Source organism: Lactuca virosa, chromosome 6, assembly GCF_052849685.1.
Source record: "Lactuca virosa cultivar CGN04683 chromosome 6, Lactuca_virosa_CGN04683_v6, whole genome shotgun sequence".
Classification (NCBI taxonomy): domain Eukaryota; kingdom Viridiplantae; phylum Streptophyta; class Magnoliopsida; order Asterales; family Asteraceae; genus Lactuca; species Lactuca virosa.
This window is the reverse complement of record NC_136431.1, coordinates 259246844-259318932: the sequence shown is the minus strand read 5'-3', so window position 1 is coordinate 259318932 and position 72089 is coordinate 259246844. Positions and strand designations below refer to the sequence as shown.

The 72089-nt window shown below is 36.1% G+C and overlaps 1 protein-coding gene, 1 long non-coding RNA gene and 1 pseudogene across 4 annotated transcripts; 1 reads left to right on the top strand and 2 right to left on the bottom strand.

Annotated features, from left to right (window-relative positions):
• Positions 1-54685: 54685 nt before the first annotated feature.
• On the bottom strand, positions 54686-63937 carry LOC145119125 (uncharacterized). Of its 3 annotated transcripts, XR_013713691.1 has the most exons (6): positions 63378-63937; positions 62956-63296; positions 55570-56010; positions 55426-55481; positions 54973-55036; positions 54686-54892 (listed from the first exon to the last, which is right to left on the bottom strand). It is a non-coding gene; the product is annotated as an uncharacterized LOC145119125 (long non-coding RNA). The 3 variants fall into 3 exon arrangements; XR_013713690.1 differs by having other exon boundaries at positions 62956-63937; XR_013713692.1 differs by lacking the exon at positions 54973-55036 and having other exon boundaries at positions 62956-63937.
• A 248-nt stretch (positions 63938-64185) lies between these two features.
• Positions 64186-66362, top strand: LOC145120314 (putative pectinesterase/pectinesterase inhibitor 24). The gene is made up of 2 exons (XM_079056143.1): positions 64186-65236; positions 65362-66362. Exons 1-2 carry the CDS (start codon positions 64252-64254, stop codon positions 66036-66038), a joined length of 1662 nt encoding a protein of 553 aa, XP_078912269.1. The 5' UTR covers positions 64186-64251; the 3' UTR covers positions 66039-66362.
• Positions 66363-66931: 569 nt separating this feature from the next.
• On the bottom strand, positions 66932-67691 carry LOC145119512 (uncharacterized; annotated as a pseudogene).
• Positions 67692-72089: the final 4398 nt, after the last annotated feature.

The window sequence follows — 72089 nt, the reverse complement described above, 5'->3', positions numbered from 1 at the left end:
TTACCACACAGGAAATGTTCCAGGCAATGATTACTAAAAACTGTTCGGAAAGTGATAAAAATACCCTTATCATCCCTAAATAAAAGATGTATGAGTTTCTACTCTGCGCTTCGCCCAACCTTTACACTTCTATTATATTCCTCCACATCAGAAAATCCGGATTTCGCTTCGTCAAAATAAACCCTTAATTTCTTTAGACTCTTAAACTTCTTACTCTCCTAAAAAATTCATAAGGAAAGTTTTTTTTTTATAAAAAATAGACAGAAGGAAAACAACGATGTTGTTATGAAGTGAAGACAGGAAACTCAAAACTTTTGTAGAAAGCCAACGATGTTGTTATCTTGAAGGAGCTCGTGGTCTTCTTCATCAAGCCCATAGCACTTCTCTGCTTCTGTATTAGATCAGTGCATCATATATTACAAAGAACGGCCATTCATTTACTGAGATAAGATCAAAAAAATGATTTTACCTCTTCTTTCTTTTCGTCTTCTGAAGCCAGAATAAGCTATGTTTAGTGGTTATGCTTAACAGTGACGTTAAAAATCAAGAATTATAGACGAACTCAGTTGGATATCTATTGTTAATCAAAGAAAACTATGGAGATATACACCAACTGGAAGTAACAAAGGCTGATTCCAAAAAGAACAAACAAAACAAATCAAAAAATTAGAAAAAAAAATACAATTTGAGGAATTTAAGAATTTGGAATAGAAATATAAAAACATAAAAATTAGAATAGAAACATACAAATAGTGTCCAAATCAGCAATCGCTTCATCAAATGCCTGGAAAAAAGAATAAATTGGAAAAAATGGTAATTTTAGAGCAAAGGAAGCCAAAAGATATGCCATTTAAAAAAAAGGATTATACATAGATCATGTGTCTCTCTCAGTGTACATCTAGGTCTAGGATTTTTATAGATAGAAACAAAGAGGGTGCGGTGGTGGCTGTGAGCGTTTAAGAGCAGAAGGAGGTGGAGCAGGAAGTGGATTTTGATGGTTAACGGAGGTGAATCATGTGTTGCTGGTTGTTCGGTGATGGTGAAACTAATGTTGACGGAGCGAGAACGGGAAGCGATGATGGTGCTTCGCGGTTGTTCGTGCTGCAAGAGGCTGGCTGGTAGGGGTAGAGGAGAGGGCGACATGGATTAGGTTGTCTGAGAGAAAGAAAATGATGCGTCTTTATTTCAAATTTTGAAATGGAGAGGAATCAGATTGGTTTAGCTAATTTAATATATTATTTATGTGTGTAAGATGGGCGTGGGTGAGTTGAATGTGTTTCTTCATGCTTAATATATGGTATCGTGTACTTTAGTGGTAGTAAAATTTAAGCATTGAATTTGATTGGTTGATTTCTATTCACATGGATTAACATTTTGGACCACTCAAATTAGATTCATTGGCTTATAATAAAACTCCTTATTTTTAAGACTTTGGTCTTAAAATTTAATGGGACCCAATTTATGTATGCATTATAAATTAGTATAGATATATATAACATGTATATATGCTTTATAAACTACACATATGTTTTGTTTTGGTTTATTTAAACAATAAATGAATGCCAAATGTTACAAACTTTATTATTTAACGTTTAAGACTCAACCATTTTGCAAACTTTGATCGAGAATTCTTTTATGGATTACACAGATTAAATTGAGGCATGCAATTTAAAGGTATGGTTCCCTTAAATGTTTAAGTTTGTACTAAATGTAACACCCGGACTTTCAGGTATACTGTTTATTTATTTATTTAATTATTTTAAGGACTATTGAGCTACTCGGCGAGTCGGTGCTTCAACTCGTCGAGTAGAGTCGCGATGTGCCACGTGGGATTAATGACCTACTCGACGAGTCCAAGAGCTGACTCGCCGAGTAGGCACTGTGAAGAGAAATCCTAAATCCCCGATTTTGGAGCCTATTTAAAGGCACTTTTAGCCTCATTTGCGGCTATACTTCCCTAAGAGTAAATCCTAACTGGCATGTGTGCTTAGAGAGAGAGTTTTTGTGCTAACTTTGAGCATTTGGTGAATATTTTGAAGTGAAGAGAGGGACTCCAAGCCAAGACACAAGAAGGAGCTACTAGATTTGTGGCCATTTCATCTCAGAGCTTCTAGGAAAGGTATAAAGCTTGCACCTTTCTCATTGTTTAAGTAGATCTCATGATTTGGGAGTTTAGGGCTTTTTCTATCTAATATATGGATCTAGAGTGTAGTGAGTTCATGTTGAGGTTTGAACTTCAGATTTGGACCATGTGAGGTCCCTAGAGTCCAAGAGCTTCTGCTTTATTCAGCCATTGTGATGATCTTGAGTGAAAACCCCTTTTCAAGGTGTGTTTTGGCATTTCTAGCCCTAAGTGCCATGCATGGACGTAAAGTCTGTAACTTTACGTGATAATTGATCTTTGAGAGTGTATATCTAGAGTATGGGAAGGTTTTCTGCCTTGAAATCGTCTGAATGAGAAAAGAGTTTGAATGGACTCGCTGAGTTGAGGAACCGACTCGACGGGTCGGTTAGGGTTTGTCCCGATGAGCTGGATATGCTGTTACTCGGCGAGTTAGGGGTTAACTCGACGAGCTAGGGGTTAACTCGATGAGCTAGATCCCCATAAAGACTTCTGAGGAACGACTGGACTCGACGAGTCACATGAGTGCAGTCGGCGAGTCAGGTCAAACTGGGACTGTTGACTCGAGTTGACTTCTGTTGACTTTAGGGTTGGTCAACGTAAGTAATGAGGATCATGGAGGGGTAAAATGGTCTTTTACCCATTCCAAGAGTAAGAGAGAATGAGAGAACAACCTTTAGTGTAATTGAGTATGAGTGGAGTATTGATTAGAGATATGTATCTAATGTGTTAGGCGGAGGCTAGTTCGAGATTCCCGAGTACGAGACTTTTCCTTGCTAGCTTACGGGGTGAGTCTTCTCACTATCCTTACCTTGAGTGGTAACCTATGTGTGACCAGAGGATCTTATGTGCATATATTGTGTATTGAGATATCCTGCTATTTGTTTTGTGATTCATGCTATGCGTTATTCTGAGTGTACAGAGTTAGGACCGGAGGGTCCCAGAGTTAGGACCGGAGGGTCCACCAGAGTTGTGGGACTGGAGGGTCCCACTGAGACACACTGACCAAGAGGGTCTTACAGAGTTATAGCCTCGAGTGGCTAATGATTTGTATGTGGTATTTTAGGGAACTCACTAAGCTTTGTGCTTACTGTGTTATGTGTTATGTGTTTCGGGTACTTCTCATGATCACGGAAAGGCGCCGGCTTGATTGTACACACGTCAGAGATTTGAGTCATGTTTGAGAGGATCCTGGATTTATTATATATACAATTTTTTTTGGGATATGTGTTGGATGATTTGATACTATAACACTTTTGAGATGTTTGAATTGAGAAAAATGTTTTTTAAAATTTGAAAATTTTGGTTTGAAAAGTTACGTTGTTACAAGTTGGTATCAGAGCCTTGGTTTGACGGATCTGGATGCACCTTCGGGTATGTCTGGACTCAAACTGAGGATTTGAGAAAAAAATTTCAAAAGAAATGAATTAAAAAAAAAAGAGTTTAAAGAGAAATCGAGATGGAGCAGTGTGTACAATCAGCCAGAGCCCGAATGGTGATTTCCCAAAATACCCTTACTTAGTGTGTTATGAGATAATTATGAAATGATAGTGATTTATGTTAGAGAATGAGCTAGGTATCTTAGGGCTAGGGTTGCCTGATTTGTGATGCCTTAGCTTAGGAGTCGTTATTACCTGTTATGTGTTATGAGTATGTGCTAATGAGAGTGGTGAGCAGGAACACTTAGAGAGAGAATTCTAAGACGAGAGTAGTCTGATATTCGAGAGAGATAGAGTACCTGGGAATTAGAATCATAGGAGGAGGACTTGGGGTGACTACAGGCCGGGTGTGGAAGGTAGTATTGGGCCCGTACTACTGGAAACACCAGATCTGTATGCAACCCAAGTAAGAATCCTTAGGAAGCTAAGGAACAAGTAGGGATGGGTGATCGAGTGTGAGTATGCTCGAGCGAGTCTCTGATGATTTTGGGTTGTGTTTCAGAGGCATCATGGTGGGTACACGCCACAACCCTGGAGACAGTGGGACTAGTGATGATGAGATTCGGAGGATGATTCATGAGGAGGTGGTTGTAGCCATCCGAACAGAGATTCCCGTGATGTTTGGGTCTATTAATACCACCCTGATCGAGACATTTGATGAGCGATACGCCGTTGTCACTGAGGCTGTTGCTGCTGCCGCCACTGTAGTTGTTGCCGCTGCGAGGCCTCAGGGAGGTGACTCATTGTTGTTCCTGGAGTTCAGCAACACGAAGCCACTAGAGTTTGATGGGAAACAGGATCTGATTGCTACAATGAGATGGATCTATGATATCGAGGGATGTTTTTACACATGTTCATGCCCAGATCACTTGAGAGTTCGGTTTGCGCTAAACCAGCCTGCTTGGGAGCGAAGGACTGGTGGAAGTTTGTGACAGCCAGCTTTACCTCTGCAGATCATGCTGCAGTGACATGGGAGAGGTTTGTTCAGTTGTTCCGAGACGATTATGTTCCCCCGGTGGAGAGGGAACATTTGGAACAGGAGTTTATGTCTCTCAAGCAGAAGACAGAGTCAGTGACTGAGATTTCGAGGATGTTTCACGAGAGGGCGATGTTTTGCCCTGAGCATGTGCCCACTGAGTAGGCACGTGTGAGCCGATATTTAAGCATACTGAGGAGGGATATATGAGAGTTTGTGGCGAACTCGTCGTACAGGACATTGGCCGAGCTTCAGGCCAATGCCAGGAGGAGGGAGATTGAGCTTGAGCTGCAGACCATGGAGGATGAGGAATCCCGGGGTAGGGACCAGAGACCAGTACAGTTGCAGCCGGTGACGAAGCGGGCTAAGCCCACTGATACCAGAGCTGGGGGCCAGAAGGGCCGCACTTGTGGCAAGTGCGGTAAGAGCCACGAGCGTTCGTTTCATGCGGGGGTTTGCTACAAATGTGGCAAGGAGGGGCACATGGCGAAGGATTGCCCCAAGGGGTTCTCGGTTTGCTTCCATTGCAACCAGACCGGCCACCGGAAGGCCGAGTGCCCTCAGCTCGTGCAGGGGTCAGCACAGGGATCTGCACCTACTTCTTTGCGTGCTACTGAGAGTCGGCCAGCGAAGGCCGAGACACCGAGGGTTCGTGGGAGAGCCTTTCAGCTGACAGCGGAGGAGGTCCGCGTAGCACCTGACGTCATGGCCGATATGTATTCTTATTATTCTTCTTTTGAGATATTTTGTGCTTATATTGTGTTGTGTATAGGTACCTTTCTTGTGAATTTTGTACCTGCTTTGGTGTTATTTGACTCGGGTGCGAGTCGATCTTTTGTGTCCGTAGCTTTTAGTCGTCACATCAGTATCCGGCGTGAGGTGTTGAGTCGACCTCTGTGGGTTTCTATAGCCAAAGAGCATGCGGTTTTTGCTACTGACGTGATCCGTGAGTGTACTCTGGAGATTTTTGGTGTTAAGTTTCCGATAGACCTGGTACCGATCGCTATGGGTGATGTTTGTGTCATAGTGGGCATGTACTGGTTGAGTCAATTTGGAGTTGTGATAGACTGCGAGCGTCAATTAGTGATTATACGAGACCCTAGTGGGGGAGTACTTACGGTGTACAGCGAGGGTACTAGGTCTGGATCAGCTTTCTGCTCTGCTGCCCGAGCGAGACAGACTTTACAGCAGGGTTGTATGGCTTTTCAGGTGTACGTGATGGATACGCGGGTTGCTGCAGAAAGACCGAATTCTATCTCTGAGGTTCCGATAGTGTGTGAGTTTGCAGATATTTTCGCCGAAGAGTTGCCGGGTGTACCTCCAGAGAGGCAGGTGGAGTTCCGGATAGATTTGATTCCGGGTGCGGCGCCTATTGCCAAGGCACCTTATCGCCTTTCGCCACCAGAGATGCAGGAGTTATCCTCTCAGCTCCAGGAGCTTCTGGGGAAAGGATTAATTAGACCGAGTAGCTCACCGTGGGGAGCTCCGATCCTTTTTGTCAAGAAAAAGGATGGTTCGCACCGGATGTGCATTGATTACCGGGAGTTGAACAAATTTACAGTCAAAAACCGTTATCCACTTTCGAGGATTGACGATTTGTTCGATCAGTTGCAGGGGGCATCTTGGTTCTCCAAGATTGATCTGAGGTCCGAATATCATCAGATGAGGGTTTGTGAGGAGAAAATTTTGAAGACGGCCTTTAGGAGTCGTTATGGGCACTACGAGTTTGTGGTGATGCCCTTCGGGATCACCAACGCACTGGCGGCATTCATGGACCTCATGAACTGGGGTGCAGGCCCATGTTGGATCGATCAGTGATTGTGTTCATCGACGATATTCTTGTGTACTCGAGATCCCGGGAGCAGCACGAGAAGCATCTTAGAGAGGTTTTGGGAATTTTGAGATCGGAGAGGCTATATACCAAATTCTCCAAGTGTGATTTCTGGTTACGAGAGGTCCAGTTCCTAGGAAATCTCATTAATCAGAATGGGATTTTGGTCGACTCGGCCAAGATTGAGGCAGTGATGCAATGGTAGGTGCCGAGATCCCCATTCGAGATCCGGAGTTTTCTAGGATTGGTCGGCTATTATCGGAGATTTATCAGAGATTTCTCCAAGATTGTCGTCTCCCTCACCAGGTTGACCCGGAAGGGCATTACTTTTACTTGGGGTCCCGAGCAGCAGACCTCATTTGAGACTCTTCGCCAGAGATTGTGCGAAGCCCCGGTGTTAGCCCTTCCCGAGGGAGTGGAGGACTTTGTGGTTTTATATGATGCATCTATATCCGGGTTGGATGTGGTGCTGATGCATAGAGGGCACGTGATAGCATACGCATCGAGGCAGTTGAAGCCTCATGAGACGGGATATCCCACCCACGATCTGGAGCTGGGGGCGGTGGTGTTCGCCCTCAAGATCTGGCGCAACTATTTGTACGGGGGCCGGTGTACCATATACACAGACGACAAGAGCCTGAAGTATCTCATGGATCAGCCCAACTTAAACATGAGACAGAGGAGATTGTTGGATGTGGTGAAAGACTATGACTGTGAGATCCTGTATCATCCGGGCAAGGCTAATGTGGTAGCCAACTCCGTGAGCCGCAGAGCAGAGAGTGCTCCGATCCGAGATGTGTGTATGAGGATGACAGTGATGACTCCAGTCTTATATACCATTCAAGAGGCTCAAGTGGAGGCTGTGAGACCAGAGAACGGCAAGAAGGAGCGGTTGATTGGACAGGTGTCCGAGTTTGTGACGGATAGCCGAGGGCTTATGACTTTCCGAGGTCGGATTTGGGTGCCCTTTACGGGCGGAGCTTGGCGTATACTGACGGAGGAGGCGGATAGATCGATATTCTCGATCCATCCCGGGGCTACTAAGATGTATTTGTTGGATTAATGTCTAAGTCCATAACTATATTTGGTATGTACTTGACCCGACCCGGCATGGTCCATTTGGGTTGCACTTCACCGGCACAATTTATATGGATAGTCTTTTGAGAATAGTATATTTATGATTTATATTAATATATTATAAGTTCTAATATATTAATATGGAATCATATTATTTAATTAGTATTGATCAAGAATTAATTTAGAATTAATTAAGTGATCAAAAAGAACTAATTAAATATGGACTCTTATATATATGGAATGGGCCAAGTTCATTTAGGTTGGGCTAAGCTTTCATGGATGGTCCATGGAGCTTTTAACCCATGGATCCTATGTAAATGAAAGGTCATGGGTATTAGGGTTTACATGGATGTAACCCTAATCCTCCATAATATATAAAGGGGTCATTGGCTCACAAAATTGGGACAAGTGTGTGAAAATAAGAGTGGACCGATTTTAGTGTGCATACATATTCTCTCAAGTTCTTCCAAGGTGTTTTGGTGATTTGTGATTCCATTTGAGGCTTCCACACTATTGGGGCTAAACTCTTAAAGCTTGAAGACATCAAGCTACATCAAAAGGTATGTCATCTAACTAGAACTTTGTAGTATAGGTGCTTCATAATATGCTAGTTAGGATGAAACCTTGGAATAGTTAATATTTGCATGTATAATAGAGAAAACATAGATCCAAGGTTTATAGGGTTGCATGTACACCATAGGAGTGTTAGAATGCTCAAAACCCAACAGTGGTATCAGAGCCATGGGTTGTTTTCTGTTATATTGATGCAAATGTTTTATTTTCAAGTTGAAAAAAAAAGGAAAAAAAACATGACGTTTGTCAAATTTTAAGATAATTACTTGTTTTGTGAAAAACGAATTATTTGTTAAATTTGAATCATTTGTTATTTGAGTTGAATTAGGTCAAATTTAGTAAAAGATAAAATGATATGATTATTTTATTAGTTTTAAAAGTTTGATCTAAATGTTTTAAGGGGTTACATATTTTGTCATAAAATTTTGGAGCTCAAAAGTTTTTTTTAAAGTTGTGATCTTAAGGGTTTTTGAAACTTCCATAAGTTATGGATATGAAAGTTTTTTTTTTTAAAAAAAAAATTGATTCAAAGTTTTTATGGAGTTACAAAATTTGGTGTTAATGTTTTAAAGAATTCCATAACTTGTTCTTAAGTTATGGAACATGGAAAGTTTCATCATAAAACACCTTTAACTCCATAAGTTATGGAATCCAAAAGTTTTCAAGAGTTACAAAACTTGTCCTCAAGTTTTGGAATTTGGAAAAAGTTTTTTTATGATAAAAAAAAAGAATTGAATTCTAAAACTCTTGGGTTCATAACTTAAACAATTAATTAAATGGTTTTAATTTTGAATTTAATAATTGGAATTATGATGTTTTTATTGAATAATTCAATTAACTGTTATGGACTTTATTAATAGATAATTAAAGTGTTTAATTAAAAGAGAATTAATAATTCCATAATGACATGGTTTAAATTTAATTAAATTAAGAGTATAGTTTAATTAATAGATTAAACCACCAAGTATTTTAAATGTCTAAAATACACCCTTATACTATTATAATATTAAAGTTTAATATATTATATGTATAAGAGCAAGTCGTCTTACCATTAGTAGGCCTCATTCACGAAGCCGGTCTATAAGGGGGTATAAGGTTACTGCCTATAAAATGACAGTTTAATGGGTGTCCACTCTCACCCACCGCTTCCTTGACTGGTGGAGGGTCGTTAGCCGAATAGGTAGGACAAGGACTATAATTCTCCCTTCATTAAAATTATTAATGATAAATACTAAGTAACTAAACACTTATAAATTCCCAATCTTAGTTACTTAGGAAAATGTGAATAAGGTGCTAATCCATGAAATTACACTTTGCACTTTGTTTAAGCTGTTAGTGGAGCGTGTGTGGTTAACCGGCACACTAACCTGGACTTAACAAGGTAGGCAAAGGGTAACTTAATGTTTATCATAGTATCGTTGGAGCGTGTGTGGTTAACCGGCACATCGATTGAGGGGTAAATATTAAGGGTACCAAGTATATTTGCATGGTTACTTCACACCTTGTTTTGTGATCCTCGGCATCCCAGTCACAAAACCTGAAGGGCACACTCGAGATTGAAACATGCCATTGAAAAGTTCAATGAATCTCAAAAGAATCTAGGAGTTTCAAAACCAATTAAAACCTAATAATACATTTCGTTTATCTTGGTGGAAATTGGTGAATCGTCATTCATCTACCTTCAAATATTTTATAGCTTGGATTACGGCATCCCTCTTCCAAGTTATAAAATAGTTTGTTAGGTCCTAGCCTTAATATATCATATTGGGTGTTATATTAAGGACTTAAATCAACTTTACGTGAATTTCTCCCATTGTTGATGTCTGGTTTAGACAACAATGATCTTCCCAAACCAAGCTTTCCTAATGAATATGACTTCCCGAGTTTGGCTCATGGAAGTCATACTTCTCTTCCTCCACCTCCTCCAATTATTCTCCCTAACCCACAAGTTCAAGGTCACTCAAGCCCTAATGGCAAGCAAGGTCTATGTGTGATCACATCTTAGAGATGAAGTCACATATTGACAAGCGGGGAGAGTTGGGTGTCAAAGTCTTGAGAAAGTTGGATGTTCAATCACTTTCTAAGTCACATAGTGAGTTCCTTTGGGACTACTATGAAACAGACTATGACATGAACCTTAGTGATCATATCTATTTGCTTGGTGCTGCTGAATCAGCAATGATTTAGAACGATAGTAAAGCAAATTTGATTAGAAGATCAACTTCCCAAAAACTTTATGGACAGTGACAATGGTGACACTGGAAATCCAGAAAAAGCATTCTCTTCCCAATGGAAAGGGATTGGCCATAGTCAACCCGGTTGACCAAATGGTAAAGAGAAAGGCTAAGTCTGAGATAGTCCCATTACCAAAGGGTCCATATGTTTATTTTGCCAAAGGAAGGGGCGTTGATTGCAAAGCAGCCAAATTTACCTAAGGATGTTAAAGTCAATAAGTTTGACTCTACATCAGGTAGAGCCCATTATCTAACTCTGTTAAGTTCTATTATGAGATCCTCATTACATGATGTGACTGGGTCACATGTTGATGTTTTAAGAATCAAAGAATAGAGAGAAATCTTAAAGGAAGTATATGCTGATTCTGATCGCGAAGGTGGATTTCGATCGCATCAGAATTTTGAGCAGTTGCTTAAGAAGTTATGATATATTGCTAAGGAATAGATAACAACAATTTTCCATGTCGATTGTAAGGATAAGTTTTTCCGTAAAGTTTTAAAATAAAAGAAAATTGTTTAATTTTATTTATTTGAAGTATCCTTACAATGACATTTGTGGAAAATTGTTGCTTATATGATTCCACTGACAGCAATATTGGAAAATGGATTTGATTCTTTCATTTGTGGTAGTGTCTAAATTTACCAAATCAGGAAAGTTCCTCATCACCCAAGTTTCAATTGGACCGAAACTTGGAATCATGCAAGTTGAATAGTATGATGAATGAGAACTTTCAAGCATTGGAAAATCAAGACTAATTACTTGTTCACATGGATGTGTGAGTCAAGTGAAGGACTAAAGGGATCGAGTATACATTCTTGTGCACTAGTCATGTCCACCACAAAGCTCGTTAAGACTATTTGATTTACTAAAGTTTAGTAAATATGGTTATACTTACAAGTTTAAGTATAATTCTGAAACATTGGAAAAGTCTCAATGTATGGCAGAACGAATAGGAAGAATCAAATTAGGCAGAAAGATAAAAGTTTCTCAAATCTGAAAATATGGGAGAGTACTTTAGTATCATGTTTGTGATCATCTTAATGATTTAGAAATCATATCACAATTAGTCCTCTAAAGGTCATCTTAGTGCATTCTTATGACTAAGAAGAGGAGTCATGAATTGTTGAAATGGTTAGATCAGGAAGATGAGTCATACTTCGTTCCAAAACAATTCTTAGAGTCATACTCCAAGATTGTAACTTGAGTGACATATCTTAAAGAAAGGTTTAAAACACTTGTCAAATGTAAGAGTAAAAGTGTCCTACTCTTGTACATTTGAAATTGGTAAGTTGTGATGTTTTGGATAAAACAAAGACCAACTAAGGCCAATTGTGTGAAGTGTTTGTCTTGATAAAGAATCCGCACTATCTCTTGAATATTTGGCAAGATAGTCTTATATGTCAAGAGGATAGTGGGAGTCTTAAAGATCCTAAAAAGAATTTCAAGAACTAATCAAGAATAAAACCTGAGGTTCTTCACTAGCACACGACTTGAGGTTTATAACCTATCGTGTTGACATATTCTGTGCCCATTCCAGTTAAAGTTGGTTTTGCATAGGAGTTCTGAAAGTTCTCAATTGGTTGCATAACAACTTGGAAGCAATGGCAGGCCCTGTACTGCCAGGTGGCAAGAAGTTAAGATTGCATAAGTTCAGTCTATATGAGTTTGGATTTGTCATTATCCTTGTCTTATGACTATGGTTTTGACGATTCACATGGATAAGAACACATACACCATAAAATCTAAGGGTCATAAGGTTTCTCTCCGATTCATGAAAATGATGGTGAGGAAACACTTCCACCAAGTAGATTTGAAGCAGATGGCAAAAGGTCTAAACAATTGAGACTATGATTACGGCATCCCTTTTCATAGTTATGAAATTGTTTAGACACACATGCATGCTATCTAAGGAAAGGTGTATGATTTTGATAAAGTTTTATCAAAGCATCTCGTATCAGAAATCTGAACTTTGGTAAGAAAGTCAATAAAGTATTGATTTCTAGAAGTCCAGCTGATTTCTGAGTACATGTCAAAGCTAGTGGGAGCATAAGTGTTATGCTAATAATCATCATGTTAGTGGGAGCATGATAATTACTGGTAGTGTTGCAAGTTAGCAATGTTAATTATAGAAAACAAAAATTTCAATTCGTGAGGCTGCAGGGATTGAAAAAGTCGTTTTGCTATAATTAAGGGAGAGGATATACTTCATTTCAGTTCTAAAGGCTTAGATTGAGACCTTAATCATCTTTAGTCAAGAATATATATATGAATTTCATGTTGGATTGGTTCAACTTAAGGAAATTCTATATATTGCGTTCTCAAAATTCGATTATGATTACGGCATCCCTCTTCATAGTCAAATATTGAAAATATGGCAAATAAAAATATTGTAGTAAAAGACTGGTCTAGAATCATGTCTTTATGTGAGACATCATGAATCGTGTACCATTTGCTTTGGGTACAGGATCGATTGCATGTGCTATAATATTTGTCATTTCTAAATTTTTCCAAATGCCCAGAGGCATTAAGAAGGGAAAAGGTCTAGAATTGGATATGACTAAAATGATTAAGCAATTGTCGAGGACAATCTGAGGTTTACCAAAGATTGGTTGCTCAGGGACAGTTGGAAGTATAATGCTAATTTTGGAAGGACCATATTGACATATTCTGAAAAGAGGCATCTCTTATTCAGAAGTGATAGTCAAAATGAGAATATGGAGTTGTCTCCATAGGTGGAAGTTATCTGTGTAAGATTAGAAAACTTAATGCAAGAAGCATGTCCAAAGCAATGTACTTTGAATATGAGACTTAGTTTCCATGGAGTTGATCTCCATTGGAATACCTTATAATGACTGTTGACAAGTCTTTGTGACTTTGTACATATTCATTACAGGAGGGTCAGTGCATATAAGTTTAAAATCTAAACAGATTTCGATAAATGATAGGAATTTGAAATTCTCACATTTTTCGATAAGGATTTGGGAGTGTGAAATTAGAATCATTGAAATTATGTTCAATTGGTTTATTTCACAAAGTAAGGATCATAGACAAACATAGAGTGCATACTTGGTGTATGGAAAAGCTATTGTTTAAGAAAAACATAGTGTACATGCTTGGAGCATGGGACAACTAGTGTTTTTAATTCAAGTATAAAGTTGATAAAACCGAAACAATGAATAATGAGTAATCAGTATGGTGATAAATAAAAGTGTTTATTTATATTCATAGGGTTTGATACCATATTTGATTCATTTATTCTTGTGTTTCACTTTGCATGTTTTGACTTCCAGAATAACTAAGTCGCTCTTCCTGAATGATTAAGTTATTCAAACCATCCACAGTCGGTCATATGTTGGAAGTAGATATGAATCAAGACTGTCATGGGTTGGTTTGTAGAGGTCCAAGTTGGTGGACAAAGTGGTGCTACAACACTCATGAGTGCTCATAAGTTCTGAGTATTGGATTCAACCCGTGCTAATTTGAATCACTTCATGGATTTTATCACGAGTGATCATGAGACGATAATATCTTATATTCTTCAAACCTAGAGATATTAGTTGTTACTATGAATTGGTTATACATTGATTGCACGAAAACGCATTTGGTAACTCGATGTTATAAAACGTGCCTTTATGTATGATTCAACAAGTAGTAGAACAATCCATATGAGTCGAAGTTTATCCATTCCTTTTACCTTCGGGATAAAAGCGATATTTGTGGGCCCCTCGATGATTTAGCGATGACACATGTGAGTGTTTGGCCAAGCCAGGACTGATTTGATTTGTTCAATCAGTCAGTCATCATAAATCGAAAATCGGGAAACAACAAATGGACAGAGAGAATGATTATAATCCATGTCTCAGTCCATATGATATCTAGAATGGAGGAATATATGATCCCTTATCTAATGGACAAGTCATTGACAAGGTCAGAGTTCGACAATGGCTTTAAGAGCTACGATTGCCAGTTAGGTTTTGAAGTCATACTTAATAATAGTTTTAGACTTATCCAAGTGGGAGACTGTTGGATTAATGTCTAAGTCCATAACTATATTTGGTATGTACTTGACCCGACCCGGCATGGTCCATTTGGGTTGCACTTCACCGGCACAATTTATATGGATAGTCTTTTGAGAATAGTATATTTATGATTTATATTAATATATTATAAGTTCTAATATATTAATATGGAATCATATTATTTAATTAGTATTGATCAAGAATTAATTTAGAATTAATTAAGTGATCAAAAAGAACTAATTAAATATGGACTCTTATATATATGGAATGGGCCAAGTTCATTTAGGTTGGGCTAAGCTTTCATGGATGGTCCATGGAGCTTTTAACCCATGGATCCTATGTAAATGAAAGGTTATGGGTATTAGGGTTTACATGGATGTAACCCTAATCCTCCATAATATATAAAGGGGTCCTTGGCTCACAAAATTGGGACAAGTGTGTGAAAATAAGAGTGGGCCAATTTTAGTGTGCATACATATTCTCTCAAGTTCTTCCAAGGTGTTTTGGTGATTTGTGATTCCATTTGAGGCTTCCACACTATTGGGGCTAAACTCTTAAAGCTTGAAGACATCAAGCTACATCAAAAGGTATGTCATCTAACTAGAACTTTGTAATATAGGTGCTTCATAATATGCTAGTTAGGATGAAACCTTGGAATAGTTAATATTTGCATGTATAATAGAGAAAACATAGATCCAAGGTTTATAGGGTTGCATGTACACCATAGGAGTGTTAGAATGCTCAAAACCCAACAGTATTTGGATCTGAATAGAGATTACTGGTGGCCCTGTATGAAGGGGGATGTTGCTTGGGTAGTTGAGAGGTGCTTGACCTGCCGTCGGGTCAAGGCAGAGCACCAGCGTCCACATGGCCCATTGCAGCCTCTGGAGATTCCCTAGTGAAAGTGGGAACAGATCTCCATGGACTTTATCACCAAGTTACCGAGGACTGCACGTGGAGTTGACGCGATTTGGGTGATTGTGGATCGACCGACGAAGAGTGCTCACTTCCTTGCTATTAGTGAGAGCTCTTCTGCAGAGAGATTGGCCGAGATTTATGTAAGAGAGGTGGTATCTCGGCATGGAGTGCCGATATCGATAGTGTCAGATCGAGACGTGCGCTTCACTTCTAGATTCTGGAAGAAATTTCACGAGGAGTTGGGCACGTGATTGCACTTCAGTACAGCCTACCACCCTCAGACAGACGGGCAGAGTGAGCGGACGATTCAGACGCTCGAGGACATGCTTCGAGCATGTGTATTGGACTTCGGTGGAAGTTGGGACACATATCTGCCCTTGGCTGAGTTTTCTTACAACAACAGACACCATTCTAGTATTGGTATGCCTCCTTTTGAGCTTCTTTATGGGAGGAGGTGTCAGACTCCTATCGGTTGAGGAGAGTTGGGGCAGCGAGTGATGGGTAGCACTGAGATAGTGCTCAAGACGACTGATCAGGTTCAACAGGTCAGACAGAGGTTACTGACGGCTCAGAAGAGTTACGCTGACAGGCAACGATCCGAGCTTAAGTTTCAGGTTGGATATTTTGTCCTCCTGAGGATATCCCCGTGGAAAGGGGTGATCCGATTCAGGAAGAGGGGCAAGCTAGGTCCCCGATACATCAGCCCTTTCAGGGTGACCGCCAGAGTGGGTAAGGTAGCGTACCGCTTGGAGCTACCTGCGGAGTTGAGCCAGATTCATAACACCTTCCACGTGTCTCAGTTGAGGAAGTGTGTAGACGATGAGATGGCCGTAGTGCCATTAGAGGACATTCAGGTGGACGCGAGCCTAAATTACATTGAGAGGCCGATTGTGATCATGGATCGAAAGGTGAAGGTTCTGAGGAACAAAGAGGTACCCCTGGTACAGGTCCAGTGGCAACATCGGAGAGGGTCCGAGTTGACTTGGGAGCCGGAGTCCAAGATGCGAGAGCAGCATCCAGAATTATTTCCACATCATGACTTCGAGGGCGAAGTCTGATTCTAGTGGGGGTGAATTGTAACACCCGGACTTTTAGGTATATTGTTTATTTATTTATTTAATTATTTTGAGGACTATTGAGCTACTCGACGAGTCGGTGCTTCAACTCGTCGAGTAGAGTCGCGATGTGCCACGTAGGATGAATGACCTACTCGACGAGTCCAAGAGCCGACTCGCCGAGTAGGCGCTGTGAAGAGAAACCCTAAATCCTCGGGTTTAGAGCCTATTTAAAGGCACTTATAGCCTCATTTGCGACTATACTTCCCTAAGAGTAAACCCTAACTGGCCTATGTGCTTAGAGAGAGAGTTTTTGTGCTAACTTTGAGCATTTGGTGAATCTTTTGAAGTGAAGAGAGGGACTCCAAGCCAAGACACCAGAAGGAGCTACTAGATCTGTGGCCATTTCATCTCAGAGCTTCTAGGAAAGGTATAAAGCTTGCACCTTTCTCATTGTTTAAGTAGATCTCATGATTTGGGAGTTTAGGGCTTTTTCTATCTAATATATGGATCTAGAGCGTTGTGAGTTCATGTTGTGGGACTGGAGGGTCCCACTGAGACACACTGACCAAGAGGGTCTTACAGAGTTATAGCCTCGAGTGGCTAATGAGTTGTATGTGATATTTTGGGGAAACTCACTAAGCTTTATGCTTACCGTGTTATGTGTTTCAGGTACTTCTTAGGATCACGGGAAGGCGTCGGCTTGATTGTACACACGTCAGAGATTTGAGTCATGTTTGAGAGGATCCTGGATTTGTTATATATACAATTTTCTTTGGGATATGTGTTGGATGATTTGATACTATAACACTTTTGAGATGTTTGAATTGAGAAAATTGTGTTTTAAAATTTGAAAACTTTGGTTTGAAAATTTACATTGTTACACTAAAACAGTGTTGAATATGGGCCATGGTTTTGAAATCAGTAGTACTCATTTCCCAAGATAATACCAGGGGTAATAAACACCATACCCGATTAATAGAATTTACAAATAATCCGTATATAATAGGACTCATTAATACTCATAAATCTGCAATCTATATCATAATTACAATAAACTACCATTATGGTACTAGAGATTATCATAAGGTAAAAATCATCCATGCGACATATGACCAAACAAAAAGTTAAATTACAACGATCTAACTTTATCCTGGGTCATCCAAATGATTATCTTTCATGGTTTCTGTCATATTTTTATAAAAAGAATTGAATTAATTAAGTATACATTTACAATTTACACAAAAATATCAACTACATTTATATGAAATTATACATTATTCAATTGCACAATTCGCTTGATTGAACTTGAATTTTCTACACTTTATTCAGTTAACAACTGCACTAGATTGATGCATACATTTATCTTTCACATGCTTTATTAATGTCAAATACACAATACAATAAGTACATATGCAGGTCAAGTTTCTTAATTTCAAATATCTCATTTTTCTATATGCATATGTTGATGAATACGACACAAATTTATGACATAAACATATATAGATATATCCATATGCATATGAACATTCATAAGTGCACATAGATATTCACTTGTATAAGTTCACATCTATATGTACTTGCATATGCATATGGATATATGTATATGGATATATAGACATGCATAAGTGAACATGGATATGCACTTATATAAGTGCACGTCTATATTTTCACTTAGACATGAAAAAGTCACATGGATATGCACTTGTATAAGTGCACATCTATATTTTCATGCATATACATATGGATATACACATATACATATGGACATACATAAGTGCACATGGATATGCACTTGTATAAGTGAACGTCTATATTTCCATGCATGTGCAAATGGATATATGCATATGCATATGGAAATGCATAAGTGTACATGGATATGCACTTATATAATTAAACGTCTATATGTTCATGCATATGCATATGGATATATATATATATATATATATATATATATATATATACACACACAAACACACACACAATATATATATATATATATATATATATATATATATATATATATATATGGACATGCATATGCATAAGTGCACATGGATATGCACTTGCATACATGAACGCCTATATGTTCGTGCATATGCATTGGATATATGCATAATATGTATATGGATATATGCATATACATATAGACTTGCATAAGTGCATGTGAATATGCACTTGGGTAAGTGCACGTCTATATGTTCATGCATATACACATATGGATATATGTATATGTTCATGAATAAGCATATGGATTTGCATAAGTGCACATGTATACATTTAGATGCACACACACAAACAAAAACACACACATACACATACACACACACACACACACACACACACACATATATATATATATATATATATATATATATATATATATATATATATATATATATATATATATATATATATATATATATATATATAGAGAGAGAGAGAGAGAGAGAGAGAGAGAGCTAGGTTTAAATGTGGATTGACAACCATTGTGCGAACGTATGGACAATGCTATTCTGTGAGAATGACAAAGAAATTATGTGGTTTGATAACGTAAATACGTTCAATCTTACATAACTATTGTCCTTATCACACATTCTCACTAATTAAATCGTCAATAAGGTTATTATAGATTTTTTTATTATTCTCATTCTGTTAGAATGTATATTGAGTCGTATTCTGTAAGAATGAAAATGAGTGAAAAACGATGCGTGAGAACAAAAATGAATAAAAACTAGTGAGAATGCATGAAAATAATGATAGTTGTGTGAGGTTGAACGCATTCACATTACTAAACAACCTTTTCTCTTAGTAATTCTCATAGAATATCATTTCCACACGTCCTCACAATATTTGTCCATCCACATTGTAACCTAGCCCTATATATATATATATATATATATATATATATATATATATATATATATATATATATATATATATATACTAATACAATTGCATATCCATTAAGACCAATCCTTTTTTTGATTTGGTAACAAGAAGCTTATCCTCTTATGGAAGCACCGAGAAGTTTGTTTATCCCTCCAAGGTACTTTCATTCACACCATTATGAAAAAACTAACAAAAAAACCATGATTTGTATTTTGTGGTCAAAATACAAAAAAACCATAGGCTTTGGATAATAAAAATTTAAACAAAGATGTACAGAATTAAAAAATCAAAGGGCACCAACAAATGTTTAATTGTGTCTATTAACACCAATCTTGCTAAAATGAAAAAAGTACCACTTATTTGTTTTCATTTAATGGTCAAGACATAAAACATGAACTTTATTGGGCTAAATGTAAGTTTTCCATACCTGACCTTGAGCTTTAGATTATGTTTTATCTAATATTGGACTAATTTCTCAATTGAAAGTGATTTGAAGGACATAATAGTCAACTTTGTAGGTTCCCATTTTATCGGTTGGATCGGTGCGAAAGATATTACCAAGAAGATAATCGTGTATGAACATGATGAACAAGATATGTGAGTAAAATTGTAGTAGATGAATAGAGAGATATAAAATATTACAAGAACACTCATGGTTTGGGAGAGATAATTCTCCCATGGTGGGAGAGATCCCACCACACTCTCTCTAAATTAAAATGTCTACATAGTGAACACTCTTAACAAACAAAATAACCATCACCTCCACTTTATATACTAGTGGAGGGAATATGCTTTTCATACAAGGGAATATTCTACCCTAATAAACACTCAACATTGTAGAGCATTTTCATGCTCCAACAATCTCCCCCTAAATGCTCGAAAATGGTGAGGGTAAAGCAGTGATAAAAGGCAGAACATCCGACAGACAGGTCCGGTAGGTTTGGTGCTGAAGTGTCTCGGAAAAGCTGGAGCAGTCGTGATCTCGGAATCTGGCAATGGAATCTCTAGCATCAAAGAACAAACAAAGAAACCCTAATCTCTGAATAAAAGTATGAAATCCCAATCTTCGAATGTGATCAGTCCCCAAAAACCAATCATGTTCACAGTCTCCCCCTCAACTGTAGAACCGAAGAGCACAATCTCGAATAACACAACGTCTTTAATATCCCGAAAGCGAATGATAATGCACCAAATAATCTCTGAAGAATAACCTGCTGAAAATGTGAAGCATCCAAAAGCGAAGTCCGAATAATAAATAATGTGAATCTGAAGACATGGTCTAGCAATGCCAAAAATTTGATTGGAAGATCAAAAATAAGTGTCACGCCGCATCGCTAAAATAATCACCGTCTTCAAAATATCGCAAATCCAAACTCGAGCAATCATAAGATCGGAACCGGATGCAAACACAAATGAGACATCCCAAAGTGTAGAGTCTGAAGATAAATAATCATAATCCGAAGAACATCAAGTAATGCCAAAAATTCGATCTGTGAAGACAAAAATCAGTGCCACATCACACTACAAAATGAATCTTCGTCTTCAAATGTCTCTAACGTCAAAACTCGAATAATAACCAGAATGGATGCTCATGACTCTCCCCCTATTTTTGATCGACCATGCAATAAAGATCAAAAATAATCATGAAACCGGGAAAGAAAATATGTCGGATAAAATGGAGCATCGCACGCTCCCCCTTGATGTGAGCATCTACCCGTAAAAACGAGGATATTATTTTTCGGTCATGAGTAGACATGGCGATGTATCGCTGAACTGAACAAACACTGTAGAATATATCATAAAACCCGCTGCTGAAAAATCATAATGTTGAACCGAAGTAATGCCGAAAACCGAAATGCAAACCCGAACTTCCAAATAATGGTCCGAGACCATATATAAATAGTCTGAAGGGAGTAAAAATGTGAGTAGTTCGGTAGAAATGAGACACAAAAATAATAATCTCTGAACCAATTGTGTCGTCACTCATAATCAGCAAGAAGAATGAAGCATTGAACCATGGGGCTAAAGTTGGTGTTAAAAAAAATAATTGGTTTTAATAAAAAAAATTAGTTTTAATAAAAATAATTGGTGTAAATAAAATTGATTGGTTTTAAAATAAAATGAAGGAATAAATTAGTTATAAAAAAAATGGAAATTGATTTTAATAAAAAAGCTTAAAAGGAATGAGAAAAAAAGTGGAGTTAAAAAAAAAGGTTACTAGGTGGATCCATAATGAAAATGGATTCACTTAGGAAAATGGGTTAAGCTGAAAATGGTCTGATACCACTTGTAGGCTCCCATTTTATCGATTGGATCGGTGCGGAAGATATTACCAAGAAGATAATCGTGTATGAACATGATGAACAAAATATGTGAGTAAAATTGTAGTAGATAAATAGAAAGATATAAAATATTACAAGAACACTCATGGTTTGGGATAGATAACTCTCCCATGGTGGTAGAGATCCTACCACACTCTCTCTAAACTAAAATGTCTACATAGTGAACACTCTTAACAAATAAAATTACCATCACCTCCACTTTATATACTAGTGGAGGGAATATTTTTTTCATACAAGGGAATATTCTACCCTAATAAACAATCAACATTGTAGAGCATTTTCATGCTCCAACAAACTTATAAATCAATGCATTAATTCATAAAAATATATGAAGATCTCAACACCTTCATCTTAGTCTGAAGAGGTTTTTTGTGGAACTGAAGCAGTTGACTTTAAGAAGAAACTGAAATTCGAGCTTTTTTGTGGAACTGAAGCAGTTGACTTTAGGAAGAAACTGAAATTCATTTATGAGAACTACTCATGGCCACTGAAAAGTGACTTGAGTGATAGCAAGACCTTTTGTACCAAATTTGTCAGCTCTTCCCACCTTTGCCAAAACAAAACATTAATTAACAAATAAGTTATATTAACTTAAAAAAATAGTCTTTACTCTTTTTTTATATTAAAATGAAACAAACGAACCCTGTGGAGATATATATCAACATAATCTGCCATGTCATAATTAACTAATTACTTATAGTTTAGATGTCTAAATAAAAATTTATTATTATAACTATGCATTTAACTGATACATAGTTTTTTATAAATTAAATGTTAATTTCAACTATATTCCTAAATGATCTTATGTAAATTATATAAATATCATCAATTTGATTTACGTCAAACTGAGATTATAAGAATAGGAAAAAAAATGGATTAATCAAATGCATTAACCTTTTTTTTTTTTAAGTTTATTAATCTCTGTTATCGAACAATGATTTACTAATTAGGTTTCTATGAAACAAATAAAAAAATAAGTAATGCATTAATCAAATGCATAAGATTTTTTTTTGTAGGCTATGATTTTTCTTTAATTTGATATATTTTATGTTTGATCTTTTTATATTGCTATAGTGCGTTATAGAACGTGAAATGACATCATATCCACACGTATATTAAGTTGAATTTCAAACATGATGTTATTTGAATTCTTTAAAATTTTAGGTATAATTATGCCTTTATGATAGGTTGAGTTCTAGTAACTGCTCCAGAAACCACATTTATGCTTGCGAATGCAACAAAATCAATTAAGATTTGGAATCAAAATTTCGTTTATTTAGTGTGGTTAGAACAACGATCAAGATTTTACTCGGTTAGAACAATGATGGATATTTTGTTGGTTCGCTCCTTCAATTGAGTTCGACATTGATCCCGCCTATATATATATATATATATATATATATATATATATATATATATATATATATATATATATATAATAGAAAGATCATTGGAAAATACATACTAAGATTACACATTAAGGATCCAATCAATAAGAGACACATGTCAATTACTTTATTCATATGTGAAGTACTCTAAAGTTTATTTAAATTACAAAAATCATCCTTATGATTAATTTACACGTTTACTCAAACATTTCAAACATCACTTTATCCGGATCATCATTATTTTTACATATTCACCATTTAAAAACCTCAACCATCCATATTCCAACGAATATTGTTTTGTTCTGAAAAAGTTTCTTGAAATTAGAATTTGGTGTTTATGAAAGATGTTTCAACCTCAAGATTATCTAAGATCTATTTTTTGAAAAAATATCAAAGTGTTGATACAGGTGGAATGTATCGAAGTGCATACATGAACAAGTCAAAATAATGGTCAAATTGGAGTTCTAATTTTTTTTTGGAACCGGCAAATATATTATACTAAAATAAAGAATGCCCCGACTAGCAAGAAGCTAGAGAGAGCAGTACAGTTTTGGTTTACGTAATTGGAGTTCTAATAATTTGTGTAATTCAAAGACAAAGTGCTTAATTTTGGTGTTTCAATACTTCCTAACAAATGGATGGTTAATAAAAATAATAGTTTAAAGTTACAAGTTCATTTGATGTTGTGGTTTTTGGAAGTTATCGATGATTCGTGGGAAGTTGAAGTTGAACAAAATTGGTGAATGTTCATAGCATCGAAGTGTTGATAAAATCAATTATGGACAATATCAAATTTTAGGGATTATATGAATCAAACAAAAAGTTTAAGGACCATTTCTGTAATTTGATGTATTGTTTTGTTTTCATATATATATATATATATATATATATATATATATATATATATATATATATATATATATATATATATATATATATATATATATATATATAATCAAGGAACCAAGGAACCAATCCAAAGCGTCGAAATTAAAAGCGATCAACGGCAAAAGGAATGGTTGTAGACTTTTACAATGAACGAACATGCACCGGATTATAACAAAACTCACTTCCTTTTTCTCGTTTAAATTTTTTTTAGGCCATGTTTTTTATCGAAAAAAAAACCGAGTATACCATTGTTCACGATTTTTCGTCCTCTTTCAAAAGAGATCCATGATGATATATAAAAAATGAACTTTTTTTTTCGAAAAAAGCTCATTTCATTTTCTTTGTTGAAAAGTTAAGGTCTACTTTTTTATAGAAAAAAGTTAATAAATATATCAAAATTCATGTTTTTTTGTACTTTATAGACATAGATTCATATTCATGTATTAAAAAAAACGACATTTCAGTTCAGATTCACATTGTGAACATGTTTATATTCATATTGTGAACCTGTTCAGATTCACATTGTGAACATTCTCAGATTCACAATGTGCATAATAGTAAGTCAGATTCACAGTGTGAATCTGAACTGATCGAACTTTTTCACATTGTGAATGTTAAAATTTGAAATATTTACAGTTTAGATTCACAGTGTGAATCTACACTGATCGAGTTTTTATTTTTTTATTTTTTTTAACCTTTTCAAATTCACAGTGTGCATAATAGTAAGTCAGATTTACAATGTGAATCTGAACTGATTGAGCTTTTTCACATTGTGAATTTTGAAAATTGAAATATTTACAGTTTAGATTCACAGTGTGAATTTACACTGTTCGAGGTTTTTTTTTTAGTCGGTGTTGATGTTTGTTAATAGAGTACAAAAAATTAATATTTTTGGTATAATTAGTTTTTTTTTTTAAATAAAAATAAACTTAAATATTGAAAAAACTAACAAAATGAACTGAGTTTTTTTCGAAAAAAAATCGTTTTTTATATATCAACATATATCTCTATGGAAATAGGACAAAAAATCGAGAACAACGGTATATTCGGTTTTTTTTTTTTGATAAAAAATGTGCCCTAAAAAAAATTTAAACGAAAAAAGAAGTGAATTTTTTGGTAGGGAGGTGAAATTTTTAGTATAATCCGGTGTGTGTGGGTCCAATATAAAAGTGTACATCTATTTTCTTGGCCGTTGATCATTATGATTTCCGACGCTCTCGATTGATTCATTGGTTCTTTGTTAATTTTGGTTCTCTATTGAACCTCACTATATATATATATATATATATATATATATATATATATATATATATATATATATATATATATATATATATATATATATATATATATATATATATATATATATATATATATATAGAGAGAGAGAGAGAGAGAGAGAGAGGGGGGAGAGAGGGAGTATTCAATCGATAAAATTTCTTATCGCGAGAACATTTTAGAACAAATTTGAACCATACAATTTTTAAAATTAATATCATCAAATATTATTAATATAAATAAAAAGTAAGTAAATGATTAAAAAACTCACAAACCAACACCACTCACCACCCAAACAACACCACCACCCACCCACCACCACCACCCGTCACCGCCACCCATCACCACCACCCTCACCCACCACCCATGAAAACCACCATCACCACCACCAGCCACCGCCACCGCTAACCACGACCAAAACCCACCATTCACCACGACCACCACCCATCACCGCCATCTCTCACCACTACCCCCACCCACCCACCACCTATTCACCACTACCACCCATCACTACCACCCACCATTATGACCACCACTTGCCACAACCACCCATCATCACCACCGCCGCCACCACCCATCACTACCACCCACACCCCACCACTACCCCCACCACCACCTACTACCACCACCCATCACCGCCGACCACCACCACCCGCCACTATCAACCCCACATACCATCTACTTAAACCACCATCCACTACCATCACCACCACCCGCAACTACCACCCGACCACCCGTCCACAACCACCACCTAATCACCACCCACCATTTTGACCATCACCCGATACTACCACCAACCACCACCCACTACCCATCACCATCATCCACCACCACTACCCGACTCCACCACCTATCACCACCACCACCCACCACCACTACCCACACCCACCCACCACCAGCACCCGCCTCCACCACCCTTCGTCACCACCCATCACCCCCACCCCCACCCCCCAGCCACCAAGATCACCACCACTCATCATCACCCACCCCACCCATCACCCACTAAAACCAACATACACCACCACCCCACCACCCACCTACCACTATCCATCACCACCACCCGCCTCTACCACCCATACCCACCACTCGCCACCAGCACCCATCACATACCAAAACCACAACTCGCCACCACCCATCAATACTACCTGTCACCATAACCCCCACCACCATTACCACCACTACCACCCACCAACCACCACTCACCCACCCACCACCATCACCCAACACCATCACTCGCCTCCACAACCCATTACCACCATCACCACCACCCGTCACCACCATATCCACCACCAACCACCACCTACCCACATCATCACCACTTACCACCATCATTGTCCACCACCTACCACCACCACCACCATCACCATCAAAAACCAACACCAAACATCACCACAGCCACCACCACGCGTCATCACCCACCCATCAACAGCACCACCACCAACCCACCTACCACCCATCATAACCACCACACCACCCCCATACACTACCTTTCACAATAACCACCACCACCACCACTCAAAACCACCATAAACCAACTATGTAGAAAAAAAATAGTTTTTGCATTCTTGATTCAATAATCGTTCTTTTGTATATAATCATATGTGATTAAATGTATCTAATCACATATGATTTATATGGACAAGATTCGATTTTTTTTCCATATAAATCATATGTGTTTATGTACACATAATAAAATGCGATTAAATAAATGAGAACAACTATCAAATAAAGAAAATAAAATAAATCATGTACACATAAATAATATATGATTAGATACAAATAGTCATAAGTGATTATATATATTTAATCACATATTATTTATATGAACAATATTCATTCGTGTTTTTGATTCAATTGTAGGTCTCGTGTATTTAATCACAAATGATTTATATAGACAAGATTCAATATCATGTTTTCCATTGAATAATTTTTCTCATGTATTTAATCAAATCTGATATATAATATTTAACACATATGATTAATGTGGAAAAAGATTTATTTTTGCATTTTTTTTATTCAATTGTTCTTGTGTATATAATCACATATGATTATACATATATTTAATCACATATGATTTATATTGACAAGAATCTTTTTTGTACGTATAAATCATATGTGATTAGATGCATATACTCACATGTGATTAGATGTATTTAATAACATATGATTGAAGTTGACAAAGAACAATTATTAAATCGATAACACGATAATGAATCTTGTCCACATAAATCATATGTGACTGGATAAATATAGTCACATGTGATTAAATACATGAGAACAACTATTGAATCGAGAACATGATAATAACCAAAAATGTATTTAGTCACATGTGATTATATATATTTAATCACATGTGATTAGATACATATGATTTATATGTATCTAATCACATATGATTTATATGGACTACATTGGTTTTTGTCTAAATAAAACGTATGTGATTAGATACATATGATCACATATGATTAAATACTCGATAATAACAAAAATAAATTTTATCCACATAAATAATATATTATTAGTGTTGGATTTGGTGTCTAAGCCCATAACTATAACTGGTATGTACTTGACCCGATTGTAGTATGGTCCTTTTTGGGTTGTCTTCACCAGTGTAATTTGATAGGATGGATTTTTGAGAATAAGGTTATTTATGATTTATTAATATATTATTAGTATAATGTATTAACTGAGAAATCATATTATTTAATTTGTATTGATCAAGAATTAATTTATTAATTTTGTGATCAAAAGAGACTAATTAAATATATGGGGATTGATTATGTAAATCAATAATTCTTGTAGTGTGGGCTAATGATCCATGATTATGTAGATGGGCTAAACTAATCCATGGATAGTCCATGGAGGTTAAACCCATGGAGCATGAGAATGTGGAAAGTCATGGGTTATTAGGGTTTACCAAGTGTAACCCTAGCATGTGCAACACTACAAATAGAACCCCTATGGACGAAATCGGTTGCCTTATCTCTTTGAGATAAGTAGCTTATTCTCTTAAATCATCCTCTTGCATTTTGGTGTTTGTGAACCAATAGAGGCATCAAACTTGAGGTGCTCAAGCTTTCAAAGGTCAAGAACTACTAGTCCTTCTAAAAGGTATGTCATCTATCTAGATGTATTATTCATTTGGTAATTTGTATGCTAGTTAGGACAATGCCTTGGAAAATTGAAAATATGCATGTATAATAGAGAAAACATAGATCCAAAGCATTTAGGGTTGCATGTGCACCATAGGAGTGTTATAGTGCTCAAAATCCAACAGTGGTATCAGAGCCTATGATTGTTTTCTATTATATATGATGCTTATTAGTTTTTCAAAGCTCAAAAATTCAAAATTTTGGCCTATGACTGGTGAACTTGTCGAGTACATGAACAGACTCTACAATTCCACTCAGTAACAGAGCAACTCGGCGAGTCCAATTCATGTACTCGACGAGTTGAAGGCTCTGTTTGCAGAATTTCGATTTTCTTGGCCTGGTTTGGATTGGGAACACTAACACAAACTGTTTTGGATCATTGGAAATGTTTTTTATGATATGGTAGTGCTTGTACTCATCCAACCACAAGATAATTGTCAAAGTTTTAAAATAATTGTTGTTTTTATATGATAAACAAAATTGATTTCAAATTGTTGACTAGAAATTATCTTGATTATTACTTTAGTTAGATCATAGATTATGTGATAATTTTAGTTGTTAGAGAAAATGATCTAAATGCATCTTAATGACCTCCATAACTTGTCCTCAAGTTATGGAAATGAAAGGTCTCATACATTCAAATCCAATTAAACTCATAAGTTATGAATGTGAAGGGTTTTTGACAAGTTTCAAAACTTGCCCTCAAGTTTTGGAATTTGTAAAGTCACACTAATGAAACTTTAATTCCAAACCCTAGAGTTTTAAAAGTTAAAATTCAACCCTTATACTTTTGTAATATTATAAGTTTAATAATATATATATATATATATATATATATATATATATATATATATATATATATATATATGTATAAGACAAAGTCGGTCTTACCGTTAGTAGGCCTCATTCACGAAGCCGGTCTATAAGGGGGTATAAGGTTACTGCCTATAAAATGGTAGGTTAATGGGTGTCCACTCTCACCCACCGCTTCCTTGACTGGTGGAGAGTCGTTAGCCGAACGGGTAGAATAGGACATTAATTTTCCCTCATTAAAAGTATAATGATATATAAAGTAACTAAACTTCTATTAAAATTCCCAATCTTAGTTACTTTAAGAAAAATGTGAAATGGTGCTAATCCATGAAATTACACTTTGCACCTTGTTATGTATTTAGTGGAGCGTGTGTGGTTAACCGGCACACGAATCTGGGACTGACAATGTGTGAAAAAGAGTAACTTGATGTTAATCATAGATTAATGGAGCATGTATGGTTAACCGGCATATTGATTAGGTGATTTGTAACATTGGGTGTGCCAAGCTAATTTGCATGGTTATTCACTCATTGTTTGTGATCATCGGCATCCCAGTCACAAACTTGAAGGGCACAATCGAGATTTAAACATGCCATTGAAAAAGTTCAATGAATCTCAAAGATCTAGCAATTTCAAATCCAATTAAAACTTAATAATCTATTTCGTTTTTCATGGTGGAAATTGGTAAATCGTCATTTACCTACCTTCAAATATTTTACAATTGGATTACGACATCCCTTTTCGCAATTGTAGAATATTGTGTTGGGTCCTAGCCTTAATATTTCATATTGGGTGTAATATTAAGGATTATCATCTAATCTAAACTTTGTTCTTCTTCTTTTATACATGTCTATCCCAAACAATGCTTCCAACCCAATCCCTTCAGGCACTTTCTCCCTCATGAACTTATGTGGGAGGGTCATTTTCGAGGGCTCGAACTTCAATGACTGGATTCGAAACATCAGGATACCTATTCGTTATGAGGACAATGAATATGTCCTAGATAAATAGCTCAAAGAGATTGATGTCACCACTGCTACTCCCGAATAAATCGTTAAACACACTACTCATGAGAGGGATGCGACAAAGGTGTCATGTCTTATGATTGCAACCATGACTGTTGAGCTGTAGAAGTCCTATGAGGACTACTATCCTTATGAAATGTATCATGATTTGATGCAAAGATACCATCAAAGTGCTCGGCAGGAGAGGTATGAGATCATTGCCTCCATAATCACTACCAAAATGAAGGATGGTGAACCCATCACGGCCCAATTGCAGAAGATGTAGAGATTCGTGGACCGCTTGCTTAAATTGAATGTCAATTTTGATGAAGAGTTGGCCATAGATGTAATTCTACACTCTTTACCTTCTTGTTATGATCAGTTTCGTATGACTTATCATATGAACAAGGAGGAGGTCACTCTTAGCAAGCTTCAAGGCCTTCTTAGGATTGCAGAAAGAAACCTGAAAGGCAAGTCGGTTGTGTCTACTCCTACTACTAGTTCTGCCCCTGTTCTGGAAATCGGACATGGGAAGGGAAAGAAGAGGAAGGATCCCTACAAGAGTCGCAAGGGAAATTCTCTTGATGGATCCTCTTGTAGTGGGACCAAAGTTGGTTCTGTTAATCCCCCTTCCAATCCGAAGGAAGCAGAGTGCTTCCACTGTCATGATAAAGGGCACTGGAAACGAAGCTGCCCCAAGTACTTGCACGACATAAAAGATGGAAATATCAAGCCCTCCTTTGCAGGTATTTAAACTATTCAATCTAATAACTCATCACATGCTAATTCTTGGGTCCTTGATACAGGTTTTGGTATTCACATTTGTTCTGATTTGCAGGGACTAAAAAGAAGTAGGGATGTGGAGCACGGGAAGATAAACTTAATCATGGGAAATAGGAAACTGTCGCATGTGACCAAGATTGGAGTTTATTCTTTATTGCTTAGTAATGGTTTATATTTAGATTTGAATAATTATTGTTACTCGGCCGATATGGCGAGAAATGTTATTTCCTTTCACTGTTTGTATAAACAAGGTTTTACCTTTTCCTTTAATAATGAAAATGGGGGTATTTATGCTTATTGTAATGGTGTATTTTATTTTGAAGCATTACCTTGCAATGGTATATATGAAACTGTGATGATTGTAGATAACTTAGGAAATAATAGATAACTTAGGAAATAATATGTTGAATATTGATTCTTCCAATGATTTGGATAAGGCATGCTTGTGGCATTTTCGTCTTGGACATTTCAATAAGAAGCACATAGCCCAACTCCAAAAGGATGGAGTTTTGGAGTCATTCGACTTAAATTCGGATGACACTTGCGAATCTTGTTTACTTGGAAAGATGACCATGTCACCCTTCACTGGTTCTTGTGAAAGGGGTGAAGGTCTGTTGGATCTCATACACACTGATGTGTGTGGACCATTTAGAACCGCCACAAGGGATGCTAACCGCTTCTATTTGACTTTTACTGATGATTATAGTAGATATGGCTATATTTATTTAATCAAGCATAAGTCGGAGACTTTTGAAAAGTTCAAGGAGTTTAAGAAAGAAGTGGAGAATCAATTGGGCAGGAAGATAAAGATGTTGCGATCCGATCGAGGAGGAGAGTATCTTAGTATCGAGTTCCTTGACTATCTTAAGGGATGTGGAATTGTTTCACAACTGACGCCACCTAGGACACCACAGCTTAATGGTGTGGATGAGAGGCACAATAGAACCTTGGTAGACATGGTTCATTCCATGATGAGTCGAGCTTCATTACCTATCTCATTCTGGGGGTATGCCTTAGAGACTGCCGCCCATATCCTTAATCTAGTCCCTACCAAAAAGGTTTCCAAAACACCTCACGAGATGTGGACAGGGAAAGTTCCCACATTAGATCACATCAAAGTTTGGGGTTGTGAGGATTTTGTGAGAAAAGAAACTCACGAAAAGCTCGAACCTCAGAGTGAGCGATGTATTTTCATCGGCTACCCATAGAAATCCTTTGGATATCTCTTCTACAGAATGAGTGACAATGTTGTCTTCGTTGCGAGGAGAGGAGTCTTTCGTGAGAGAGAACTCATAGGCCAAGGAAACGGCGGGAGGCAAATTGACCTTGAAGAGCTTCAAGAGTCAAGAGGTGAAGGAACCTCAAACACTAGCAATCAAACTAAGGAGGAAACTCCATTTGATACAATTGACGAATCCTTACCTCTGAGGTGTTCCACTAGAGTTAGAAATACACCTAAGTTTTATGGTTTCCATATTACTACTGAAGGTGATACATTTATCAGTGGTAGTATACTGGTAAATTTGGATGAACCTAACAACTACAAGGGAGCCATGGCATGCCTCGAGCTTGCAAAGTGGAAAGAGGCTATGGACAGTGAGATTCAGTCCATGTATGATAATCAAGTTTGGAACTTGGATGAAACTGTACCAGGTCGTAAGACAGTCGGGTGCAAATGGATCTTCAAGAAGAAGACCGACATGGATGGGAAAGTACACACATATAAAGCACGACTGGTTGCGAAGGGCTTTAGTTAAACTCCGGGAGTTGACTATGATGAGACCTTCTCATCAGTAGTGAAGATTAAATCTATAAGGGTTATGTTGGCCATAGCTGCATTTCATGATTATGAAATATGGCAAATGGATATCAAAACTGTTTTCCTTAATGGAAAGTTGGATGAAGATGTTTACATGAGTCAACCAGAGGGTTTTGTCAATGCAAAGTACCCTAATAGAGTGTGTAAGCTTGAGAAATCCATTTGTGGATTAAAGCAAGCATCTCGCAGATGGAATCTTTATTTTGATAAGAAAGTCAAAGAGTTTGGTTTTTCGAGAAGCGAGGATGAGTCCTGTGTATATATGTCAAAGCTAGTGGGAGTATAGTGAGCTTTCTGGTATTGTATGTAGATGACATACTGCTCACAGGAAACGACATCCAACCTTGCAGGAGGTTAAGTCTTGGCTTGGGAACTGTTTCGCTATGAAGGACCTCGGAGAAGCTGCTTATATTCTAGGGATAAGGATATTGAGAGACAAGAGTAAAAGGCTAATAGGATTTAGTCTAAGTATCTACTTGGACAAGGTGTTGAAGCGTTTCAACATGGAGAACTCCAAGAAAGGTAACCTACCTATCCTGAGCAATACCAAACTGAGTAAGACTCAGAATCCGAGTACAGAGGCTGAGATAGCAGAGATGTGTCGTATACCATATGCTTCCACAGGTGGTTCGATCATGTATGCTATGACTTGTACTCGCCCTGATGTGGCATTTTCTTTGAGCATGGTCAGCAGATATCAAGGGAATCCTGGTAAAGCTCATTGGACTGCGGTTAAGAACATTCTTAAGTACCTATAGAGGACTAAGGACCGGGTCATTACCCTCGGTGGGAGTGAGGACTTGAGAGTTACAGGGTATAGTGACGCCGGCTTTCAGACCGACAGAGATAATTTCCGCTCTCAGTCGGGTTGGGTTTTTACCCTAAATGGAGGAGAAGTGGCATGGAAAAGTTCCAAGCAGGAGACTGTAGCTGATTCAACGTGCGAATCAGAGTATATAGCAGCAAGCGAAGCATCGAAGGAGGCGATATGGTTGAAAAACTTCATCGGAGACCTTGGAGTCATTCCATCCATAAAGGAGCCTATGAAGATTTTCTGCGATAATGAAGGGGCGGTTGCCTTAACCAAGGAACCAAAAGATCATGGTAGATCCAGACATATCGACAGAAAGTACCACTTCATAAGACATCAAGTAGAAGAAGGATACCTCGTGGTAAAAGGGATATCGTCAGAGGACAACCCAGCAGATCCTCTTACAAAGTGACTGACCTGGGTTAAGCACTTGCAGCATGCGAGGGGCATTGGGCTAAAGGATGATATTAGTTTTAGTAATTAGATAAATAGAAACTTGTAACAGCTAAATTGTAATTTACATTTGATGATTGAATAAAAGGAGTTTTATTTATAAGTAAAGTTAGTGTCTTGTGTCAATTATTTACTATTGGTTCACTTTGCATGTTTTGACTTCCAGAATAATAAAATTATTATTATTATTATTATTCAAACCATCTACAGTCGATCATACGTTGGAAGTAAGTATGAAATAAGACTATCATGAGTTGGCTTGTAGATTGTCTAAGGAGTTAGACATAGCAAAAGTGTGCTACACCATTCATGAGTACTCCTAAAATAAGATTTGAGTATTGGATTCAACCTGCGCTCACCTAAATCACTTCATGGAATTTATTACAAGTGATCGTGAGACGATAATATCATATAATCTTCAAACCAAGATATATGAGTTGTTGACTACGAGTCAGTTGTGCATTGATGGCATGAAAACGCATCAGTAACTTGATGTTTTAAAACGTACGTGTCGTTGTGCATGATTTGATAAGTAGTTGGTACAAGCATATAATATCGAAGTTTATCTGTTCCTTTTATCCTAAAAGGATTAAAATCGATATCTTGGGCCCCTCGATGATTCTGTTTTGACTTATGTTTCGGGCCCGGTCAGAACTAAATTGATGTGTTTAGCTATGTTCTATGTCAGACGAGTCAGAAATCGGGAAACAAATTGCAGGACAATAAGTATGACTATGTTCCATGTGTTTGTCCGCATAGATATCTTAAGAACAGAGGAGTATATGATCACTTATCTGAAGGACACGTCACTGACTAGGTCAGAGCTCGACAGCGGCTTTTGAAAGCTTACGATTGCTAAGTCGGATCTTGAAGTGCATTAGCAGTAATAGTTAATAGACTTATCCAAGTGGGAGACTGTTGGATTTGGTGTCTAAGTCCATAACTATAACTGGTATGTACTTGACCCGATTGTAGCATGGTCCTTTTTGGGTTGCCTTCACTAGTGCAATTTGATAGGATGGATTTTTGAGAACAAGGTTATTTATGATTTATTAATATATTATTAGTATAATATATTAATTGATAAATCATATTATTTAAATAGTATTGATCAAGAATTAAGTTATTAATTTTGTGATCAAAAGAGACTAATTAAATATATGGGGATTGATTATGTAAATCAATAACTTGTAGTGTGGGCTAATGATCCATGATTATGTAGATGGGCTAAACTAATCCATGGATAGTCCATGGAGGTTAAACCCATGGAGCATGAGAATGTGAAAAGTCATGGGTTATTAGGGTTTACCAAGTGTAACCCTAGCATGTGTAACACTATAAATAGAACCCCCTGTGGACCAAAATCGGTTGCCCCATCTCTTTGAGATAAGTAGCTTATTCTCTTAAATCATCTTCTTGCATTTTGGTGTTTGTGAACCAATAGAGGCATCAGACTTGAGGTGCTCAATCTTTCAAAGTTCAAGAACTACTAGTTCTTCTAAAAGGTATGTCATCTATCTAGATGTATTATTCATTTGGTAATTTGTATGCTAGTTAGGACAATGCTTTGGAAAATTGAAAATATGCATGTATAATAGAGAAAACATAGATCCAAAGCATTTAGGGTTGCATGTGCACCATAGGAGTGTTATAGTGCTCAAAACCCAACAATTAGGCATATATAATCACATGTGATTATATGTTTTAATCACATAAGATTTATATGAACAATATTCATTTTCGTGTTTTCGATGCATTAAATGGTTTCGTGTATTTAATCACATGTAATTATATGTTTCTAATTACATATGATCTATGTGGAAAATATTTGTTTTCACGTTTTGATTCAACAGTTGTTCTTGTATATATAATCGCATGTGATTATATGTATAATGTATCTAATCACATATGATTTATATCGACAAGATTTGTTTTCGTGTTTTGTGTTTAATATTTTTTTTTCATGTATTTAATCACATGTGATTATATATATTTAGTCACATAGAATTAATGTGGACAAAGAACAGAAGTTAAATCGAGAATGTGAAAATGAATATTATACATATAAATCGTATGTGATTAAATACATATAATCATATTTGATTAAATACATGATAACAACTATGAATAGAGAACACGAAAACGAATCTTGTCCATATAAATTATATATGATTAGATATGCATAATCATATATGATTAAATACACGATACCAACTACTAAATCGACAACGCAAAAATAAATTTTTTTCATATAAATCATATGTGATTACATACGTATGTGATTATTTTTTTAAATGATATTTTTACTAAAACCTTACTCATTTTTTTTACATTCAATAATATGATTAATATGAATCTAAAAGGATGAGCCTACATATAATCCATGACTTTTAAATTATGATTATAATAAAAAAATCATTATTTTATTATTTTTAATAATAAAATATTTTTTATCATTTTGTTATTATTAATTTATCTTTGACAAAATTGATGATTAACAAAAATTACGTTTTGGCAGCCTTACAAACCAAAATTAGGATCATTATTTAATCATCAATTTCTTTGTGAATATTAAATATGCACACTGTCAAATTAAACACAAATTGATGATTAAAGCAAATTAAGTTTTAGTAGCCATACCAATCAAAACTATCATCATTAATTAATCACCAATTTCCTTGTGAATATTAAATACGTATAGCTGTCAAAAATAAACACACATTGAGAATATGAGAGTTGAAGATCTAATTTGATTTTGAATATATCGAGAGCGCAACCACCAACTAAAAGCAAAAAACGTGTTAAAGATGAGATAATCAGCTTGAATCGATTCGTTCAAGTCGAGATAACTCACCACCAACTTGGAAACGATTGCAATAAACCGAACTGAATCTGATCATGTCTCCCTCCATGACATCTACGCAAACAAATGCATTTCCGCCGACCACCGTGGAGCTCCTCCATTCCCCAACCTGATACATGATCCGCCACATCAGCAGATGAGGTAGGAGAGACAACGACAATCGTTGGAGCTCGTGTCGTAGCAAAAACTCACTGGCGTTTGTCCAGAAAGGGGCCGTCGGCTTCTAATCACCGTTGACGACCATTGTTTGAAACGTCAGATCCCTTCATGTGAGAAAGGAATAAAAGTGTAAGATCCGACGATGAAAATAGATCGAAAAGGAGACGAGAATGAGGTGATTTCCATGATTTAAGATCTAATTTCATCCAGAGGCTCTTCAAAATAACGTCGCAATGTTGTTGGATGGTGAAACTAGATCGGGAACCAGATCCGATGGCTTTCTACTTTATATCCAGATCTGGTTAAACCTGGCTGGTGAAAATGAGATCAGAGACGAGATGAGAAAGATGTGGTTTCCGACAAGGTAGTTTCTTATGAGGTGATTTTCCGGTTGATTCCAAGGAGGTGGATCAGACGGTGGTTCAGGAAGAGGAGAGGCGGAGGTAGGTTGTTCAGGAAGAGGAGATACATAGATCGTTTCCGACAAGCTAACGTCCGGAGGTGAAGCGAGGATGTAAAGAGATGATTTGGAGAGAGTGAAGAGGCAACGTTCCGACGGTGTTCGGGGCAAAATCTGGCGGTGTTCGAATTGTTACCGGTGACAGTCCTCCAGTTGTGTTCGGTGGTGCAGCTTCAAAGTGAGATACGAATTATGGAGGCTGAATAATTTAATTGAGAGTGTGTGTGGAGTGGGGTGGGGATAGGGGCTTTAGAATAAAAAATAAGGGAAAAAATCATTTTTTTTGTAATTTTTCTAAAAAAATTTTATGGTCTAAATTTATTCTCAAAAACATTCATATATATATATATATATATATATATATATATATATATATATATATATATATATATATATATATAGAGAGAGAGAGAGAGAGAGAGAGAGAGAGCTAGGTTCAAATGTTTCTAGCAACTATTGTGTGCATGTATGCACCAATGAAAATTGAGGAAATAATAAATCATTAAATAAATCATTTAAGGGTATTATAGTAATCTTTGCATATTTAATTATGGTAATTCATTAACTTCCAAAAACCTACTCTTCTTCCCTCTTTATCTTCAAACGATCGGGCAGGAAAATCATCAACATTCACCCTCTCTAGGGTTTCGTTTGTACATTCCACCGAGCCACCCTATGTGAAATCGATTTGCATGGCCTTGGTGGTGATTTTGATTTTGATTGAAAATCAGGTAGTGGTTTCAGAATCAATGTTCTTACGCAAAGCTGCAACGATTCCCCCTTCCCTCGGGTTCTTACCGTTTTTTCGGCCACCGGTCCGGTCCTTGTTGGTTTCCTGGCCTCCACCTACTTGCCTCTTGTTTCATAAGGTTGATTTGGTGCCAACAATGAAGAAGATTGTGACGGAGAAAAAATAGGTGTGTTTATTACTTCACTCATTTATGTTAACATTTAGAAATTATCTTCAAGTTCATTGAACCGTAAACATTCAAACTATTGCAGAATGCATGCTGTCAAAAAAAACTTAAAACATTTGAGTTTATTAGTTCATTTTTATTGATTTGGAGTGTTAGGGGGTTTGTTTTAGACATATAGCTATTATATTGGTTTTTAGTAAATTAATTAGTGAGAGGTTGTTAAAAGAGTGAAAGTGAGATATTTTATTTTCTTTGAATATCAATCCACCTCGTACTGTTAGTTTTCAATTTATGCATGACTTGCTTTTCACCTTGAAATTGATTTTCAAACTCAGTAAGTGGTCAAGCAATTGTTCACTATTCAGGAGGTTGTGATTAAATGCCTTTTGTTTTGGGCTTGAGACACACAAAAGAATTGTGGTTTGTTTTACTTCGGTTAGGTAGGAACAAACAAGAAAAGAAAAAAAAATTATAACATCCTTCATTTTAACTCATTTTACTGTGTGTATTTCTCCAAGAATAAAATTTATTCTCCCTTTTAGTTTCGCACGCCAAGTGTTTGATGAATTATCTGACCCAACCAACATTGCAAATAAATTGTTTTATGATCATATTTTATTGCCCTAATTATTCTACCAGAATTACAACTTGCTAATTTATTATGTTTTATGTATTCTGCCAAAATTTAAAATGTCATATATATTCTGTCAGAATTAAATGGTATTTGCACTTAGATTTAATGATTCTTTAGAATCGTTTTTGCTTATTAAAATGTCATATATTTTTTCGGTTCATTTAGTGGATTAGTGTTTTTGTTAGATTTTGATGGTTTTTTCTTTCTTTTTAGTTTTTGAAGAGTTTGTCATTCATATGGACAATAAAGAAAATATGGAGAACAAGAGTGTCTTATAGTAGAATGTATTCCGGCAGACTGTATAAAACGAATCTTAGCAATATTATTCTTTCAGAATGACTTAGTGTATTTTGTTGAATTTTGATGTTTTTGATGCATTTGTGCTAGGAATGGCTTGAATACCTTATAGGAATGACGTGAAGAATGAATCAAAGATTGATCACACTCACAGTTTAAGAATGTTCTTGTTTTTTAAAAATTACACTTGTTATTCTTTCAGAATGTTGTTATTATTCAAGAATGTTCTTTTTGTATCACAATCATAGAATGTAATTATTTGATATATTATTAGTTCGAGAATCGATTTTGTATATTGCTTCATAATGTACTTATTCATGTTTTCTTCTTATTTATATATTCTTAAAGGATGTCATAAACTGTTATTCTAACAGAATGCCATTCTAACAGAATTTCATTCCAATAGAATCTCATTCTGACAGAATTAAATAAGTTAAAATCGGTTATGATTACAAACTTAATTAAAATTGAAATTGAGTTATTTTTTTTTAAATTAGAATTATCCATTCAAATTCGAAAATTTCATTTTTTAAATATAGTTAATTGTCTAAAATACCCTTTTAATTAAATTTGAGTGATATTATGGTACATGATATTCCATTCTAATATCATAGACCCTCAAAATCATAGTCACTCATTATTTTCATCTATTGGTCCAGAATTCTTATTACGTGCACACAATAGTTACCTAAAACAAAATAATCTAACTATATATATATATATATATATATATATATATATATATATATATATGAGCGTTCAATCGAGAAGATTTCTTATCGCGAGAACATTTGAGAACAAATTTGGACCACATAATTTCTTTAATTAAAATTATAAAATAATATTCATATAAATCAAAAAATAGTTACAAACAATTAAAAAAACTCACTAACTAACACCACTCACCACCCAACCAACACCACCTACCACCACCACCCGCCACCACCACCCATCATTAACCACCACCACCAACCACCACCAACCACCCATCACTACCCACCACCCACCACCCACCACCACCACCAACCACTACCCGACACCACCATCACCACCCACCACCATCACCACCCAACCACAACCACCTGCCACCACCACCCACCTCCACCGCCTGCCACCACCACCCACAACCACTACCTACCACCAGACGCCACCACCACCCATCACCACCTAGCACCACCCACCACCACCACCTGCCACCACCACCCGCCACCACCACCACCAACCACTACCCACCACCCATCACTACCCACCACCACCCACCCACCACAACCACCACCACCACCCGCCACCACCACCCATCATTAACCACCACTACCAACCACCACCCACCACTACCCACCACCACCCACCACCCATCACCAACCAACACCTGCCACCACCATCACCACCAACCACCACCCACCACCCACCACCCACCCACCACCACCACCACCAACCACCACCCTCCACCATCATCACCACTCACCACCCAACCACCACCACCTGCCACCACCGCCTGCCACCACCACCCATCACCACCACCTGCCACGACCACCCACAACCATTACCTACCACCCATCACCACTACCCCCTACCACCACTCATCACTACCCACCACTACCAACCACCACCCACCACCACCACCCATTACTATCCACTACCACCCATCACTACCCACCACTCACCCACCACCACCACCAACCACTACCCGCCACCACCATTACCACCCAAACGACACTACCCGCCACCCACCTCCACCACCCATCACCACCGCCCGTCACCACCACCAGCAACCACTACCTACCACCCATCACCACCACCCGCCACCACCACCCATCACTACCCACACCCATCACTACCCACCAGCCCCCACCACAACAACCACCCACCACCACCACCCATCACTACCCACCATCACCAACCACCCCCACCACAACCACCACCCACCACCACCACCAGCCATTACTACCCACCACCACCAACCACCACCCACCATCCATTACTACCCACCATCCGCCACTACCACCACCCACAACCTACCCACCACAACCACCACCGCCACCAGCACCTGCCACCACCATCACCACCCAACCAGCCCCACCCGCCACCACCATCCACCTCCACCACCCACACCCACCCACCACCCACCAAAACCATAACTCATCACTATCACCACCACTTACAACCACCCACCACCACCTATCACTATCACCACCACCACCGTGTATAGTTAATAGACTTATCCAAGTGGGAGACTGTTGGATTTGGTGTCTAAGCCCATAACTATAACTGGTATGTACTTGACCCGATTGTAGCATGGTCCTTTTTGGGTTGCCTTCACCAGTGCAATTTGATAGGATGGATTTTTGAGAACAAGGTTATTTATGATTTATTAATATATTATTAGTATAATATATTAATTGATAAATCATATTATTTAAATAGTATTGATCAAGAATTAAGTTATTAATTTTGTGATCAAAAGAGACTAATTAAATATATGGGGAATGATTATGTAAATCAATAACTTGTAGTGTGGGCTAATGATCCATGATTATGTAGATGGGCTAAACTAATCCATGGATAGTCCATGGAGGTTAAACCCATGGAGCATGAGAATGTGAAAAGTCATGGGTTATTAGGGTTTACCAAGTGTAACCCTAGCATGTGTAACACTATAAATAGAACCCCCTGTGGACCAAAATCGGTTGCCCCATCTCTTTGAGATAAGTAGCTTATTCTCTTAAATCATCTTCTTGCATTTTGGTGTTTGTGAACCAATAGAGGCATCAGACTTGAGGTGCTCAATCTTTCAAAGTTCAAGAACTACTAGTCCTTCTAAAAGGTATGTCATCTATCTAGATGTATTATTCATTTGGTAATTTGTATGCTAGTTAGGACAATGCTTTGGAAAATTGAAAATATGCATGTATAATAGAGAAAACATAGATCCAAAGCATTTAGGGTTGCATGTGCACCATAGGAGTGTTATAGTGCTCAAAACCCAACAATTAGGCATATATAACCACATGTGATTATATGTTTTAATCACATAAGATTTATATGAACAATATTCATTTTCGTGTTTTCGATGCATTAAATGGTTTCGTGTATTTAATCACATGTAATTATATGTTTCTAATTACATATGATCTATGTGGAAAATATTTGTTTTCACGTTTTGATTCAACAGTTGTTCTTGTATATATAATCGCATGTGATTATATGTATAATGTATCTAATCACATATGATTTATATCGACAAGATTTGTTTTCGTGTTTTGTGTTTAATATTTTTTTTTTCATGTATTTAATCACATGTGATTATATATATTTAGTCACATATAATTAATGTGGACAAAGAACAGAAGTTAAATCGAGAATGTGAAAATGAATATTATACATATAAATCGTATGTGATTAAATACATATAATCATATTTGATTAAATACATGATAACAACTATGAATAGAGAACACGAAAACGAATCTTGTCCATATAAATTATATATGATTAGATATGCATAATCATATATGATTAAATACACGATACCAACTACTAAATCGACAACGCAAAAATAAATTTTTTTCATATAAATCATATGTGATTACATACGTATGTGATTATTTTTTTAAATGATATTTTTACTAAAACCTTACTCATTTTTTTTACATTCAATAATATGATTAATATGAATCTAAAAGGATGAGCCTACATATAATCCATGACTTTTAAATTATGAGTATAATAAAAAAATCATTATTTTATTATTTTTAATAATAAAATATTTTTTTTATCATTTTGTTATTATTAATTTATCTTTGACAAAATTGATGATTAACAAAAATTACGTTTTGGCAGCCTTACAAACCAAAATTAGTATCATTATTTAATCATCAATTTCTTTGTGAATATTAAATATGCACACTGTCAAATTAAACACAAATTGATGATTAAAGCAAATTAAGTTTTAGTAGCCATACCAATCAAAACTATCATCATTAATTAATCACCAATTTCCTTGTGAATATTAAATACGTATAGCTGTAAAAAATAAACACGCATTGAGAATATGAGAGTTGAAGATCTAATTTGATTTTGAATATATCGAGAACGCAACCACCAACTAAAAGCAAAAAACGTGTTAAAGATGAGATAATCAGCTTGAATCGATTCGTTCAAGTTGAGATAACTCACCACCAACTTGGAAACGATTGCAATAAACCGAACTGAATCTGATCATGTCTTCCTCCATGACATCTACGCAAACAAATGCATTTCCGCCGACCACCGTCGAGCTCCTCCATTCCCCAACCAGATACATGATCCGCCACATCAGCAGATGAGGTAGGAGAGACAACGACAATCGTTGGAGATCGTGTCGTAGCAAAAACTCACTGACGTTTGTCCGGAAAGGGGCCGTCGGCTTCTAATCACCGTTGACGACCATTGTTTGAAACGTCAGATCCCTTCATGTGAGAAAGGAATAAAAATGTAAGATCCGACGATGAAAATAGATCGAAAAGGAGACGAGAATGAGGTGATTTCCATGATTTAAGATCTGATTTCATCCAGAGGCTCTTCAAAATAACGTCGCAATGTTGTTGGATGGTGAAACTAGATCGGGAACCAGATCCGATGGCTTTCTACTTTATATCCAGACCTGGTTAAACCTGGCTGGTGAAAATGAGATCAGAGACGAGATGAGAAAGATGTGGTTTCCGACAAGGTAGTTTCTTATGAGGTGATTTTCCGGTTGATTCCAAGGAGGTGGATCAGACGGCGGTTCAGGAAGAGGAGAGGCGGAGGTAGGTTGTTCTGGAAGAGGAGATACATAGATCGTTTCCGACAAGCTAACGTCCGGAGGTGAAGCGAGGATGTAAAGAGATGATTTGGAGAGAGTGAAGAGTCAACGTTCCGACGGTGTTCGGGGCAAAATCCGGCGGTGTTCGAGTTGTTACCGGTGACAGTCCTGCAGTTGTGTTCGGTGGTGCAGCTTCAAAGTGAGATACGAATTATGGAGGCTGATTAATTTAATTGAGAGTGTGTGTGGAGTGGGGTGGGGATAGGGGCTTTAGAATAAAAAAAATAAGGGAAAAAATCATTGTTTTTTTGTAATTTTTCTAAAAAAATTGTATGGTCTAAATTTATTCTCAAAAACATTCATATATATATATATATATATATATATATATATATATATATATATATATATATATATATATATATATATATAGAGAGAGAGAGAGAGAGAGAGAGAGAGAGAGAGAGAGCTAGGTTCAAATGTTTCTAGCAACTACTGTGTGCATGTATGCACCAATGAAAATTGAGGAAATAATAAATCATTAAATAAATCATTTAAGGGTATTATAGTAATCTTTGCATATTTAATTATGGTAATTCATTAACTTCCAAAAACCTACTCTTCTTCGCTCTTTATCTTCAAACGACCGGGCAGGAAAATCATCAACATTCACCCTCTCTAGGGTTTTGTTTGTACATTCCACCGAGCCACCCTATGTGAAATCGATTTGCATGGCCTTGGTGGTGATTTTGATTTTGATTGAAAATCAGGTAGTGGTTTCAGAATCAATGTTCTTACGCAAAGCTGCAACGATTCCCCCTTCCCTCGGGTTCTTACCGTTTTTTCGGCCACCGGTCCGGTCCTTGTTGGTTTCCTGGCCTCCACCTACTTGCCTCTTGTTTCATAAGGTTGATTTTGCGCCAACAATGAAGAAGATTGTGACGGAGAAAAAATAGGTGTGTTTATTACTTCACTCATTTCTGTTAACATTTAGAAATTATCTTCAAGTTCATTGAACCGTAAACATTCAAACTATTGTAGAATGCATGCTGTCAAAAAAAACTTAAAACATTTGAGTTTATTAGTTCATTTTTATTGATTTGGAGTGTTCGGGGGTTTGTTTTAGACATATAGCTATTATATTGGTTTTTAGTAAATTAATTAGTGAGAGGTTGTTAAAAGAGTGAAAGTGAGATATTTTATTTTCTTTCGATATCAATCCACCTCGTACTGTTAGTTTTCAATTTATACATGACTTGCTTTTCACCTTGAAATTGATTTTCAAACTCAGTAAGTGGTCAAGCAATTGTTCACTATTCAGGAGGTTGTGATTAAATGCCTTTTGTTTTGGGCTTGAGACACACAAAATAATTGTGTTTTGTTTTACTTCGGTTAGGTAGGAACAAACAAGAAAAGAAAAAAATTATAACATCCTTCATTTTAACTCATTTTTACTGTGTGTATTTCTCCAAGAATAAAATTTATTCTCCCTTTTAGTTTCGCACGCCAAGTGTTTGATGAATTATCTGACCCAACCAACATTGCAAATAAATTGTTTTATGATCATATTTTATTGCCCTAATTATTCTACCAAAATTACAACTTGCTAATTTATTATGTTTTATGTATTCTGCCAAAATTTAAAATGTCATATATATTCTGTCAGAATTAAATGGTATTTGCACTTAGATTTAATGATTCTTTAGAATCGTTTTTGCTTATTAAAATGTCATATATTTTTTCGGTTCATTTAGTGGATTAGTGTTTTTGTTAGATTTTGATGGTTTTTTCTTTCTTTTTAGTTTTTGAAGAGTTTGTCATTCATATGGACAATAAAGAAAATATGGAGAACAAGAGTGTCTTATAGTAGAATGTATTCCGCCAGAATGTATAAAACGAATCTTAGCAATATTATTCTTTCAAAATGACTTAGTGTTTTTTGTTGAATTTTGATGTTTTTGATGCATTTGTGCTAGGAATGGCTTGAATACCTTATAGGAATGACGTGAAGAATGAATCAAAGATTGATCACACTCACAGTTTAAGAATGTTCTTGTTTTTTAAAAATTACACTTGTTATTCTTTCAGAATGTTGTTATTATTCAAGAATGTTCTTTTTGTATCACAATCATAGAATGCAATTATTTGATATATTATTAGTTCAAGAATCGATTTTGTATATTGTTTCATAATGTACTTATTCATGTTTTCTTCTTATTTATATATTCTTAAAGGATGTCATAAACTGTTATTCTAACAGAATTTCATTCCAATATAATCTCATTCTGACAGAATTAAATAAGTTATAATCGGTTATGATTACAAACTTAATTAAAATTAAAATTGAATTATTTCTTTTTTAAATCAGAATTATCCATTCAAATTTGAAATTTTCATTTTTTAAATATAGTTAATTGTCTAAAATACCTTTTTAATTAAATTTGAGTGATATTATGGTACATGATATTCCATTCTAATATCATAGACCCTCAAAATCATAGTCACTCATTATTTTCATCTATTGGTCCAGAATTCTCCTTACATGCACACAATAGTTACCTAAAACAAAATAATCTAACTCTCTCTCTCTCTCTCTCTATATATATATATATATATATATATATATATATATATATATATATATATATGAGTGTTCAATCGAGAAGATTTCTTATCGCGAGAACATTTGAGAACAAATTTGGACCACATAATTTCTTTAATTAAAATTATAAAATAATATTCATATAAATCAAAAAATAGTTACAAACAATTAAAAAAACTCACTAACTAACACCACTCACCACCCAACCAACACCACCACCCGCCACCACCACCCATCATTAACCACCACCACCAACCACCACCCACCACCCATCACTACCCACCACCCACCACCACCACCAACCACTACCCGACACCACCATCACCACCCACCACCATCACCACCCAACCACAACCACCTGCCACCACCACCCACCTCCACCGCCTGCCACCACCACCCACAACCACTACCTACCACCAGACGCCACCACCACCCATCACTACCCAGCACCACCCACCACTACCACCTGCCACCACCACCCGCCACCACCACCACCAACCACTACCCACCACCCATCACTACCCACCACCACCCACCCACCACAACCACCACCACCACCACCCATCATTAACCCCCACCACCCACGACTACCCACCACCACCCACCACCCATCACTAACCAACACCCGCCACCACCATCACCACCAACCACCAACCACCACCCACCACCCACCACCCACCACCGCCACCATCATCACTACTCACCACTCAACCACCACCACCTACCACCACCACCCATCACCACCGCCTGCCACCACCACCCACAACCATTACCTACCACCCATCACCACCACCCCTACCACCACTCATCATTACCCACCACTACCAACCACCACCCACCACCACCACCCATTACTATCCACTACCACCCATCACTACCCACCACCACCCACCACCACCACCAACCACTACCCGCCACCACCATCACCACCCAAACGGCATTACCCGCCACCACCCCCGCCACCCACCTCCACCACCCATCACCACCGCCCGTCACCACCACCAGCAACCACTACCTACCACCCATCACCACCACCCGCCACCACCACCCATCACTACCCACCACCCCCACCACAACAACCACCCACCACCACCACCCATCACTACCCACCACCACCAACCACCCCCACCACAACCACCACCACCCACCACCACCACCACCCATTACTACCCACCACCACCAACCACCACCCACCATCCATTACTACCCACCATCCGCCACCACCACCACCCACAACCTACCCACCACAACCACCACCACCACCTGCCACCACCATCACCACCCAACCAGCCCCACCCGCCACCACCACCTACCTCCACCACCCATACCCACCTACCACCCACCAAAACCATAACTCATCACTATCACCACCACTTACAACCACCCACCACCACCTATCACTATCACCACTACCACCACCCATCGTGTATTAAATCACATGTGATTATATGTAGTTAATCACATATGATTTACATGGACACTATTTGTTTTCACGTGTTGATTCAATAGTTATTCGTGTGTATTTAATCACATATGATTATATATATTTAATCACATATGATTCGTATGGAAAATATTTATTCTTGCGTTGATTCAATAATTGTTCTAATTATTTAATCACATGTGATTATATGTATTTAATCTCATATGATTTATGTGGACAAGATTCATTATTTCTTTCTCAATTCAATAATTGTACTCATGTGTTTAATCATATGTGATTATATGTATCAAATCGCATATGATTTATATTGATAATATTAATGAGTCAATATGTTTTCTTATGTATTTAATCATATGTGATTGTATTTATTAATCACATATGATTAATGTGGAAAAAGAAAAACTATTTAATCAAAAAACGCGAAAATGAATCTGGTGTACAGAAATCATATGTGACTAAATATACAAGAACAACTATTGAACAAGAATGTGAAAATTGATGTTGTCCATATAAATCATATCTAATTAGATACATATAATCTCATGTAATTAAGCACACAAGAACAATAACTGAATCGAGAACGCGAAAATAAATATTTTTCACATAAATTCTATGTGATTAGATACATATAATCATATGTGATTATATGCATTTAATCACATATGATATATGTGGACAATATTTATCTTTGTGTATATAATCATATGTGATTATATGTATCTAATCACATATGATTTATATAGACATCATTATTTTTTGTTCGTATAAATCATATGTGATTAGATACATATAATCACATATGATTATATGTATTTAATCGCATATGATTATAGTGGACAAAGAACAATTATTGAATCGAAAATGTGACAATGAATCTCAACCACATAAATCATATATGATTGGATACATATAATCACATATGATTATATGTATTTAATCAGATATGATTTATGTAGACAATATTTTATTTTTGTGGTATCGACTAAATAATTGCTTTTGTGTATTTAATCACATGTGATTATATGTATATGATCACATATGATTTGAGGTGGACAAGATTCATTTTTTCCTTCTCGATTCAGTAGTTGTGATAAAATACATGAGAACAACTATTGCATTGACAAAGCAAAAATGAATTATGTCCACATAAATCATATGTGATTAGATTCATATAATCACATGTGATTATATGTATTTAATCACATATGATTAATTTGGATAAAAATTTGTTTCCACGTTCTTGGTTAAATATTTGTTATCGTGTATATAATTACATGTGATTGTATGTATCTAATAATATATGATTTAAATAGACAAGATTTGTTTTTTCCAAATAAAATCATATGTTATTAGAAACATATAATCACATCTGATTAAATGTATTTAATCTCATATGATTAAAGTGAAAAAAAACAATTATTGAATCGAGAACGCGAAAAAGAATCTTAGCCACATAAATCATATGTGATTATATGTATCCAATCACATATCATTATTTGAGCAATATTTATTTTTTCTCTTTCAATTCAATAAATTTTCTCTTGTATTTAATCGCATGTGATTATATGTATCTAATCACATATGATTTATATGGACAAAAATGAATTTTCTCAATATAAATCATATGTGATTAAATACATATATAATCACATCTAATTATATACACAAGAACAAATATTGAATCAAATATGAATAAAATGGGTGGTGGGTAGTGGTGAGTAGTGATAGGTGGTGGGTGATGAGTGGTGGGTGACGGTGGAGGGTGGAGGGTGGTGGTGGTAGGTATTGTGTTTAATCACACGTGATTATATGTATTTAATCATATATGATTTATTGGGAAAAGATTTGTTGTAACGAATCTTGTTTATATAAATCATATATAATTAGATACATATAATCACATGTGATTATATGTATTTAATCACACATGATTTATGTGATTAAATACATATAAATAATACATATAATCACACATGATTTATGTAATTATATGTATTTAATCACATATAATGTTAGTGGTTGTAGGTAGTGGGTGGTGGTCGTATGGTGGCAATGCTTGGTGGTGGTGGTGGTGTGGTGGTGGTGGGTGGGTATAGTTGTGGCAGGTGGTGGTGGTGGGTGACAGTGGAGAGTGGTGGTAGTAGGTATTGAGTTTAATCACATGTGATTATATGTATTTAATCATATATGATTTATTTGGAAAAGATTTGTTTTAACGAATCTTTTTTATATAAATCATATCTGATTAGATACATATAATCACACGTGATTTATGTAATTATATGTATTTAATCACATATGATTCATGGGATTAAATACATATAAATAATACATATAATCACACATGATTTATGTAATTATATGTATTTAATCACATATAATGTTAGTGGTTGTAGGTAGTGGGTGGTGGTCGTATGGTGGCGATGCTTGATGGTGGTGGGGGTGTGGTGGTGGTGGGCAGGTATAGTTGTGGCGGGTGGTGGTGGTGTGGTGGTGGGTCGTAGGTGATGAGGTTTGTGGGTGATAGTTGGTTTATAGTGGTTGTAGGTGGTGGTAGGTAATCATATATGATTTATATGGATAAATTTGTTTTCACGTTTTCAATTCAATAATTTTTCTTATTAATTTAATAACATGTGATTATATAAATATATATAATCCCTTATGGTTAAATATATATGTGACTAATTAAATTTACTTTCTCATGAGAATTTATTTATAAAAAAACATATTTTAACATATAAACTTTACGTGTAAAGAACTTGAATTACTAAAATAAATGCTATTTTATATTAATCACATATGATTTATGCACACAAGATTCGTTTTTGCTTTCTTGATTTAATAGGTTTTTTTTTGTGTATTTAATCATATGTGATTGTATGTATCAAATCACATATGATTTATATCGACTTATTCGTTTTCACATTTTCGATTTACTAGTTGGCCTTGTGTATTTAATCATTCCTGATTATATGTATTTATATAATTTACAAAATATAAGGATACTAATAAAAAAGTCTATTTTTTTATTATATAAATTCCCTATCCTAATAAATAAGTACTTTTTCTGCCACATGGCATTCTCCAAGCCATCTCCTAACTTATATTCCCGCTCATTTTATCAAAGTGAAATTCCGAAATTATCCCTCTCGCCCTTATATATGTTCATTTACCGGTAAATACTTTCCTCTTCAGTTTTCATATTTCAATCTGAAAATCAAGAATTTATCTTCTGAATCTTCAGTCAATAATTTATCTTCTAAATCTCCAGTATCCTCAAATCTCGGTCCCTTGATTAGCTGTGATTTGGGTTTCAAAATCCCTAATTCAGTCCTTCAGTTGTAAAATCAGTCGCCCCTTTAATATTTTGACATTCTTGCTTTGTAACCTCTAATTTTCATCTGACTCCTTTTCTTTGATCTTTTTGGTAAGCTCCGATGGCGGAACAATAGGAGGAAGCGATGGCAAAATTTGAAGTGGATGACAGACCGATTGGGAGAGAGACGGACACCAATTGACCAGGGTCTTCCACCACCTCTCCCACTGCCGCCTCAAGCAGATATCGCTCTTCTCAACATAGGTGACAATCGAACGACCGGTGACACAACGGATGACCATCGACCCTAACTGCCATAAGGTGATTTGAATAAGACAATGTTTATTTTAATACCAGGTATCACTTAAATATTTTGGGAGACAACAAAGCGATACGTTGGCATCCGTTCTTCATTTTTTATCGAACCCAAAATCCTTCTTCCCTCAAAAAGTAAGTTCTTCACTCCAATTTGTAGTTGAATTTTGTTTATTTTTGTTGATTATGTCCAAATTGACATTTTTTCATTACATCCAATAATTTTCGCTATATTTTTTACAACAGGTAATGTCCACACTTTTGATGTAAATGAAGATTATTAAGATTTTATATAATGGTAATTAGATTTATACCCTGTTTGTGAGTTGGTATAGAAGCCATACTTTTGCTTTGATGAGTTAAGTGAAAAAAAATATAGAGATACTTGATAATAGTAGAGAGGTAGATACTAGATAATAATAGAGAGGTAGATGCAGCCAAATTGATAAGGTAGTGGACTGTGAATACTGTGAATCCACCATGCGTTGAACTTGGCTTTAAATTATAAATGGGTGGTGGATTGGGTACCACTAATAGACTCCATGTAAACAAAACAGGTCCGTCGAGTGTTGCTTGCATACTCCTGAGCCTAACCCAAAATGTTCTATACTATTACCATATCACAAAACAACAAAAAACAAAGCACAAAAGAAAAAAAGAAAAAGGAAAAAATAGCATAACATACGATTGAATTTGATTTAGCAGGTGATGTTGTTATTTCCAGCAAGGCTCTCATAAAACAAGATGTATCCATGGTCAGTGTTGCTTGCATACTCCTAAGCCGAACCAAATGAAGTTTGAACTGCTGACACTACATCAACTATGGTAACTGAAATTGAAGACTTTGCTTCATTTTTGCTTATGTACTTATTATGGTTATAATTCCATGATTTCAGAAAATTGATAAAAGTTAGTATCTTTCTGTTAAAGTTTAATTTTCAAGGAAAAACTAGGCATGGTGGTTTGATTAAAAAGTCATTATGTTAATATTTTGTTATAGTTTGTTGATTCAGTTTGTTTATTTTCAATTGTACCAACCATACAATCTGTTTAATATGTGTATTTTGTTAAGCCGTTTATGTCTTTTACATCCTTACTTCTGAACTTGTCCGTTATATAACGGTAAGCAACTTACAATTCTATTGTCCATTATGTAACTGTAAGTTGTCAATTTATCTCACTAAGCTTGCCAGTGTTTCTGCTCAATGAAGCACTCAGTGTGATAAGCAGAAATATCAATGCAATCTGGAGAGAATTATTATACAACAGGGAGGATACACGGTGAAGGCGAAGTTTAATCATGATCTGTTGCTGTCGGATGCTCCAATTTGGTTGATTCTCCCTTAGGCAAAATATGGACGATTATACCCCTGTTTACAAAATGGCTGGTTTGAGAGATTGTCAATATCATTTGATGGTAATTTGGTGAATGTTAAAGATCAGGTTTAATCTGAAGGCGTTGGAAGTATAAAAAAAAGGTGCTAATCACCCGATGAAAGTTTTGGACGATTTTACACCAAGGTTAGTATGGAGCTTTCGTGAAGACACAGTTTCTACATGGTTCTATTTACCATCAGCAATTCATTGTTTTTGTTGGGTGTTGATGTGGAATCAAATTGATATTATCACAACCATGGAAGTACATTACTATTATTGGGATATTTAACTTTAAGTCACAATAAAGATGTTGCAAGTTTTAATGTGTTGTGTCCTCAATGCTATGGTGCTTTGTGATTTTGGTGTTCCCTAATTGATCTGGTGCTTTAAAAAAATGAGTTAAATGATAGATTAATCATTTAATGTATCAAAATTATTAAATTGCTTATCATTTTTTCACTGTTTTCTTAGTCGTTGTATATGGAAAACCCAATGTCCCAGTGTTCCTTTAACTTTCATTTTTCAACAATCAACTATTTGATTCAAATATATTTTTTAAATTACTAAAAAACATATTAAAATGCCATACAATTGTGATTGAACATAAACTCAAATATTATTTTATATTTTTTTTTCATTTATTGTAAAAGATTGCATTTTTTTACTTTGTAATATCATGTAAATTTTATTAGTACGTTGGTTACCAACAATAAAAACTTATGTTTTTAAATTTACTACAAGTATGTATATTTTTGTAGCAATTTTTTTAGATACAAATATTATTAAAAAAATTGTTATGTTTGTGGCTTTTTAAGCCTGGAATGCCCTAAATTTTAACAATTTCTTTCTTATCCATTTTTTTTCCTACATCCTCATTTTCATAAATATAATGCGAAAGAGAAAAGATAAATACAAACTTTAAAATAGGAAAAAAATCATGATAGTCGATCTACCAACTTGAACACATTTCTTAAATGGTCTCTGTTTGCTTCAAAACATGACCCGATAGACGAGGATCTATTAAGACACTATACTTTAAAGATCCTACCTAACTATAACAATGTACTTACAAGCTTTCTATTAGTACAATGATGGTTTAAAAATAAAGCAACATACTATCAACTGTTTGTTTTTTATAATACCTTAAATTCCACTACTAGAAAAACAGCCTTTTACGACGCACAATGCGTGTCGTAAAAACGCTCAGACAACGCGCAAATGCGTGTCAAGGAAGGCCCTGTCATAACGAGAGACGACACGCTTTTGCGCGTTGTCTATTTACGACGCGCATTTACGACACGCATTTATGACACGCATTTACGACGCGCAGTTATGACACGCAATGCGTATCAAGGAAGGCCATGTCATGAAGGAAGACGACACGCATTTGCGTGTCGTAACCTTACGACGCGCGTGTTTATGACACGCAATGCTTATCAAGGAAGCCCTTGTCATAAATGAAGATGACACGCATTTGCGTGTCATAAACTTCAATAACCATTTACGATATGCATTTACGACGCGTCTTTACGATACTCATTTACGCATAATACAAAAATAACTAAACAAATATATACCAAAACAATCAATTTCATCCAATAATATCATGTCAAAAAATTGTAATACATTGATATTAAGAGGATCTAATTGTACATTGTTATTAAGAGGTTTTCCCTAACTATATAACCTAATACTACATTGTGTATCAAGGAACACCTTCTGCAAAGTAATGCTATACAAACTAAAAAGATATACACAAAGATGATAAACATCAAATTCCAACAAGTAGAGTTGCATCTTGCCTTTCATAATTCTTTAAGACTGATGAACCCCTGCTCCGATAATTCTTGTGACCTGATCAAATAAAAGTCAAAAAATTAAGATGCTAATATAATTAATAGAAGAATCAAACAAGCAATGTTAATTGCAAATACTTGTGCCAAATGTGAGTGGTCAAATGAGGGAAAAGTGAACATCTGCAAGCTTTTTGACACTAGCCTACACTCAAGCACATATACATATCAACATAAGTGCAAAAATAAATAGATAAATAAATAACAAAAAAATTTCAGTTCATTACAATCGAATACTTGATAAATACATAAGGGACCCTATAAACTTCGGAGATTTGAAAAAGATGAACGGAACAGTTGGATGTATACATTTTTTTACCATCCATGATGTCATTAGTTTTACTTTTTACCTTGTCTTTAACCAAACCACCGGATGTAAAAATCCCAGCATTTTCTAATATGCATTAGAGTTCAAAAATGGGTATTTGGGTCATTTTTAATAAGAAGGAAATGTTGGGAACTGAATTCCATCGGATTGAATTCAAATTCAAGCCAAATCCAATGGGAAATAAAAGTAATCTGAAAGATACATACCTCAACAGTTAGACATATTTGTACTCTTCACATGTTGGTTGATAAATACGTAGTCTCTACAACATGTCAACAAAATTTAATTAGTAATCATGTACAACTATGTCAAAACATAGGAATAGAAATCAAGAATATGTGGTAACTAACCTCCTTTGAGAAATTATCAATCCTGTAAGGCATAAATCCTGTATCATCATCAGATAAAAGAATCAAATTCGTCCCAGAGAAGAAATAAGCCCTAACAGTGATGAATAGGAAAAAGTAACCATTTTAAGCAACAATTATTATACCTGGTAGAGAAGAAATAAGCCCTAAAAAGGTCTAAATAGAAATAAAAATCGGAACCCTTTCATCTAAAAGCCAAATCAAAAGCTTTGTGATGAGATTGACACCTAAAAAGGTCTACATTGCAGACAAACCCAACCATGTCATAAGGAAAACAACCAAATCAAGTGTACATGAGATTGACACCACACTTATCATGTTCCTTTCTTACTTTTTTCATGAAACTTTTGGCAATGTAACCATTTTATCAATCAAACAGGCGTGACCACAATTGCTGGAGGGTATGTACAAAAGCAGATGGACCTGCACAGAACACATCATTCTCTGATTATTTTGAATTGGCTTTTGATCCTCAAAGATGTTGGTTGTAAGAAAATAACTTTAAAATTATGGAAACACTAAAATTGAAGATAAATAGTCATAAAATCGTAACTGAAAAGAAAAGAAAAGCAGAAAATTGTCCAAGCTTCTGTTGAGCCTCCTTGTAACAACATCAATCTTTTTTATTCCATTTTGAGACATCTAAAATAAAAATTAAAAAAAAAATAAAGAAAGAAAGAAAGAAAAACTTACAGGTTCAAAACAAATCCAATGAAAGACAATTCATCAAACGCGTAGGGAACATGTTCTATCAAACTTGTAATAAAACTGTAAACCACTTACTACACTATTGCAAATTAATAGAATTCAAAATATTTATTTGTATGTTGATCCCAACTGATAGCACAAACAAAAGTTTGAGGAAGAAGCATGTGATACAAGGGAGGAGGCTCATTAAAACATACAAGAAGCAAAAATAGTTGTCATTAATCTAAAATAGATTTGACAAAACAATTTTTTTTTTTATTTTCATTAATCTAAAATAGATTTGACAAAACAATTTTTTTTTTTATTTTCCAGCATGTGACCTAAAATTAGTAAAAAAAACCCATGAAGAAAGTAAGGAATAATGAGCGTCATGATTTCTAAACACTTTTTTTTTCATTTATCTGTTATTGTAATTGAAAAACATGTGACTGCAAAAAAGGATAGCAAAGCCATTATCGAGTTTTTAATGAGATCATACAGGGTGAAAATGATTAATTTCAAAAAATGTGTCAAAAACACCAAATTACCCAACTAAACCATAAAAGTTTAACTTTGAAGTTATAAATCTGATATCAATTTACAAAATCAGTACTTTTGGTATACAAAACTAGAAACCTCACAGTAAAGGGTTTAATTCATTTTATTAAACCAGTACAATTTAAAGAACCTTAGGTGAGTAACTCTATAATACCTTAGTTTATACATCATGTTTATATATAAAACTAATACCCAATAGGTAGTTGGATGTGTGCTTTCCGCCTTACTTCCTGTTCCTTGTTTGGTTGTGGGCTTAGGGCAGATTCACTCAATTAACTTTCTATCCGATATTAGATTATATATATCAGTATAAACTAAGCTATTATAAAGGTAGTCATTGTGGTCACCATTTTATTTATAAGAAATAAGGGTTTTCTTAAAGAACTTTTCATTAGATACAAAGGAACCATCATGACTAACTCCATGAGTAACAAGTGAATACACCAAGGTTATATATGACGACGATCTAACAAACAATGGGATGTGTGCTATCCGCCTTAATTTCTGTTCCTCGTTTGGTTGTGAGCTTGAGACAGATGCGCACAATCGATTGTTTGTTTACTCTGAGTCTTATATAACTTGTACCCACTTAGTACCCATAGAATGGGTTGTAGTGTCATTTTACTTAAACTTCCATCAAAGTAGGAAATATATGATTTTCTAGAGGAACAGGCGAACTCTTCAAAACAGAACTTACAACTTACACCATTTTTACATATACATTTTCAACAACACCTCACAACTTACTCACATCACTAAAATCTTATGAACTCACCAGCTTAATTGCTGATCAACTCTTTCAAATAACTTGTATTCTCAGGAGACTATTAGACAGGTGCTCGTGCTGGGGATTCAGAAGATGGAGCATTGTAGCTTCAAGTCTTGTTTTGTTATTTGTGTATGAATTCCATGTTTTGTGAACACACACATTGTAAACAATTTCTTTCGAAATGAAATGGTTGTTCATTACTTACTTACCATATACATATCTTGTGATACTAAACATGACGTCCTCCACCCCCGAACGATTCCGCCGTTCCGATGTTGGGGTGTGACACAAAGCTTGAAAATCAAGGATCAAAGGGCATAAAAAGGAATCCGTAAGGCTTCCAACATTCCTCTAGAGATTCCCAAAATATCTTAGAAAACCTCAACCATGTGCTAAGCAGAGATAGACTCACCTCGACTCCTGGAAACACCTCAATGACCAAACACCCGACACCACTTAGCACGGTCACAAGAACAAATGGTGTCTGATCATAAGATCGGCATATTATGTAAAGGAAACATCAGACCCAGTCCCTGACCGCAGGAAGCACCTATCTAGATCATAAGGGAGAAAGACAAAACTACCATAGACACCACCGAATACGAATAAGCCAAACAAGCCCATCCTTAAGAATCAATATCCCCGACCCCGAATCGGAAGTTCGCTCAACCACTAGCAAAGAACTGACAGAGGCCGACCTACCATTAGCTCGAAAAACTATAGGAAGAAAACCCCCAAGATGATCTAAGACTCATAAGGTCAACTACATCACCCAAACTCAACCTTGGTGACCATGGTACCAACTCCTAAGGCCCATAAAACTCTACTCTTAGGACACCAGGATCCCGAATCCCTAGAAGACCATTCAAAAGGTCTCGCCAAGAAAGGGCCCGATAACTCATAGTCTTCGATTAACCAAAGGACCCATGTAAGGACATTTCTCCTTTCATGTGCTCAGCACTCATAAGTGTCAGACCACCAAAACTCTAGAAATTTCACCTGTCAAGGTCAAGGTAAACACGAACCCACATCCCGAAGAGAAGCATGTGAAGTGGACATTGACAAAGTTTGGAATGCTTACTTGCTTCTAATCGAGTATACATATAACAACAACTACCACTCGAACATAGGTGTTGCACCCCTCGAGGCTCGGTGTGGCCAAAGGTGCAGATCATCCTCTGTTAGGCTAAGATAAGAGATACCTAGCCGACAAGATGACAAACGCCCAATAACACCCTCACTCGACCCGAGATTTTTCGAGAAACCACGGAAAGGATAGTCCAAACCCAAACACGACCCCAAACATCGTAACACCGACAAAGGAACTATGCAGATAGAACCTCAAAACCTTGAAATCCCAAGTAGGAGATCAGGGTATTATTTAAGAACTCTCCTCGGGGAAGAGTGACTCGAGTCAAAAGGAAAAGTAAACTGAATCCCCGATGCATCAGATCATTCGAGATCCTCGCACGGATCGGTCCGATAGCCTACAAACTCCAATTACCCTCCGAGTTTAGTAACGTACACCCTGTATTCCATGTATCGAACCTAGAAAGTGTCTATCGGACAACCCTCCCAGTCGCACTAGACAAGGCTAAGGTGAACTAGAACCTCCTAATCATTGATCAGCCTATCAAGACAATGAACGGGAAGGTTAAGTTCACAAAACAAAGCTGCATCCCGATTGTGAAGGTTCGAGAGAACCCTAGGCGTGAACCGGTATTCACTTGGGAACGTAAGGACCGAATAACCCAAAAGTACCCTCACCGATTTTCGCATTTATAACCCTATCTTTCGAAAGAATTTCGGGACGAAATTCCCTCTAACGGGGGGATGATGTCACAACTAGCCTTTTTGGCTTGGAAATTCCGTCCTCAAGTAAGCAAGTACTATTGTGAGACTTGTGCTAACACTTCTAAGTGTACAATATGAGTTCCTAATGAGCCATGAAGTGTTAGAATGAAAACGCTCCAAGTATGTGAAGTCTCTCCCAATTCGCTCCAAGTATGTGAAATCTCTCCCAATTCGCTCCAAGTATGTGAAATCTCTCCCAATTCTCTCCAAGTATGTGAAATCTCTCCCAAATCTCTCCAAGAATAGTGAATCTCTCCCAAATCTCTCTAAGTATGCGAAATCTCTCCAAGAATAGTGAATCTCTCCCAAATCTCTCTAAGTATGCGAAATCTCTCCAATAATAGTGAATCTCTCCCAAATCTCTCTAAGTGTGCGAAATCTCTCCAAGAATAGTGAATCTCTCCCAAATCTCTCTAAGTATGCGAAATCTCTCCAAGAATAGTGAATCTCTCCCAAATCTCTCCAAGTACGTCAAATCTCTCTCAAATCTCCCTAAGTACCTTCCTCAGTCGAAAACAGCTCAAAACCGGAAGAGGAAACCCCAAAAAGGACCCTCTTGGTCCGGAACCTCTTGGTCCGGAAGCTCTTGGTCCGGAACCCTCTTGGTCTGGAACCCTCTTAGTCCGGACTCCTCTTGGTCCGGAACCCTCTTAGTCCGGATACCTTCTAAGGAACCAAGAAGACTTTGGATTTCAACCTACTCCGGAAAAACTTGCTTCGGACCTTTCCTATGCACCGGACAGCTTCGCAATCCAGAAGCCTTGGCGCATTGTACCCTTCGCAACTTCGGAAGTATCTTGCTCCAGACTTCGCTTGCAGCTCCTGGCCCGCTCCTGACTTCGGATCCGAGGATGCACTCCGGATTTGAGGAAACCGCTTCGGAAATGACCCAAATGACTCCGGATCTTGCTGCATGGCTCCGGAACTTCTCCTAAACCCTTCGGACCTTCGCAGGAGCATGATCCCACTCCGGATTTTCATTATTTTCAGACTTTTTCACCATTTCAAGGCATTTTGACGCCGGAAATTACACCACACTCGTATTTTTCCTATCCTAAACCCCTTAGACCCCTATTTTATGATATAATTAATTATTTTAAGCATATTCTTCATAAAAAAAATAAATGGTTGGGATTTAGGAAAACCTTATCCTAAATCAAGAAAAGGACAAAATGATTGACTTTGTGATTTGATGAAATTCCTCATTTCCCATGCAAATCACAGTATTCTATGCTTTACCCACCAAATATCCATGCATGGACCACCAGATCCCCATGCACCACAGATTCCTCCCATTTTCTTATACTCTAAAGCAACGACACTAAAGGAATTTAGACTCCACTTTCTCTCTTACTTTTCCCATTTTCTCTCAAAAACTCATCTTCAAGCAAGAACATGGGATCTTGCTCAAAGGAAATTTCTCAACTTCTTCCTGGGAAATTTTAAGGTAAATTCCTCCACTCATCTAATATTTTATAATATTTCAAGATGAATCCATATTATTTTGCTCATAATAATATGTGATGATCCTCCTTAGGAAAACATCCCTCCCAGGGAAGTTCTTCATCTCAGCCAAAGTTTAAGCTTGAGATCTTCACTCCATAACTCCAAACAACTCCTCAACCAACTCAAGGTGAGCTTCATACCCCACATTTTCAATATTTTAATGTTTTTGGGGGAGAGTACAAGTCAAATCTTGCCTAATACTTGAATAATTGCTTATATACGTATGTTTGTATGTGTGTGTGAAATATTATTAAATTAATATTTTAGTAATATACTCATGAACGTAAGAATTCTCAATTTCATAAAGAACAAAGGATACTTTGTACAAAAGAGCCTCTCAACTATTGGGTGTGTCCAACTTAACCCCTTTATCTATGCTCTCATGTCTAGAGATATAAGTTATAAAAAGGGATCTTGATAAGTGGACACCATTCTAGTAATTTTCGAAAAAGGAAACTTTGTGACTATTTTGCAAACTGTCAGGGGGTATTTTGTAAATATTCAATATAAAAGTTTGCGTCAAGAAAATATACAAATAGAGCCTTTATGATAGAAATATTTGCATGTCATAAACTGCTGTCGTAAAACCTCCAACAACATAAGTAATGTTCTATATGTCACAAAACAAAAAATGCGTGTCATAATCGGCAGTTATAAATTTATACAAATTATAACTTGACACTTTTTCTCTTGACTAAAATGACTTATTTTTCAATAAACGAAAAGGAACGAACACGAGCACCTAGTTAACGAACACAATCAACGATATGGAACGAGAACGATATTCTTATTCAACAAGTACGAATTTCATTATTTATCTAACAAATAATGGAACTCTAACGATTGCTCAAAAGGTTGTTAATATTCTAGGCAGACAAATCTCAAAAGTACCTAAATATAAAAACTTGGTGTACGTCTAAGTCCTGTAAGGAGTTATAGTCAGAGTCTCCTGGAGGGAGAGCGGGAATTTGTGTATAGATCTATACGGGGTTGACACCCCGCACCTTCGCTGTTCGCTACAGCTAGACAGACCAGTCTAGGGTGACAAATGTCTTTTCCAAACCGAGGGCGCCTGAGAAACGCCAAAACAGGCACTTCGTCAGATTAGTATGGTTATAACGACTCACTAGAATATGTTCTATTAACTAGAGATTTATGTAAGGAAAAAAACCTCATAAATAAATCTTTGGCACGTTGTGTTGACCGTCCTATACATGATAAGTGATGGTCCGCATTTCTTGCGTTGACTGTCCTTTTTCATCGCGTAGAGTGTCCACAATTGCCATGTTGATTCTTTCTCCTAACAAGTATAGAGTCGTAATACTGTTGTTTTTACAAATTAAAAAGAATAGGACTCTATGGAAAACGTTTGTAAACGATTTTGAAAACGATAAATTAACCCACACATATACATAGTTGGAACTAGAACTTACGAATATTGTATAGCAAAAAATATAGGATTTTCTGGAGAAAACGATTTTCTACGATTTTGATAACGATAAACTATAACTTACGATTATTTTATAGCAGAAAATATAGGATTTTCTGGGGAAAACGATCTTCTACGATTTCGATAACGATAAACTAGAACTTACGAATATTTTATAGCAGAAAATATAGGATTTTCTGGAGAAAACGATTTTCTACGATTTCGATAACGATAAACTAGAACGCACACTCAATTTTACTCGATAAGAGGAACAAGATTTTCAACCATATTCTCTTTTTGAAAATAAGGGATTTTTCTGGAAACGGTTGACTATTACTATTCAAAAGAACTATTCTCGTACACAGCTCGCTTTTACAAATCACACTATTTTTCAAAATCACTCCTTATAAGGATGAATAAAAGTAATGACATGCACACACATATTCTTGATTTTCAAGGCAAGACTTCAAACGATTTCATAGAAAATATTGGATTTTATGAAAGTACGATAAGAACGATTCTAAACAAGTGTAAACATTTTGTACAAAAATGCTTATGAACTCACCAACTTTTTAGTTGACGCTTTTCAAAACGACTTGTATTTTCAGGGATCTAGTAAGCAGGTAACAAGGGATGCGGATGCAAGACTTTTAGTTGTAGCTTGGATTTTTTTGCTTATGTCTCTTTTGTGTAATTCGAAGAACAATGTAAGTATGTTATCTCAATGTATGATGTTTGAATTGCTCTGTTTCATTTATATTCAATTGTTATGATACTGCACAATGAAGTCACCTGCCTCCGGACGTTTTCGCCGTCTGGTCCGGGGGTGTGACAATTCTCGCCTCAAGGCTTCAATGAACTCAAGCACAACCTATTTTCTATTTTTCTGAACAAATCCACCCATACCTGTCATTATAACAACATCGTCGTTGTATGAAGAAAATTTGAAGCAAATCTCAAGAAAACAAACGTAAACATAATACTGACTATTATAAGTTCCATGGCGTCGGTGGCGATAATTACTGAAACCAGATCGGGAAAGCAAATCCGGTTGAGTTCGGCTTCAGATCTGATGGAACCTTGTTAGCAAATCCGATGGAGTTCCGGTTCAGATCCGGTGAAACCAGATATTGTGTTCGGTGAAACCGGATTGTGGTACAGAGCAACGATTCATGGCGTCCGTTCAGGACGGAGGAGTGGAGGAGGGAGAAGGTTCGGGAAGATGAGATGTAAATATGTAGAAGGTATTCAGGAGGTCGCCACAACATTTCGCAGGAGAAGAAGGCTGAACAGGTGGCTTTCAATTGTGAAGGAGTAGGTTTGGGGGAGGTGGTGCACAAGCAAATCTGGAATCGACGGTTCGGTGTTACAGTGTTTTCCGGTGGTGATCTGGTGGTTCTCGGCAGTTTCCGGCGATGGTCCGATAGTTCTTGACTGATGTGTATGGTGGTCCTGACGAGAGAAAAGAGAATGACAGAATATAGTGGGGTGGGTGTAGTAGGTTAGGTGGGTAATTTTTATTTGAATAATAAATAAACAATGCATAAATAAATATATTTGGTCTAGTTTTCTTTCGATTTAAAAGATTGAACATATATATATATATATATATATATATATATATATATATATATATATATATATATATATATATATATATACGCGCGCGTAAAAAAATCGTGAAAAGTCAACTGTGTTGTTATTTCTTTTAAGCACTATTACACCATCTATACCAAGGTGCTGTGCACGTAGCTCATGTTTCTTTTCTCATGTTTTTTGTTTTATAAATTGCCATCATTATGAAGTGTTGGACAGACGAAAAAAGCAGTTTGCGTAGAAGAAAGAATTCAAACTAAACGCTATGAATTCTTTAAAATCCTATGGGAAAGTGCATGAAGTCGATCAAATGCGGCTTGACGCTCGCAGGAAAACACGAAAAAGGATGGCTGTTGTAGCAATATCATCTCTTATTCTTGTTATTGTCGTGGTTTCAGCTGTTGTTGGAACTACACAGAGCAAAAACCACAGCCAAATGGATGGTGATTCACAATCTCCATCAGCCATGGTTTCCATTAAAGCCGTTTGTGACAGTACATTGTACCCTGATACCTGTTACAGCTCTCTAGCTCCTCTTGTGAATTCCACCAATATCCATCCTGATCAGTTACTCAAACTCTCTTTTCTAGTCGCCATAGAAGAGCTATCCAAAGCATCCACACTTCCGGAGCTCAAGAACTGCAGCGAACTATTGGAGCTTGCTATTGATCATCTCAACGATACATTGTCGACTGATATTGATTTGAAGTCAATAGGATCTCTGTTAGATGATCTAATGACGTGGCTAAGTGCTGCTGGAACATATCAGCAAACATGCATAGACAGTATTCAAGAAAATGGTGTAGGCTACCTTAAAAAATCCACGGAGTTAACCAGCAACAGCCTTGCGATCACCAAGGGGTTTTCAAACGCCGCAAGTTCGTTCAACCAAAGAAGAAGATTGATGAGCATTGCAGAAGGAAGCGATGAAATGCCAGAATGGTTGTCTGTAAAAGACAGAAAACTCCTACAGAAGACAAATTTACCGGCTGGCATGAAGGCCGATGTGGTGGTGGCTCAAGACGGCACCGGAAAGTATAAGAAAATTTCTGACGCTCTCATGGCAGTTCCTGATAAGAGCAAGAAAAGATTCGTGATATACGTGAAGAAGGGCGTTTACTTTGAGAATGTTAGGATCGAAAAACCTAAATGGAATGTCATGATGATCGGTGATGGTAAGGATTCTACGATTGTGTCAGGAAGATTAAACGTTGTGGATGGCACTCCAACATTTCAGTCGGCAACTTTTGGTAATATTATATATATATATATATATATATATATATATATATATATATATATATATATATATATATATACAACTGCTTAACACATACTGTATTTACCTTTTCTTAATTTAATTTTGTGTCTGTAGCTGTGTTTGGTAAGGGGTTTATAGCTCGCGATATGGGGTTCCGTAACACTGCTGGAGCAGCCAAGCATCAGGCAGTAGCACTTATGTCAACCGCAGACCTGTCAGTATTCTACCGATGTCGCATTGACGCATTCCAGGATTCTCTATATGCACATTCCAACCGACAATTTTATAAAGAATGCAACATCTATGGAACTGTAGACTTCATCTTTGGCAACTCGGCTGTTGTTCTTCAAAACTGTAACATATTGCCCAGGAGACCGATGACTGGCCAGCAAAACACGATTACAGCTCAAGGCAAGTTTGATCCTAATCAAAACACTGGTATTTCCATTCACAAGTGCACCATTTGGCCATATGGGAACTTAAGCGATATTAACACATATCTCGGTCGTCCATGGAAGAACCATTCAACTACAGCTTATCTTAACAACATGATGGGAAGCTTCATTCATCCAAAGGGATGGTTGCCATGGGTTGGAACAACAGCTCCCGACACAATATTCTATGCAGAGTTTGCTAATTATGGTGCAGGTGCAGCGATAAAGAATAGAGTCACCTGGAAAGGACTGAAATTTATAACCAGCAAGCAAGCGAGTAAGTTCACTGTCAAACGTTTTATCGACGGGGACAAATGGATTAAAGCTACCGGCGTTCCTTACAAATCTGGTCTCTGATTTCTTGAACCTTCTTTTTCCCCGTTCTGAATTATATATCTTTGTTTCATCTATTATTTACATTCATTTTGTAACTGCACTCAAATATAGGGGTGACAATTTATGACACGACACGACAAAAATACACGACACGAAACGAAATTGGACGAAACTGAAATTTGAATTTGTGTTCGTGTCGTGTTCGTGTTAACTGTAAAAAACACGATGTCGTGTCGTGTCGTGTTCGTGTCCAAAATTCGACACGATTTAGTGGTTCTTTATCGTGTTTGTCGTGTTATATTTGATTAAGTATTCATTAAATAAACTAGTTTTTATTATATGTTATATTTTTCGTGTCATGTCGTGTTTATCGTTTTTTAATTCGTTCGTTTTCATGTTACTTAAAAAAAACACGACATCGTGTCGTGTTCGTGTTACATAAAACTTTGTCGTGTCGTGTCGTGTCGTGTCAGACACAAACACGAAACGATAGCACGATTTGCCACCCCTAATCAAATCTCTTCATGCATTGTTTTCAAGGTGTGTATGAAACACAACCAAAATATATTACCTTGCTTTTTCAGTAATTTTTTGTTACTATCTTATCACTTTAGATCAACTTTTTATCGTTGATCGTAATGTACATGAACCCAATTTCGTGGACTAAAACAACGTATTAAACAGTACTACACTGGACAACTAAATGTTTCGATCACGATAATTGATTTTTGTTCAAGCAGTTGTGTTTCCTAATAGTTAATGATATCGTGTGTTATTAAGCTAACCAAACGGAGCTAATTAAACTGAACTGCTTAATTAGGCTCGTTAAAGAAAATTCTACACAGATAAAAAAATGAAAAAAAATCAATGAAAAAACATATCAAGAATAATAAACACTTAAACATTCAACACCTTTAAAGAGGATACTCATGGCTGGCACCATCTCTTCGTGTTGCCATTAACGTTGATTCATCAATAGATTCATTGGCGGAGCTTCAATCTTTCATTTGAGGGGAACCGAAAATATAATTTGTATAAAAATTGGTGAACATGGGGGTCATAGTCAAAATTTTATATTTTAGGGCCTAATATGTATAAAACTAAAGTATAAGGACTATTTTTGCCAAAAAATCAGAGGGGGGGGGGCACAGCCCCCCTAGCCCCATATAAGATCTGCCCCTGGATTCATAAACAACAGAAGCATTCTCCATTCCATAGCCAACCTGCAAATCAAAGCCACCAACTGATTGCATATGCTCACCTTGGAGAGTTGAGCTCACCTGATTATCAAAGTATGAGTACCGTGATGAACTTTCAGTACTTACATCTATTTTTTGCAAAGTCTATGTTGAGATGACATTTTGGTAAATTCACAATTGGATCCAAAACCAAAGCTGAACCCACGTTAAATCCACTATCGCATCCGGTGAACCGTTGAACCAAGGCCCTGAAGTCGGCCGCGCTAGCATTCAGGACAATGCTTGGTGCTCTCCGAGAAGCTCTTGACTTCCTGCGTATCGGCTTTGGACCAGTTTGGCCAATGGTTCCTTGGCTCGAATCTCTATGGACTGCTATGCTTGTATCATTAGAGGGTTAATCACCGGATTGAGTCATCTCTGTGGTGGGATACTGTTGTATCCACTGATTAGTTGAAAACGGGTTCATGCCATCCATGAGTATCGAGGTTAGCTGGTTTCAGGACTGAGGATATGGAGTTCGTTGTTCAACTCATTAATAAAAAAGTCAGTCTTTAATAGATTATTCTCAATGCTTACTCACGAAGAAATCAACAAGAAGACAGATCTTGTATACTAGGTTATAACCCGTGTACAACCCGATTGACAAAGTAAAATAACATTGAAAATTTAAAAAACATAATATTAATTACAGGTTTGCAGGCAGCAATCATTAACAAATAAAGAAAACTACATTGGCAAACATCTAAAAAGCAAATGGTATTCCAATTGATATTCTATAAAGTATATTCCAATGAACATTTTCGGCAACATATATTCGAAACAATATTTGAAAAAGAACATATTAGTGTACATTGTTAAGAACATATTCTGATACATACATTACAACTCAAACCAAAGTAAAATGTTGTAACAAACAACATTATACCAAATGTGCATATAACCAAAGCAAAAAGAGATCACCATTTTAACCAATTTGACCGAATAAACCCATAAAACCGATGACAACATCCTATATGGCATATGTAATTCACATTTTATCAACGCATAACTATTAATAACTAATTACAATATATATTATTACCTCCTTATCTATATTTCCAACAACAACATTTCGTTTAGAGTCACATGCCTCAAATTTCAAATGAAACAAAATAATCAATAATTTTAAACATATGTGAACAAAAATAATTATATATTTGAAAACATATCGGGAGATATTGTGTATAAAAATTTAAGTTGTAGTTAGGCTACCTGTTTAGAGAAAAATTCAAGTGTGAGATGTATAAATACTTTACTCGGATCATCACGATCCACTCAAAATAATTAATGAAAGTACATTTTGGTTTCGTACGTTTGAGGTTTAACCCAACTTTTTTTGTCAGAACCAACTGACATTCTCCTCCGGTTTCTTTTTCACTCTTCCACATACCTCCAACAAAATAATCATACATGAAAAAACACAAAAAAAAATTAGGTCATTACCTAATAGTCTATGAAACTATGACCATTAACTAACCACCGGGTAACCATCTCCTCCAAATTGGGTGCATTTAATGACTGGTTATGGCCTTTCAATTTTTCCTATTATAAAAAGCATCAATAAAATAGATCGATGAATAAAACTTCTGATTTTATTAAAGAAAATGAGAACAAATGTTTCAAAATTTCTCTTTTCTCACCCTTTTGGTTTGAATCTCAACTCATATTGCATCTCAGAGGCCTTTCTTCTTATCAACTTGTAACTAAGCACTTCTAATATGATCTTGAAACATTGCACCATTGAATCTTGGAGACCTAGATAAGAAATTATATGTTAGTATATCACCTTCTTCAGTCTATGCATCAGGTGGTCATCTTTATATAAACAACACTTTACTCATTATCGGTATAGGACTTAATGGGGGAGAAGAAACAAACCCTAATACTCGAATTTAGTAATTCCCAAAGTAGATTAATTCAAAGAGATTGAGAAGGGAGCAAAATGGGTTCTAACAGTTTAGTACAAACATCAAAGTTAACTTTGGATTTGTAGATGGAAAAGTAATCACTCTTTATGATTTTGTTTAAAAGTTTCAGATCATAACATTTAACTTTTTCCAATAAAAATCTACCTATGCGTAAGGCCGATTGCTTCCATTTTAAGTTGTTTTTGAAATTTTAACAAAATCATGCTAGAAGTACCTCAATAAAAGTCCTTAAAGTTTTAGCAGGTCCAACTATAACATCTTCAGTCTAATCCAATTCTTTAGAATTCTGCAGTTAAATTTTCCTTCTCGTTCAATTTTGAAGCCTGAGATAGAACTGATTTTCCAGACATTTCATCGAACATTTGGAGGTCATACAGATGAACACATACCATTCATCTTCATATCTGATAAGGTCTAATATTGTAAAGTAAAATCCTACATAAAACAAACAACATTAATATCATAAAGAAAATCAAGAGTAAATGAAACATTAGCCCTAGAAACACAATATTGAACTAGTTAGTTAAATTGTCATTTGAAAGTGAAAAAACATAAATCAAGACTAAATGAAACAGGAACCCAAGAAAAATAATATTCAAAATAAAATGATGACATCTGACATTTTTTATGCTAACATATATTTAATAAGCAAAGACATAAATCACAAAAATAGCAAATAAACCCCAAAAAATTATCATTGAACCTAATATAAAATTGCTAATCCTAAAAGTGAACAAAAATTACCTTAACATAATCAGATTGAGTAAAATAAAAAACATTGACACTATGAAAATCATAAAATACGACATTGCTTGAAGCCGTTCAGAATCGGAAATGAGAAGCATGGATGGAAGCTGCGATTTGTAGATGGAGGCTGCAACACTGCGTTTAGAAAATAGCAGTAGAAGATGAAGCAGAGAAGTAGAAAAATTCAGAAGACAATAGATATAGGCGAATCCACAAAGGAGGAAACTTTTGAGATATAGGTGCGCAAACGGAGATAATCAAGATTCAAAATTAAATCTGATAAGGAAAGTAGTGAAAGATTAGGGATTTAAAATTGAATGTGTAACCCATTTCCTCAATCAAAGGGGTAATATATGATGTTGTTACAATGAGAATCTATTTTTTAGGATAACATTAAACATTTAAATTTATTAATTAAGGATGAACTAAGGATAGAGACGGGAATTAGAGGGAAAGATCTACCAGGACATGCCACGTGGCAAATTAGAGTAGTAGAAAAACGTCATGTGACATGTTTATGTTTCATTTATTAAGAAATGTATATATGTATAGGGATGTTGACTGCATGTCCCCATCTAAATCTATAGGTTTTAAATTTACAATATGGATTAATCTCATAAAATAGTTTATATTTTATGGTTTTTAAAATTAATATTATTTTTAAATCTTGTATTTTTTTACCGAAAAATTCAAACTCTTTTTTTTCAAAAAAACCCTCAACCTTTTAACTATATTCGAAAAAACCCACAACTTTTTACTTCTTCCTAAAGCCCCTCATATTTGTCAAGTCTTTTCTTGAAAAATGGCTAAAATGGTTAGATAGGAAAAAATAAAAAACAAATTCAAAGTCTTTTATATGATAACAATAAAATTGAAGACTAATAAAACCACAAAATACAAATTTTTTTTTGAGATTAACCTTTAAAATAACTTTATGAGTCATACAAAATTCATTTTGCAAATGACGAGTTTGTGTATTTAAATAAAACTAGTGATGCCAACGTTAGAATAAGACAAAACTGCAAAATTAGTCCCTGTAGTATTAAAAAAACTTTAGATGGGATCCAAAAACTTTCCCACTTGAATAATTGGTCAAAAATCAAGGTTTTTCTGTGTTTTTGGTCCCTGGTAAACTTGAAATGACATTTTTGCCCTTTTAATTTCATTTTTTTTTAATTATTTTTAATACTTTGATAATTTAAAAATAAAAGAAAATAAAACAAAAACAAAAAAGGCCCACTCATCCCCAATGGATCTCTCTCTCTCTCTCTCTCTCTCTCTCTCTCTCTCTCTCTCTCTCTTTCTAAACAACAGAATAAGGACAAGCATCCCATCCCCACTGTTCCCTCCATTATCTTTTTTTTTTTCTCTCTATCTCTCTAACCTAACCTAATATGTCTTCATCTTAAAAAAAATTTTCCCCTATGTTCATCATCAAACACACAAACACATACATGTGATATTTCCCTTCGCGCATGCGATCTTCCTTTCACTAGACTTGTGATCTTCTTCCTTTTACTAGATGAACAAAAAACCGACCAAGCTCCCTCTCAACTTCACTCATTCATGAGCTCACAAACAATGACAACATCAAGCTTTTTTGTTCAAAATCAAGTATCATACCTTCAAATTCATTATCCTGCATCTGCAAATGAAAAAGAATGCTCTTCTCTATATGCAATTCAGGAATCCGACCACTAATTTTGATACCTTGTGTTTGATTTGAAGTTCTAGTTTGTGTTTATTGGGTTGAATCGAAGTGGACATGTTGTTGGAATAAATATCACCATGTCAATTTGGTGATGCTTTGAAATATCGTAATGGATTTTCAAATCGAGTTAATAATGTTTTCTATGGTAACTGATTCGATTTGACGAGCTTGAAATTTGCTTGAATGAGATTTTGATTTGGTTGAACTGGATGTCTTCATCGAAGAGTGAATGTTGATCAAAATGGTTTCCTTGATGATTCAATTCAGATGGATGAGATGAACTGGGTCTTGATCCTATTGACCCTGTTGAGAGGAATACGACCACCAGATCACAGTCAATACCACCACTTGCAATCGATTACTAAAGGAAAGAGGGAAGAGGTAATACCGATTCAGAATCAGATGATAGCTGTAGATGTGAGTTATACCCTATATTATTCGTCTGCAT

Excerpts from the sequence above, each read along its gene's own strand:
- LOC145120314 (XM_079056143.1), top strand. The coding sequence starts at position 64,252 with ATGAATTCTTTAAAATCCTATGGGAAAGTGCATGAAGTCGATCAAATG. Across the intron at positions 65,237-65,361 it reads ATTTCAGTCGGCAACTTTTG|CTGTGTTTGGTAAGGGGTTT; the intron begins GTAATATTATAT and ends TTGTGTCTGTAG.